The 56,937-nt window shown below is 42.2% G+C and overlaps 6 protein-coding genes across 9 annotated transcripts in view; 2 read left to right on the forward strand and 4 right to left on the reverse strand.

Moving 5' to 3' along the window:
- The first annotated feature begins 6,249 nt into the window (after nt 1-6,249).
- LOC306702563 (oxysterol-binding protein-related protein 2-like) lies at nt 6,250-13,781 on the forward strand. Its single transcript, XM_079168203.1, has 14 exons — nt 6,250-6,340; nt 6,616-6,741; nt 6,849-6,945; nt 7,327-7,402; nt 7,673-7,807; nt 8,262-8,359; nt 8,449-8,631; nt 9,107-9,214; nt 9,299-9,388; nt 9,481-9,607; nt 10,080-10,199; nt 10,567-10,690; nt 10,813-10,903; nt 11,649-13,781. The coding sequence occupies exons 2-14, from the start codon at nt 6,705-6,707 to the stop codon at nt 11,749-11,751; spliced, it is 1,389 nt and encodes a 462-aa protein (XP_079024329.1). The 5' UTR covers nt 6,250-6,340; nt 6,616-6,704; the 3' UTR covers nt 11,752-13,781.
- A 1,087-nt stretch (nt 13,782-14,868) lies between these two features.
- On the forward strand, nt 14,869-19,207 carry LOC306703472 (proteasomal ubiquitin receptor ADRM1-B-like). The gene is made up of 10 exons (XM_079169451.1): nt 14,869-14,921; nt 15,500-15,727; nt 15,807-15,923; nt 16,260-16,383; nt 16,493-16,579; nt 16,683-16,788; nt 17,007-17,251; nt 18,176-18,333; nt 18,500-18,602; nt 18,868-19,207. The coding sequence occupies exons 2-10, from the start codon at nt 15,518-15,520 to the stop codon at nt 18,969-18,971; spliced, it is 1,254 nt and encodes a 417-aa protein (XP_079025577.1). The 5' UTR covers nt 14,869-14,921; nt 15,500-15,517; the 3' UTR covers nt 18,972-19,207.
- Nucleotides 19,208-19,348: 141 nt separating this feature from the next.
- Nucleotides 19,349-26,419, reverse strand: cables2a (Cdk5 and Abl enzyme substrate 2a; the record flags this gene model as incomplete). 2 transcript variants are annotated; one of them, XM_079170161.1, is made up of 9 exons in its annotated part: nt 19,349-20,823; nt 21,596-21,800; nt 21,949-22,055; nt 22,552-22,649; nt 22,750-22,918; nt 23,042-23,141; nt 23,302-23,379; nt 25,358-25,450; nt 25,878-26,419. In XM_079170161.1, the coding sequence occupies 9 exons, from the start codon at nt 26,417-26,419 to the stop codon at nt 20,677-20,679; spliced, it is 1,539 nt and encodes a 512-aa protein (XP_079026287.1). In that variant the 3' UTR covers nt 19,349-20,676. The 2 variants fall into 2 exon arrangements, with proteins under 2 accessions (XP_079026287.1, XP_079026286.1); XM_079170160.1 differs by having other exon boundaries at nt 22,750-23,141.
- Nucleotides 26,420-29,346: 2,927 nt separating this feature from the next.
- xkr7a (XK related 7a) lies at nt 29,347-33,526 on the reverse strand (the record flags this gene model as incomplete). The annotated part of the gene is made up of 3 exons (XM_079168946.1): nt 32,912-33,526; nt 30,519-30,718; nt 29,347-30,302 (listed from the first exon to the last, which is right to left on the reverse strand). The coding sequence occupies exons 1-3, from the start codon at nt 33,448-33,450 to the stop codon at nt 29,347-29,349; spliced, it is 1,695 nt and encodes a 564-aa protein (XP_079025072.1). The 5' UTR covers nt 33,451-33,526.
- A 1,264-nt stretch (nt 33,527-34,790) lies between these two features.
- On the reverse strand, nt 34,791-43,261 carry LOC306710077 (ras-related protein Rap-1b). The gene is made up of 9 exons (XM_079178459.1): nt 43,230-43,261; nt 41,608-41,767; nt 39,474-39,561; nt 38,939-39,007; nt 38,772-38,828; nt 38,544-38,684; nt 37,411-37,554; nt 36,318-36,433; nt 34,791-35,502 (listed from the first exon to the last, which is right to left on the reverse strand). Exons 3-8 carry the CDS (start codon nt 39,528-39,530, stop codon nt 36,347-36,349), a joined length of 555 nt encoding a protein of 184 aa, XP_079034585.1. The 5' UTR covers nt 39,531-39,561; nt 41,608-41,767; nt 43,230-43,261; the 3' UTR covers nt 34,791-35,502; nt 36,318-36,346.
- Nucleotides 43,262-47,578: 4,317 nt separating this feature from the next.
- The window catches only part of kdm5bb (lysine demethylase 5Bb), a 14,825-nt gene continuing 5,466 nt past the window's right edge, over nt 47,579-56,937 (reverse strand). For all 3 annotated transcript variants that reach the window (XM_079171234.1, XM_079171235.1, XM_079171233.1), the window contains 21 exons: nt 56,330-56,448; nt 55,963-56,121; nt 55,676-55,795; nt 55,400-55,558; nt 54,826-55,007; nt 54,522-54,684; nt 54,259-54,378; nt 53,712-53,906; nt 53,436-53,617; nt 53,117-53,241; nt 52,696-52,846; nt 52,441-52,555; nt 51,970-52,319; nt 51,122-51,260; nt 50,828-51,007; nt 50,050-50,211; nt 49,458-49,943; nt 49,292-49,376; nt 48,998-49,206; nt 48,661-48,915; nt 47,579-48,058 (listed from right to left, as the gene is read on the reverse strand). In XM_079171234.1, the coding sequence (XP_079027360.1) occupies nt 47,921-48,058; nt 48,661-48,915; nt 48,998-49,206; nt 49,292-49,376; nt 49,458-49,943; nt 50,050-50,211; nt 50,828-51,007; nt 51,122-51,260; nt 51,970-52,319; nt 52,441-52,555; nt 52,696-52,846; nt 53,117-53,241; nt 53,436-53,617; nt 53,712-53,906; nt 54,259-54,378; nt 54,522-54,684; nt 54,826-55,007; nt 55,400-55,558; nt 55,676-55,795; nt 55,963-56,121; nt 56,330-56,448 (3,794 nt within the window). In that variant the 3' untranslated portion in view covers nt 47,579-47,920. The remainder of the gene's footprint in view (nt 48,059-48,660; nt 48,916-48,997; nt 49,207-49,291; nt 49,377-49,457; nt 49,944-50,049; nt 50,212-50,827; nt 51,008-51,121; nt 51,261-51,969; nt 52,320-52,440; nt 52,556-52,695; nt 52,847-53,116; nt 53,242-53,435; nt 53,618-53,711; nt 53,907-54,258; nt 54,379-54,521; nt 54,685-54,825; nt 55,008-55,399; nt 55,559-55,675; nt 55,796-55,962; nt 56,122-56,329; nt 56,449-56,937) is intronic.

Here is a 56,937-nt window from a genome sequence, read left to right on the forward strand (position 1 = left end):
CACAGTGTTAATTATAGTCATCTTCTACAGGCTAGAAACGGCACAAATAAGGACTGGGTCATTGTGTTTTCAATTCAAGGTCAGTGTCCCCGTAAGAAAATACACGTTTTGCATTTCTTGATCTAGAAAATTGTCATAATTTGTGTTGCATTTTAAAATAAAAGCGCAGTTTTAGTCGTCATTTATGGTTCCGTCATTGTTCAAGCATCTGCAGCTGTGTTGTGACCTGACCGTATTAAATTACCATTCAAGTCCCTCAAACTGGGTCACAGACAGTCCAGTTGCAATGTGAGTCTCTGCAATGTTCATCCTCCTTCACATCCATCTAGACTGTGCCCCTAGATTAGGTAATCTAAGTGGATTTCCCTGCTGGGATCAAAGGGACTAGCAGCTGCCTCTGAAGCCAGACTGAGCTCATGCAAAAGCACAGAATCCTGGATTAAACCACACACGTGTCACTGAAGTGCACGGCCGTTATCACCGGAGCCATCGAGGCAGGAGGGGCCGCAAGAGTAGAAGGTGGACTGGAAATTCAGTCAGGGTGTGGTAGCCACCGTATGATTAAAGAATGTGCGGTTGCAGGTCAGTATGTCGCCACACAAAAAACATTTTGAATGCCATAATACACGCTGATCCAAATTTAGCCTGTCTTAATAGGAACAGAAAGGGAGAATGCAAGTCTATTTTAGTAATCTCTCTCTCTCCCTTTTCTCTGTGAGGATATCAGCTGTGCCTGAAGTTCAGGATTCAGCATTCCAGGCGGCTTCACCCTGCCGAGGCACCAGGCAGCTGCTGGCCATGCCCTCCTCTCATATCGTGGATCTGCACCCGGGTCATGTGTCAGCTGACATCAGGGTGACTGAGGGATGAGGGTGACAACTGGCTGGGGCGGGTGCAGCTGTGTAGTAGCAGAAATGGAGAGGAGGGTTCCTGACCAGAGGGATGGAGACTCGTGAAGTTTGTCGGTGGCAGCAGCTTATGTTTCTGACAAGATTTAGGCTGAATTTTTTTAGCCCAATAAACAGATTTATTTAAGATCTCCTACAGACGTGATTTAAGACGTATAAAAATACCCACTCCTCCTCATTCTCAAACATCCAAGTAAAGTAACAATAAGCTAAACTCATTTTTTGTCTGGAGGGGGGGGCTTTAATGTATAATGTTGTGTTAATGTCGCACCTCTCTGGTTTTCTCCACTTCAGCCTGTAACACCTGCTTGGCCACTTCCAGTTCCTGAGTCTTCTCACGCAGCGCCTCATTTTCCCACTCCAACTGGGAATCCTTCTTTCGCACCGCCTCCAGCTCGTTGTACAGCCGGAGTGACACACTCTTAGCAACCTGTACAGAAAGCCAACAGCAGTAGGTAAGTGTACTGTATCTCCAATCATGGACAGATTATGAAAAAATGGGCCCCCTGGGAAAAGACATGCAAAAGCCCCCCCCCAACATAAGTGTAAGACCTAAAGATTGAAAGAGACGCATAAGCTCTCTGGTGGTTATTTTGCGTGTCTCTTTGTGGTCAATTTATGTGGTTGACCACAAAGAATCCTGTCTGTTTTGAGTTTGTATGTTTCGCCTAACCCACCACCAAAACATGTATCTACCCCCGGGCACTGTGATTGGGTTATGAAGGGCATCCTGCGTAAAACCTTTGCCAAATTCAATAAGTGGATTGTAAAATCAGATTTCCATATAGACCAACTAGTTCGTTCCATATAGACCAACTAGTCTTGTGTCTGTTTGTTGCCATTTTGCGTGTCTTAGTTGTCGTCTCTCTGTGGTGGTTTTGCTTCTCTTGATAGTCATTTTGAGTTTCTTCGTATTCATTTTGCATCTCTTTATGGTTGTTTTGTTTCTCTTTATGGTCGTTTTGCATCTCTTTGTAGTATTTTTGCATCTCTTTCTGGTAGTTTTGCATCTGCGTCTCTTGGTGGTCTTTTGCATCTATTTGTGGTAGTATTGTGTCTCGTTTTGCATCTCATTTTACATCTTGTTGTAGTCGTTTGATCGACTTTCCAACAAGAAATGTCGCTTCAAAAAGAGGCTCTGGCGCTCTGGCTGCAATCAGGAAAAACTGTTGTAGAGAAAATCTTTTGGCCCAGATCTCACCTCCTTCCCAGAGTTGTAAAAGAGACTTTACAGGGAAATGCTTACGACAGGAATTTACCATATGAGTGTATGAGGGGGTGAGAGGGTGAGGCTGAATCCTACACCACCACACGCAGCCCAGCTCAGAGAAACGGAGTCTGGCTGCCACCACAAAGTCAACAGAGCGATTGACCTGCCATAATTCTGCTAAAGATTACTGTGCATTTATGTTTCCTACTGATGGAGAACAACTCACCACATAATTACACCATGGTACAACACAAATAGAAAACAGGATGCATGATGAAGACATTTCCAACTAATGAAATTTTTGTGGCGCTGACGAACAGCTGGAAGCATTTTACAGCACGGTGAACAGTCGTGAGTCAGGCTGCTGTCAAACGGTTACAGTCCTTCAGTGCGTATGAGTAAAACAATCACGGAATAGCAGTGATTCAGCCAAAAGCCAATTTGGCAGCAATATACTGTTTTATGGCGGTGCAAGCTTTAACAAGGCCGCATGATGACACAATGACTAACTGTAATGACCTCTGACCTTGATATCGTGCTCCAAACTCCGGACCAGCTCCCCGTCCACCTGCCCCGTCTGAGCCACTCGGATGCTGCGGCGCTCGGCCTTGCGGAGGCGGTACTGCAGGATGCGACAGGTCTTGTTGGCCTGCTCCAGCTGCAGCCGCAGCTCCTGCAGCTGGTACACCTCCTCCTCCTGGAACATGTCGCGCATTTCCAGCATCTCACAGCGAAGCTCCTCCACCTCATCCTGGGACAAACAACACAGAAATACAACAACTTTAGATTTTTTTTCCCCCACATATAGGAATGTTAAAGATGGAACCATTCTGGGTCAAATTTGTGGTCCTGGTGGATGGTTTGGTTCAGTAAAACCTTTTACTCTCAGTGGACAAATACCAAATATATCAAAATGCATTTCCAATTATGGTGGTTATGATTACAGTTTCCAATTATTTTAAGTCCTTATTGATGTATTAATATTTCACACCATGTCGTAATGGTTTATACTCTAATGGTGTAAAGAGCTCTGCTGCTTCGATTTTAAACCTTTAAATACCCAAAAACTAGAATAAACCTTCCGACTGGACCTTCTCATTGGTTTGATTTGCACTTTTTAAACTCCTTATTCACTCCTCTTACTACAAATACAACAACATAATGCTCAAGTAGACTCTTACACATTATAACAGCACTCTCCACAACTCACATTACATACACTGGATTATCTAAATAAATGGCAACAAACAGTTAGTTTGTGTTTGAATGTCTTGTTTTTTCAAAAGTTTTTACGTTGTTATTTGTTTTCCATTTAGCAGTTTTATTTCAATATAATATGGAAACGCTATTGATGGTGCCACGGATCATTTATGTCACTCGTGACTTCGTTTCTTGCACGAGACCTTCCCCTCACTTGTCCTTTACTCTCTAATGAACACTGACAAGAAAATCTGCTCTGGTGTTCAGAGTCTGAGGCCCACTAGATCTCACAAAGAAGCGACACACAAACCAACGTACACACATGTGGACATTAAAGCGACACGAATATAATGCAAATATAATTTAAATCTCAAAATAAATAAAAACAAACTGGATTAAAATTAAACTTACTTTCAAATACTCGTTTTCTGATCTCAAATCTTCCACTTCCCGGACAACATCTTCGGTTGTCTCTCCCATTATTAGATCCATAAACGGCCCCGTAGAGTTAAACAAACCAAGACCCGCTCCGGCAGGTACCTTTACGCACGGTCTCCCGTCGCCTTTCCCCTCGCTGTCCCGGAACAAATAAGCTCCACCGTCTATCCAGCTTAAATCATTGTCGCTGCTCGGAGAGTCGTGCTTATTGTTGCCCTCCGAGGGGCAGTCGGATATTTCCGAGCTGCTGTCTGAGGAGGAAAGTTTCCCGGACGGGCAGCCGGAGTCTTTACTCAGGTCCTCGGAAGCGTTGCTGGCATCCGACAGTTTCCTCTGCGCGCCGGGACACTCCACTGTGGCACCTGATGACACTTTCACCGGTCGTTTTCCCTGCAGTCCCGCCGATTTCACCTCCCTCTCAGAGAGTCCTTGACATGACTGAGAGCCACTTAGGGCATCTTTTGAAGGCGGATCTTTCTTCTTTTTCTGGACAGGAACCTGCTGCTGCGCCTTGGGTTGTTTCTGGCTCCGGGGCTTAGTCTTTGCGCTTTTGTCCCCGTCTCTGTTCATCACGACTCTCTTTCTCTTCTTCTTCTTTCTCAGGTGGAAAAAAATAGCAGCTTTTTTAGTTCAAGATGATCATGATGTTTCCACAAATATGTTGAAAGGTCTTAAAGTCTGCAGCTCAAAGCTTACTGAAGACATCCGACTGGTTGCTCTCCATCCTGGAGACTAAAACTTTGCCAAAATGAGCGCAGAAAAGAGCGCAGAAAGTGACTAACGCAGCTTGTTAATGACTTCCGGTTAATAATTCCAAAATAAAATGAATCCATTGACCCTTGATGAACATGTTTCCAAACGCTTTATGTTGAGACAATTCCTTTTTGTAAAATGGTTGTAAAACATATTCATTAATAATAAAATATGCTAAAAACTATCAACTGATCATAACTGCCCATAAAAAACGAGTTTGAACATCTCTCATGGAGGCGAAATGATCATTCGTGCTTTTATTTTTGAAATCTTTATTTTCGGTCTTGTTGTGACTCTTGGTGACTTGATGCCAATAAATTGATGTTGCTGCCGACAGTTTCCACTTTCTCCTTTGGATACCTGACAAAAAGGCTACTCTCTAATTATTCACTGATCTTTAACTATGTATTTATACAATCAGCAGCTTGAATTGTTTACTTATTAGCTTTAATATTTACTTATTTAAACAGTCAAAACGTTTTAATAGGCCTACGGTTTTAGATATTTACCTAAAACCTTTTCTAGGTTTATAATAAACCTTTATTAATTAAAATACATAGACTGGAAATATCTAAAACCTACCATTTTTTTTTTAAATATATATATATATATATATATAAATTAATACATTTAAATACATTTCTAAATCTCCAAGTTATTTTTATTTTCTGATCCTAGTAGAAATCTGCCACCTTGTGGATAACTTGAGCTGCGGTTCGTTGGACAAAAGGCAGCATCCTGTGTTTTTGTAGCATACTGATTCCCAGCTAACTGCAGCTATTGCAATGTCCAGAAAGATCAGACACTTTAACGGAGGGAGTGATAGACACACATACAAGTTTCATTAATTTAAGCAACAATCATCAGAGGTTTATTCAAAGATTTTTAATTGAGTCGAATCTTTCTTCACTGTTGTCTTAATACCTTGTCCACTCATTGGACGCGAGAGAAGATGTGTCGAGAAACACAAGAGCTCTGTGATTGCTCACAAGTTGGGGCAATAGAAAATAAAGTAGGTAGAAAGTATATACAATCAATAAACACCAACACATTAAAAAGTAATTAGTGGCCATTTATATACCTTTTTTAATATAGTGTACCTTACTAGAAAGTCACTGAAACATTTTCAATGAGTGTAATTCAGACAGCTGACATGATGATTTTACTCTAAATTATCGTTAATTTTCCCATTTATGATGATGTAATTAAGGCAATTTTAATGAGATTCTATGAATGTATGGGTTTTAATTTATTTAGAACTATTAAAAGTAATAGTCAAAAAACTTTAACTGTGGCTATAGTCTACTGATACAAAGGGAAGTATTTTTATGTGACAGTACATTGATTTATTCATCAATTATCTCCATTTTTGGGTTGAATCCTTCAATCTGCACATAACGTCTATATATAATCGTGTCAGTGAGATCTTTTCAATCCAATATCAAATGACATGTCTTATCTGTTTTATTATTATTATTGTTGTTTTTATCTCATATTGTTGTCGGGTATTTCATTACATTTTATTTTTGTATACTTTTTATTGTCAAGTTTTAATTGCCTCATTGCAGTCCTGAAATGTTTGGATCTTGGTTCAACCATGTAAAGCAATTTGAAACATTTTGTTTTGAAAAGGTTGCTGTCTAAATTAAGTTTATAATTGTTATTTTAATCATTGACTTCTATTTCTAGACCGCACTTTGCTGCGCTGTGATTGGCTGACACATCCGTCACTCACGGTGTCCTTGCCGCCCACTTCCGCCCCGTTTGAGAAGCAGTTGCACTCTTCGTGTGTTGATGTCACTTTGAACACTAATTTCACCTGAATTCACAGGTATATATATATCATTGAATCGTGTATAACTCTTCGTGTCAGTGTTGATAACGTAAGATAATCTCCGCTGCCCACCTTCCAGCTAAGGGCAAATCTCAGCAGCAGCGATGCTAACGGCTAGTTAGCTTGTCAGAGCTAGCTAGCTAATAACTAGCTTCAGGGGAGCAGAGCTGCTGACAGAAAACTAGAAAGATGTTGTTTTTTAGTCATAGCATGTAGCTCACTAGATACGTGTTGGCTGCCCTGCTTGGTGTAACTAGTCCGTGCTGTTGCAGGTAGTGTGTCTTGGCTGTCTGATGCTTGGAGACGACAGGGCAACGGTGGAAACATGACTGTTGAGTAACAGTTACTTTCTCCGCTCAGTATGAACAGTGAGGAAGAGTTTTACGACGCTGAGACAGGTGAGAACACGCTGACAAGAGTTTTCATTTAGTTAAATATACTTTGCTTATTGTACTAAATGTTCTTTCCTTTCTTCCGTCGCCCTCCTGTTTGTTGTCCCCATCAGGGCTGGAGTCAGATGATTCCTGTGAGGTCAGTTTTAAAGATGCCCTGGTGTTTGACAGTAAGCGGGTCAAACAGGAGAATGGAGTGTGGGAGCGCAGGTGAGGAATCATGCAGAAGTGTGGCATGTCTGTCTGTCTGTATGCATGTTATCACATGACCACGTTAGTCTGAGGGTTAATATCTAAAGGGGTTAATTATGCATGCACTCACATGTAGGAGCAGACGAGGCCAGTGCAACCACATTTGTATTCTATTAGCGAGTGTGTGCACCTCCTTCTGCAGAACATTTGGTGAAGCTAGTCAAGACTTTGTTTACACTTTTCACCGTGAAAGAAATCTGTATTTTAATGCAGTACATTGTGTAATCAATATATCTGTCCACTATTAACAGATACACCGTCTAAAGTTTTGTCTGTCACATTTTTTAAATCTTACATGGTCCTAATGTATAATACTACATATATAATAATTATAACCAGGAAAACCTTGCCTGCTGAAATGATCTCCAGAAACAACTTCAGTGTGTGGAGTATACTGAAGAAATGCATTGGCATGGTGAGTCCTATCTGCTTCCAATTTAATTTGCCATAAACAAACTGTTGTCAGATTCTGAGTCTAGTGTGACATAGTGGGGTTTTTTTTGTTTATAATTGAATACTTGCACGCTTCAGCTTTCATTGCGCCGCTACAAGACGAATCATGTCTGAACTCTTTGTGCTTCTCTCGGCTCAGCTGACTATAAATGGCTTGGAAGTTGCATTTTTTTATTTGTTGCATGAAAGACCGCCTGCTTATTTATGTGGTCTGTTCTTTGATCTCTAATAGGAGCTGTCCAAAATAGCGATGCCGGTTGTGTTTAACGAGCCGCTGAGCTTCCTTCAGAGAATCTCGGAGTACATGGAGCACACTCACCTCATCCACAAAGCCTGCAGTTTGTCTGACTCAATAGACCGAATGCAGGTACAGATAAAGGAGGACTCCGAGCTTGTGATTTTATTTCTCTTTTCAATGTAATTCTTTCTCTGTCTGCATTCTTCTAAACATAGCTGGACAGAAGCATGTAACAGATCTCACTCTGGTTTAAACCTGCAGCCAACAATCATTTTCTTTATCGAGTAGTTGGTCCTTTAAAATGTCAAAACATTACAAAAAATGTACATTTAAGTTTTCATAAACCAATGTGACATCTTCAAATAGCTTGTTCTGTCCGACCACTAGTCCAAAACTCAAAGATGTTCAGTTTATCAATCACATCAGACAAAGGAAATCTGATAATCATCACATTTGAGAAGCTGAAACAAGGAAATGTTTGTTGTTTTGCTTAAAAACAACTTAATGGGTTCATTTTCGATCAGTCAATGAACGGATTATTCTTTGCCGCTCTTCTCTGATCCGCTTCGTGTCTCTGTAACAGGTTGTTGCTGCGTTTGCTGTTTCGGCTGTAGCATCTCAATGGGAAAGGACTGGAAAGCCATTTAACCCTCTACTGGGGGAGACGTATGAACTCACAAGGTATTAGAGAAGACAATATTGTCTTGATGATAGACAGACACCAAAATGTTTCCTATTCATTTATGCGAGTTTTAAATCTTTTTTTAAAGAGAGGAAGAGGGGTACAGATTGATCTCGGAGCAGGTGAGCCACCACCCCCCCGTCAGTGCCTTCCACGCCCAGTCTCTGAAAGAAGAGTTTGAGTTTCACGGCTCCATTTACCCGAAACTCAAGTTCTGGGGCAAAAGTGTGGAGGCTGAGCCCAAAGGCACCATGACGCTGGAGCTTCTGAAGTGAGTATTTGAGCCTTTTTTATTTGTTAGGAGTTGCTTTAGTGTGCTGGTGCTTTTTAAGCTGCATCCGATTGTATTGATTATTTGTTAGCACTCAATGTCGTATTTACATACAAACTGTGGATAAACTTTGTACGGAAATGTTAAAATGAATGCGACAGTGACTCAAACTAATCTAAAGCATTAGTTCAACATTGTAGGAAACACGTTTATTTGCTTTCTTGCTGAGCGTTAGATGAGAAGGTTGATACTACTCCCATATCTGTCCGCTACATGAAGCTACAGCCAGTGGCTGGTTAGCTTAGCTTAGCATAAAGACTGGAAATGGATACCCTGGCCCTGTCCAAAGCTAACAAATTGTCTTTTTAACAGACGAACACAAGAGCAGTGTCATTCTTTTCATCTAATTCTCGGCAAGAAAAAGGAATATGTGTTTCTCCCAAAATATCAAACCACTCCTTTCTGATTCCCACAGACATAAAGAAGCGTACACATGGACAAACCCAATGTGTTGTGTTCATAACATCATACTGGGAAAACTCTGGATTGAGCAATATGGAACGGTGGAGATAGTCAACCACAGGTATAGTGACAATTCTGTCATCCTTAACTGCAAGATTTAAACTGGTTGTACCATTCATTTTCATATGTACTTTTAATTCATCAGCACTGGAGATAAGTGTGTGTTGAACTTCAAACCGTGTGGAATGTTCGGGAAAGAGCTGCACAAAGTCGAGGGTCATATCCAAGACAAAAGGTAAGAGCAAGATCACAACAACACTGTTATTAACCTTCGGTTGTGATTCATTTCATCTGAACTGAATTAGATTTTCTTTGCTGTTGAACTAGTAAGAAGAAGCACAGAGTGATCTATGGGAAGTGGACGGAGTGCATGTACAGCGTGGACCCCAAGGTTTACGAAGCGCACAAGAAGTCGGACAAGAAGACGGGGGGAGACTCCAAAAAGCTGAAACAGGTGAGCCATTCTGTTGTGACCGATATCTGCTCTTCCACTGAGATGAAATGCTGCTTGAGTTTGTTCTCACGTTTGTGTTTTATCTGTCTTGCAACGTGACGTAATCTGTGACTCATCACTCTAAATTCTTTTCTCAAATGGTATCTTTTCCTTTCACAATAACATGCAGTGGCTTTAGTAGAAGGTAAGGTAAAAGCGTATTTGATATCTGTAATGTGCTACCGCTGTTGTCTAGTTTGAGTTATGTTCAAAGTGTAGTGTATGATTAGATCATTGCCAGCACTAATCCATACTGTCTTGCAATGACATGCATTGTTGCTTGAGAGACGTGTTGAATTTGTGGCGACTGTAGTTCCGTGAATCAGCTGTTTGCATATGAACCGTACGTACTGTCAGCTTCCGCTTGTTAGTCCACCTCTGACAACCTTATTCATCTCTGTGTGTGTATGTGTGTGTGTGTGTGTGTGTGTAGGAACATAGTTGTGAATCTGAGGAGGCAGATGAGATGCCAGAAGTTCAAGAGACTGTGACTGTGATACCAGGAAGTGCCTTACTGTGGAGGATAGCGCCGCGGCCTGCTAATTCAGCACAGGTCAATATCACACTCACACTGAAGACACAAAGAAGCGTTTGCTTGTAAACAAACTTCACCAAAACCTGTTTATCTTTGAGGCCTGACAAACATGTTGAGCGCAGTTGCTTTGTCATAAAACATTTCTCATGAATTTGTATTATTTAATATATAAATCCTGCTTGTTGACATCCCTGTTTGCTGGCATGCAGTTTACTTCTTTACTACCTTTGATTGCACATGTCTACGTTTCTTAACGCATCACCACTATCGACTAAAAGCAGTTCTATAAGCTGATTATGAAACAGAAGTAATAGCCACACAGATTCTGAGCCTGCAGTATTACTTAATGAACAAAGATGTTTATTCTCTGTGTTTCCTTGTGTAGCTGTATAACTTCACCAGCTTTGCCATGACACTAAACGAACTGGAGCCCGGCATGGAGAGACTACTGGCACCGACCGACTGCCGGCTAAGGCCCGACATCAGAGCCATGGAGAATGGAGACACGGGTAACACAAACCTCACATAAACGCGCTGAGAGAAGCGGAAGCCATCACTTCCACACACACACACACACACACAACCCTCATGTGATTCTGCAGTATCTGCATATTTTTTTGTGTTTTTATAGACTCATCGAGTACAGAGAAAGAACGGTTAGAGGAGAAACAAAGGGCCTCACGCAGGGAACGCTCCATGGATGAGGAGGAGTGGTCAACCAGGTGTGTGTGTGCGCTGCTCACAAATGTCAAGGTGTCTATTCAAGAACTTTAAAATACAGCCCATCTCAGACGTGCACCTCGTTACATAAATGTGATTCAATTTAAGCATAACGGAATAACACCTGAGTCATTACATTATTGTCACAAATGTAACATTTCCATCTCTAGTCTGAATTGGAGGCTGTCATTTTTATTTAAAGGCTGCAACACCCAAAACATAAGACACAGAGAGAGTTTAATAAACTAAAAAAAGACTAATTGAGACAATTTTAAGGTGTTGAGGAGATTCTTCTCATGTCAAATCAGACTCATGCCGACAGTACAGATGGATTAATGAATGTCTGAGAGCCACAACTCACTAAGGCCACGTTCAAACCAGCATCCAGCAAAGTCAAATTGCATTGTGTCGCTGGTATATTAAAATCAAATCAAGCTAATTCTGGTCTGAATGCCGGCTTAACGGCTTACTCCTGATTGAGGCCGATCGTACACAACAGTGAACAGCATGATTCACTCATTTACTCACTCTGTTGGATACATAATTAGAAAGACTGCACTTCTCACATCATCACAGTCTGACTAGAATATAATGGTCTACTTGGCGGCTGTTTCTCACACCTCTCCAGCAGAAGAAGCTCCTCGGATCATAGTTTCAATCGGGGACTGTACGTCCCTCCTGCTATGTAATATTTCCTTTAAGCCTGTCATTTTAATAATAGGTCCTGCATGTTTTATGTTTCTCCAGGTGGTTTCAGCTGGGAACAAACCCTCATACTGGAGCTGAGGATTGGCTGTACACAGGTGGATATTTTGACAGGAGTTACACGGACTGTCCCAACGTTTATTGACCCAGGAGGAGGTGTTCAGTTTGAAGATCTCCTCCTCTCTGATAGGATTCCCTTTATTTCTCTACATCAATCGTTGGTGTCTTTGTGATGTCCAGACGCTCACAGGTACTGTGTCTTTGTTTGAATCCATGAAAAGCTGATTTCAAAACGTTATCAGTTTGTCCACAGGAGGAATGTTATATTAAGAATTTTAGGGTTTTTAGAGTTTACTTACTGTAAATGTTGACATCTTTATACGTCCTAATCATGACAATTATAGTCCACGTGTCTGTTACTGACCTGTGTGGGTTTTTAAACCAGTCACCTGTGTGTGTGTGTGTGTGTGTGTGTGTGTGTGTGTGTGTGTGTGTGTGTGTGGTTGCGTGCGTGTTGCGTGCGTGGTGATGTTGATGTTGCTGCTGCAAGACACAAAACTTCTAGAGGTTTAATTCTCAGTTTTAGTTCAGGTACTCAACCGTAATCTTACCTGTAGACGTACCACACACTTCTTGTCCCGTTGCATTCAAATATCAGGGGTCATTTAAACACATCTACTACTTTTTTTTTGTTACCTGCAAACATCCATAAAGTGTCATACATTTTCTGTGAATAGAGACTTACAGTAGAGATGAAAGCTGCTTATAACCACGTTTACGTCATAGTAAACGTATTGTTGGTACATTATATTGTTGTCCACTGTAACATAGATAATGTGTATAATAACTGATGCATGCATGTTCACCAAGATGATTATTGACACAATGTTAAAGCCATAAAAACGTTTTTCTGCACTAAGTGTGATACTGTAAATGGATTCACATAAAACGTTAAAGCAGAAGTCGACAGAGCATTTCGGTTTCCAGCAGAAGGTTTTCAAAGTCTGACGCTATAAGAAACACGTTGACGGGATATTCTGAACCAACAGTCGAAAAATATTAATCAAAAGATCATGTTATTGTACTTTTAAACTCTTATTAATATTATTTGTCTCAAGACAAACTAACTAAACAGGAAGTGTAATGTTTCCCTGGACTCAGTTAGGTAGTTACCTGTTTTTTGTTGTTGTATTTGTTTATTTTGGCAGGTTGGCACCATTAAAAGTTTGCCGAATTAGCAGTTCCTGTTTGAAATATGCTCATAAAATGTACAGACAACTATCACTGGATGACTGTGATTCTGAAGAAAAGTAAAACAACATGATGATTCTCAGGCAAGTCCTGGAGTTATAAAGATAATCCTCGATTTTGATTATTTCTAAGGGGACTTTTGGACGTTTATTTATTTGCAAGATAATGACTGCAAGTCACAGCAAATCTAAACGTCTTGTATATTTTGTGAGTTATGACTCTTGAGATGGAATTTTGAGTCAAATTGCGGCTCACGTATTTCCCGCCGCTGTCGAGGCACAGCTCAAGAGCCTTTTGTATAAAGAGAACTGACTGATTCTAGCGGTTTGTCTTCACACGTGGACAAGTACCTGACTGTCTTTAGAGACTGAAACATATTTTACCATCAGTGAAAGATGTGCTTATGGACTAAGCAGCAGTGAAAACAAAACAAAATGTATTTTTTAAACGGGACACTGTAGCCATCATAAACCTATGCAAAAAGATCCGTCTGCCCTCCTGAAATGTGAAACCTGCTCTTTAGCGTGTAGCCAGTGTGTGCTTCAGATGCTTCAGAGGCAGCGGTCAATGAATGTTGTGTGCTGATGATATACAGACGTAGAACAGTTGTTAGACGGTATATATAGATGTTTCTTTGTGTTTTAAGGCACTAACATTGCATAAACTGCACATTTGTACGCTCACAGTCTGGTGCACATATTATACAGTGAAGATATATTCTACATCCTGTCGTCCCCCAGCTCCTCTCAACTTTACTCTGGATCCAAAGCACTTTGTGACGCCGGCACACACTCAAAGGTTCACTTCTATGGTTCCTCTGATCTCTCACTCTTTTTACCTCCTTGTGTCATCTAGCGTCCATTTGAAAATGTTTACATTGTATCCCCCCCCCCATACTGTTATCCACATACAACCATATGCAAACATGACGTATTTGAGAAATAAATGATGGACTGTTGAAATTACCGGCCCTGCCGTTGTTTGAACGTTCACTTTAACAGCATCGTATGACACGTGTGTGTTATTTACACCAGTCGTTCACAAATGAAGGGTCACAAGATGATTTAAAGGATGAGAAAGAGAAGAAAACATGTTGCTGATACACGAGTTTGTGTTCTTTTCTGACTGATTTCTAATCTTTGCTTGTTTCTTGTAAACAATCATTTTTTGACCTATTTTGTAATAATGCTAGTATTAATGCTGGTATTCCTGAGATTTAACAAAGTATGTACTCATAAGTAAAAGTAGCAATAGTTGTATAAGTATACTTTCACCTAGAAGTCTACGTAAAAGTCCTGCATTCAAAATATGTACTCGAGTATAAATAAAGTATTTGCATCAAAACATATTAACAGTATCAAAAGTAATATATTATGCATCATTATGCAAATGACACATTTTAAAATAGTATTGGATTATGAATAGGTGTTTGTATATGTATATGGTACAGGTGGAGATCATTTTAATTACTTTATATACTACTGTGTAGCTTAATCTAACAATGCATCATTTATTCATCTAATACAAATAAATGTAGCTGGAGTTAAAAAAAAAAAAAAGGTACAATAGGTCCCTCTTGTAGAATTGTTGGGGAGAAGAAGAAGAAAATAGCAAAAAATGGAAATACTCAAGTAAAGTATAAGTACCCCAAAACTATTCTTAAGTGCAGTACTTGATTAAATGTACGTAGTTACTTTCCACCACTGATTAATATCATCGACAGCCCTTCAAACCCAATCAAAGGGATTATATAAATATCTCAAACGTTATTCTTAACAGTTTACCATAACATATTTAATTTATTAACCATTAATGAAGCCATTAGTTACAACTTAAATACCCAATAAAGGATCTTTGTATCTGATCCATGTCAGTATAAAACGGTTCAACACTAGAAACATGCTGTTGTGTCATCTCGACCTACCATGCGCACGGTTTAAAAACAACATGATTGACACACGGTTCGACCAATCACAGTGAAGCACGGGCGCCAGCCAGCCAATAACGATCATCTTCAGTGTGTGTTGCCTGCTCTCCGGCTGAACGACATTTCAGTGAGTAAATGTAAGTATAAACAGCTTATTTACTCGTATAATTTTTTTTAATTCAGCTACATATGAACCTGATGTGTGTTTAGTCCCCGTGTGCGAGTCGTAAGACTTGCAGCTCCGTCGTGAGCTCATCGAGCTGGAAACAGGCGGCTTGCTAACGTTACAGGATGCAGAGTCATCTGCTGAGGCTGCTCCAGGCGCGTTAGCTGGTTTATTATGGGAGCACTGGGATTAGCTTTGTCCCACACCTATATTTCCTATTAAATCGGCTTCTTTGTTTTAACCTTTGTTTATTTAATGTCAGTCTAGGAGAGCCGTAATGTCCCCTGAGAGGAAATAATAAAATAATAGCTTTACATTAAATAGGTTAGAAAAAGATGTTAAGAATTAATCTGCAATCAGGATTTACCATTTAAAATATATGAATCTGCTGGATAATATGTTCATTACTAGAGTGAGATACAGCAGGTAAAAGACAATTGCTGCAGGTTAATATCTGGGACTACACAGGCTCTAAAAGCCTAAATAATCTAATCCTAATAATCATACTCTGTGTGCGTATGGCCTTTCTCCTCTCTGTCCTCCCTGCAGCAGTCTGTCCTCTTCATCATGGCGTCCGGAGCGTTGTTCCCCAGCATGGTGTCCGGGTCCCGCGGCTCCTCCAGCAAGTACCTGGTGGAGTTTCGTGCCGGCAAGATGACCATGAAAGGCAGCACGGTGACCCCCGACAAGCGCAAAGGTCAGGTCTACATCCAGCAGACGGACGACTCCCTAATCCACTTCTGCTGGAAGGATCGGACGACCGGGAACGTGGACGATGTAGGTGACGCTGTCTGCGTGAAACAAAGGCTCCACCTCAAGTCTTACATTTTTATCATGAACCCTTCTTCTGATTTAGGACCTGATCATCTTCCCCGATGACTGCGAGTTCAAACGGGTGAACCAGTGCACCACCGGACGGGTCTATGTGCTGAAGTTCAAAGCTGGCTCCAAAAGACTCTTCTTCTGGATTCAGGTATGAAGCACGACGGTCTGCTACACACACACACACACACACACACACACACACACACACACACACACGCGCACCTCTGTATTCATGAATCTTGTGTTTTTTACTTGTTAAAAAGAGACAATTATAAAGGTAAATGTACAAGAGATACACTTTTATTATGCAGGTAATGGCACTGACAGCAGCCCACCACTCCTTAATGCTTAGGATGGGTTAAATGTCATGTATGTATATGGCAATTGTAATAAAGTATAACGTTGTAAATCGCTTGTTGGTATCTAGGAAGACGGGAATGTCACATATAACAACTGTAAACACAATTTGTTTTTCTGATCTCAGGAGCCGAAGACTGACAAGGACGAGGAGCACTGCCGTAAAGTGAACGAGTATCTCAACAACCCTCCGATGCCCGGGGCTCTCGGCAGCGGCGGCAGCGGAGGACACGATCTGTCCGCTCTGGGAGGTAACAGATGCTCACATTATAGTTCTCCCACAATGTGCAAGAAGCTGAAATATTGCCGTGAATTGAATCACCGATGCTGGATGTCAACTGTTGTTTTTCCCGTGTAAAGGGGAGGGCGGTCTGCAAAGCCTTCTGGGTAACATGAGCCACAACCAGCTCATGCAGCTCATCGGACCAACCGGCCTGGGGGGCATCGGTACGTACCTACAAGCCGATTAGACAAAAGAGGAGAGGCATCTCGGTAAATGCAGTTTCACGCTCTCAGGAGAATAACGTGGCCGTTTCTCTCTGAACAACAGGGGGCCTCGGGGCTCTGGCTGGTCCAGGATTGGCCAACCTCCTGGGCAGCAGCAGCAGTAGCAGCAGCAGCAGCAGCGTTCCTGCAGCCAGTAACTCCTCCACAAGGTATCTTATTCTCTTCAGAGGAACTTAAATGGCTTAATTTCCGTCTTTTTTGAACTGATTTTTTTGTTGCAGGAAATAACTAAAGCATAGACAGATACAACTAGAGAAAAACATCACCAAATGATGATAGTAAAATATGTAATGATGATAAAGATATCACAGGTTGATATGTGTTAGTGCCTCATGTTGATTATTGATCTCGTTCTCTCTCCTCTCAGTCCGTCCACAGCCGTCACCCCCACCTCCACCTCTGCTACCAGTCGGCTCGGCTCCACCCAGGTGCCAACCACCCCCATCACTCCCTCTGCCACCTCAGTGGCCTCCCCCACAGCCACCACCCCCTCCACCCCCGCTGCTGTGTCCTCTGTGGCGGCGGGGGCAGCGAGCCCCGCACAGCCCATCCAGCTGAGAGACCTGCAGAGCATCCTGGCCACCATGAATGTGCCCGCCAGCGGACAGGGAGGTGAGGAACCGACCGAGTGAGAACTACACTCCTCAGAACTGAAAGTAAACTAAAGTAACCACCAGAGGAAGCGAGCATAATTAGCTGTTTATTCTCACAAGTAATTACCTGCAAAGAAATAGCATTGTGAATGCAACAGTCTCTGTAATACTGGGATACCTGCTCAGCACCCAAACAGCAGACCGACATCGTTCAAGACTAGTTGGTGAACATAGTGGAGCATTTAGCAGTTCAAGAGACTAGTACCTTTCAGACAACCAAAACAGAGCTAAAAACAGATAGATAATTGGATTTACATTCACCTTTTTGGGGTTTTGGGAATTATAAGTGGCATTTTTCACCATTTTCTCACAACTAGACTCATAGATTAATTGAGAAAATAATCAATTTTAGAGATTTGTGGTTCTCGCAGGACAGCGACGCTACAAACACATAATGATCTTATAGAATACGATGTATTTATGTAGATTAAACTATATATAAAAGAGTTAGAATTAGCACAACCTTGAATATCTACAGCTGTAAAAGGCAACAAGATGACTCGCACACAGACAGACGGTGAAAACGTTACCAGGCAAACACTGACGGGGAACATTTTACTGCACAAAAGTACATTTTGCTGATGATACTACTACTTTTACTTGAGAACGGTTTTGAATGCAGGACTTGTACTGCAGTATTTTCCCAGTGTGATATTGTTACTTTTACTCAAATAAATCTGAATACTTCTTTCTCCACCGTAAATGTCTAACATTCAAACCCCTGCTCATCATCCAAAGTGTATACTCCCCATCAGATAGACTAACATTGGACAAGATCATCACGTGCAGAAATAAGCATTCTAATAAAACTGAGTCATATGTAGCTCAGAAAATCTGGATATTTTTAGACTAACTGATCGGTGGTGATGTTTGTTACTTGCAGTGGACCTTGCCAGCGTCCTGACACCTGAGATCATGGCTCCCATCCTTGTGAACTCCGAGGTGCAGGAGAGGTTGATGCCTTATCTGCCCTCCGGAGAGTCCCTGCCTCAGAGCACGGAGGAGCTCCACAACACGCTCAGCTCGCCTCAGTTTCAGCAGGTAACGTGTTCGCTGTTTGGAACTCCTTACACCTGAAGCTATAGTATATTCTCTTTTTAGCAGGATTCTGGTCACAAAGAGTCTCTCTCGCTCTCTCTCTTTTGTTGGTATTTGGTATTTTGTTGTGGTATTTGTCCTTATCTTGGTATTTATTGTCTCTCTGCAGGCTATGAGCATGTTCAGCAGCGCCCTGGCATCCGGGCAGTTGGGGCCTCTGATGAACCAGTTTGGTTTGCCTGCAGAGGCTGTGGATGCAGCCAACAAAGGAGGTCAGTGTTTCGCCCACACCGAGAAGAGAAAAGTGTAACCGTTTGTTTCACTGCTGGAAAACACATTTTCATGTTCACAAAGGAGATTGTAATGTAGAGTAAACTGGAATGTAGACAGTGACATCTTTATCTTTTTAATAGTGGTGGAATGTAACTAAGTTATTTGAGCATACTATGACTTTTTTCGACATGCTTTACGATTTCTTTGACTTTTTTGACAAAAACAATCTTTCACTCAATTTGGTAAACATTTCTATCTTTGTAGATGTTGAGGCTTTTGCCAAAGCCATGGAGACGGAGACAAAGTCGGACCAGGATGGGGATTCCAAAGAGAAGAAAGACGACGATGAAGACATGAGTCTGGACTAAGAATTGTTTGTTTATTATTTAAGGTATTTATTTAGCTGCTTCACTCGTTTTGTAACTGTTAAACATTAAGGATAAAGATTGTGCCTCATATAACATGTCACTAAGACTCCCCTCCCTTGCTGATAATGCCGTGTTCAGCCTCCAACAGTGTGTTGCATTATTAAAACTGATTAAGCTGAGTGAACATGTAACCCACCTGCATGTCAGCTGCTAGTCTGGGAACAATAAAGACGATGAGAAACATCCTCGACTGTCTTGTGTTTATTCTCGCGACTGTTTTGTGAACGATAACTTAACTTACCTGAAGATAAACTGCTTCATACGAGTGATTGATTGTTGCCTCAGAAATAAAACAAACTCGTGACATTTCAGTTTCTGAAAATATATTTGAAAAACGTTCATTTAACAGTATGAAAACATTGAATAAATACCCATTTGACACCAAACATACAAATGCAACATTTTCTGCAGTTCCATAGATCCATTTGGACGTTTATCGTAAAACATTTTTCACCACAATAAAAAGTTTAATTATCTTTCCTAGAGCAGAACAACCACAACACTTAAATATCTCTACAGCAGCAGCAATACTCCCAAATGTCAACATTAAATATCACTCATAAGATGGTTAACGCGTTCACTGCCGCTGTAGTTTCAGGCACTTTTTCTTTCCATACATGGATGCCTAAATCTGAAGAATTACTACACATTAAGTGGCAACTGCAGTCATGTTAATACAGTGTGGTACTTTGAGTTATCTGTCAAAGCAATACAATCAGTCACCTCCCATTGACTTACAATAGGAGCACAGGTGATAAATGTAAAACATCTTTGGATTAGATTTGAGCCATTCAAAGACACGAGAAAGTAAAACTCCTGAGAACAGAAAGATACGTCAACTAGCCAGACAGGAATAAATTCCAGTGCAGTGTTGTTTTTTATAAAAACATATCCCTGGTTAACGACATTAAAATTAAATCATAATATAAATATTGTCTCCACATTCCTGTTCTTTTTACAGTATATCGGCACAGTCTGAACACAGCTGGCCACAAGAGTGAACTAATATTATTTATTAGATAAATATATGAACGTGGCTGGATTATTGTCGGACATACAACTATTGAATAAACGTAAATTGAAGGCTGCTTCCTTTAATCTTTCCACCAACAATCTACAGTGTCAGTCTCATGGCTGAAATTACATCAAAGTCACAGTGAGTTGAAAAAGGCATTTACAAAATCAACAGTATGGTTCCTTGTAGTTCGGTACTATACAGACGGTGTATAGTCACGAGAAAGGTGCAGGAGATGATTCTTCCACAAACATCACAGCTTACGTTTAATTTAAATAGAGTTTAAGAATACTACGACGTACCAAAACAAACAGGTCACAGGAAAACAAAAATAATAGCACAATTAACGTGCTCATCAAACATCTCTAACGTAGAGTTCATGACTGCAACGTCACACGTACAAAAAGACATTCAGGGAGACAGACATGCCATCAAGTCTAAAATATGAGTGTAAACTAGTTATTCTTCATAAACAGTGAGCGACTTAAGCCGCGACCGACGGAAAATAAATAATATCAGAATTATTATTTCTTTCAAACACCACAGCTTATAAACTGGTCGATCCGCCGCACACACACACACACACACTCGATGGCGTTACAGTATCAATGAAAGCAGCAGCGTGTCGGTCTAGCCTTGCTGCTGCTGCACCAGCCTGCGGTAGTGGGGCATGACCTTACTCTCAGGAAGGTAAAGTCCCATCTCCAGCGCCACCAGCACCGGGAACTCCAGCGGAATCAACTCCCGCCTGTTGATGCGGAAACGCTCCTCCAGCTTCTGCTCGTCCACAGGGAGGAAACAGAGGAAGAGTTCACAGGAATACGTGACGCGGTTACTATAATACCATGACTTTTTTTAAATGCTATACAATCACTTTTTTATGACTATACTGTGTTTTTTCATGATCTTTTTCGACATACAATAGTCAGACATATTCATGACTGTTTTCAACATGCCATGTACTATGACTATTTTATTACATTTCTTCGACACGCTATAATATGAGCTTTTTTGACATGCTATACAATTACATTTTTTAAACACATAATAGTATTAATTTTTTTTACATGCTGTACTATTTAAAAAAGTGACTTTTATAACTTTTTCTCAACATGCTATCCTGTGACTAATTCTAACATGTTAACGAGGACTTTTTTATTACTTTTTCAACATGCTATACTTTTGGCTATTGGGTGAAGGTATAGTATAACGTTATCATGTGTTCAAATGTAGTCTTGTCAAATTACGTTTTTGGCGAGAAACTTGAATGAATAGTTATTTGAAGTGTTTTCACAGCAACATAAAATAGATATAAGAGAGGGAATTATTACCAGTTGAACTCTTTTTTGTTTTTATCGGTACTCTGCATCAGCTGATGAGCAAATGTCCCACTCAGGGGATCAATAAGGACTTATTCTATAAGCATTGAGTCGAGTTCTACGTGTGTTAGAAGTTGTTCCACTTTGTTTACTCTTCTCTTATCAGCAAATAGAGGGTTACAGTATACAGGTTCAAATGTCCCGCTTTATTCTATGGAAACTTTACTCACGTCAATGAGCTGTTTGACATCTGGCTTCCGCAAATCGCTGCTGATCTTTGCAGCCAGCAGCACGCACGCAGCTGCAACCAACTTGCGGTTCTGCTTGTTGAGGCAGCCCTGCAGCACCAGCTTCTCAAAGTAAACAAAAGCCATCGCGATGGTGACCGGCTGCAGGCCGCAGTCGTCGCTCATGGCCCGCATCTCCCTCTTCAGGCTAGTTGAAAGCAAGGGAGAAGTCACTCTAACTGATCAGTCTTCTGAGAAACAGTGTGCTGTGTTTGAACCAGATTAAAACTGGAAAGGAAACGCGATGAGGCTCAAACAATGTTAGATCTTAGAGGACATTTAGAAACTATCTGTACCTTCTTATCTTGCTCAGAGTTAGCTTGATGTGAGGAAACTTCTCTTTGAAAGTCTCATTCATGTCCTTCTTCAGGTCAGATGGTTTCACATACTCAACAACAGTCGTCTGAAGAGATGAAAACACAAACCAGCACGTCAAAACAGAAGTGACTCGTGTCGGCATGAATTACAGCTGCAATAAAGTTTCACAGTTTGGCTTTTTCTTTTGTCTTTGTAGGCAAGGACTGCTCCACACACACACACACTCATGCTAGAGGTCACAGTCTGGTAATGGGATCTTCTCTGCAGCAATAAAATCATGTGACCAGTTCATAGTGGATGTTTTACTCTAACAGAGCTCTGCTTCATTTTACACACATCAGCAGATTCATTCAGAAGTTGCCTCTTTTGAGGAAACTGCATTCAAGAACTGTAGTTTCCCTTTTAGTCAAACTTTGGATGGAATTATTTTAAACATAAAGACAAATTGCTAGATGTAATATCCTCTCGTCCCTCGATTTCTCATTTACATCGTCTTTTAAAAAATTGCTTCTGGATAAATCTGACTTAATCCTGAATTTTTAACGTCACGTAAACGCACTGAACGAATAGAACAAACTCACCACGTATGATGCAAATATCAGAACCCTCTTGTGTCTCCCACAAGGCCACTGAGGGTCACTGAGTAGGTTAGGGTCATACTCCACCACCTCCTCTACAGCTGAAACACACACAAAGAGACGTGTGCAGTAACATCTGGTTTGTCAGTTAAAACAGTGAAGGAGCAGGTATGCGCCCGTTGGTCCTAATTTGAGACGTACATGGGTCTTGTGCGGCGTTGTTGTTCGGACGAGCCGGGGTGAAGTTCCTCTGCCCATTGCCACGGAAGCGGGACTGGGGGGTCTGAGTTGTGCAGGTCTCTGGTGCACCGCCGCTCTTCTGTCTCACCAAGGCATTGGTCGGGTAAAGTAACTGAGCGTATGACACCGTCTGAGGAGAGAAAATGAAACCGTCAGCAACCTTCAAATCAAGCAGATATATCAGAGTAATGAGAGTATTCCGGTTCCTCCTCATAGTACTATATATACACACACACAACACATAGACATTTACCTTGCTACAGTCTCCAAGCTCCACACCCTCCAGGGAAGGAAGCAGGTCAGCAGCCACCACAGAAGACAACCTCTGCCTGTGAGCCTCCAGCTTAGGGTCACTGTTCAGAAAGAGTCACATGTGAGTCATTCTAACCACACGACGAAGGTCACACACTGCCCTGTCCCCGACAATGATGATGGTAAATCACACAGGAGGATGATGAAAACATAAAAGCGATGGGTGGGTGCTCTCTGCGTGGGATGGTGCTTTCATTGTACCTGAGGTGAGCACTCTCTCCATAGGGCAGCACTGAGAAAGCAGCGTATAGCGACCGCTTGGCACAAATCAGCACGATCCTGCAGGACACAGCAAGTTAAAGGCAGACAAAACAGATGGTGTGTCAGTCTACAAGCAACAGCGACAGTCACTGCTACCGTGCTCTTATTCATCATCAGCTGAGCTACAGTGACCACGAAATCTGTCACAGAGACACTTCTATGCTGATCTGAATCACCACCGAAGCTGAACAGCTGTCACAAACTACATGAAGCTCAAAGTGGAGGAGGGATCGCTGGACAAGCCCCAGGTTGTCACTCTCTTGTATTGACATTACATCCAAGTCACAGAGATGAGTAAAGCCATTTTCATGATCAATTAAATGTCATTTTAAAGCAAGAACACAGAACTAACCAGCTTCCATTGTGTTAACTGAAAATCTTAAGATTCTGGACGACTGTCAGGCCAAAACAAGAGACGAGTCACTTTAAGGAACTGTGACACACATTGTTCACTATTTTCTGATAAAACAAACAAACCAAACAAGACCTTTCTAACCAACTGGATGAAATAATGTTATCTGCAGCACAATACTTTTTATTTTTTTAAATCTCAAAACTGTGTCTCTTAATCAAGATGGACGGAAACATGGCATATGTTGCTCTTTTCTGCTATTTTTTGTAAAACATAGGCAAAATATTAATGCATATAAACTCAATATTTAGTTTCAGTATCAATTAATGTGGTCTGCAAAACATTTCTATTTGTTTAACCATACTTCTCCTGCATTAAGTTATACCTTTCCTTGAATTGCTTTTGTTGTTTGACCAAAAGTAAAAAAATAAATAAAAAAAAGATATTAATTTTACTAGAATATTAGTCTGTAGAAGCTGCATATTGTCACATTGACACTATGACACATTGGAACTGGAACCTTTAAAATGTTTGGCACGTTTACTTAATAAATTACTGAAACAATTAATCTCTGTCTAAACGAACCAAACATAAAGTTAATCATAAAAGACCAAGAAATCATAATTAATTAAATTATCAAAACGGTAGTCGGTGATTCCTTTTCTGTCAATCGACTAATCGAGCGTTTTCAGAAATACGTCTGGGTTTTTAAAGTTTGTGGACTATTTTTTGGGGGGAGGGATAATCTGATGCAGATATCTGTGACTCAAAGGTTGTGCAAACACAAACTGGGGCTACAAGCTGGACTCACTAACATCAACACACACAGTATACGGTCACTAGAACTCGTATGTTCTGATAAAGACGTAGACAAACCACTCACAGTCTACTTACAGCCACCGAACACAACTTCAGCTCCTCACTAAACACCAACCAGTGACAGTCAGCTGACTCAGAGAGATATTAAATATCATAACAGGGACAATACAGCGACACAGACGCCTATTTGTGTTAATTAGCTTAGTTACATAATAGCTTTGCTTCAGTCTAGTAAGTAACATCCACCGCCTCAAAACAGAAAGTGACACTTGAGGGGCAATTTTAGGATTGCTTCATCATTGTTTTGCACACATCAGCAGAGAACACTTGACACATATTCATGTATGTGAGCATGAAATGTAGGAGAAATGTAAAAGAAAAATGAGTCAAAAACACATGGGAAAAAAATATGACATGTTTTCAGTGAGTAAGAAAATATTCCAGAAAATAAATAATCATGCTTTTGGGGGTTACCTTACTGCATTATTATAAGGTGTTACAATTCTACACTGCACTTCTTTTCCCCACGCAGCAGCTGCACCGCTGTCATTCCTCTGCAGGACAAACTAAGAGCCAGAGATAAGCCGCTTATTACAATACTAGCAGGAGTATAACACCGCATGTGAGCTAAACGCAAAGTTCAGAGTAGAAAACAAAGCAGCCTTTCTCTTGTTTTTTTACATTATTCTGACAGGAAACTTAGTGTAGCAGCAATCCTCATGGGCTCCTCTATTTTATATATATATATATATATATATATATATAGATAGATAGATATATAGATATATGTGTAAATGTCTTTGTGTATGTAAAGTGGAGACTCACCTACATCCCCTGGTATCATACTGTCTCATACTCTTGATGAAGTGGACTTTCTTTGGCACCTTGGGTCCAGGAGAACCAGACACATTCCTCAACCTGAGTACCGTTCAGAGATCAAGAACAAACACTTCATTCATCAACGAAAGGAAACAAAAGGACCTTCACGTGATACGGATCGGTCTGTAACCTGTGATGTAAATCTCTTTAACACCACAGATTCAGAGATAAAGCAAAAGAAGAGGGTCAAGATTCATAAAGTAACATCGAGTAACAGTGTTCAACATTGGGGAATACAGTGAAACAACCCTATAATATTGCATCTATACATCCCATATAATTTATACTTGACACATCGTACATCTTTTACAGGTTAAAGCAGAGAAAACTGGAACTGTACATAGGTACAGGAGAATGAAAGTGACTTCCTGTCATTATACCTGCTGGTTTCATTTTATGCGGAAGTGGGAAACTTGGGACCGTTTTAAAGGCCCATGTCGAGACACCGACCACTAATAAGGCTCACCTCTGCCGTGAATCCAGAGGATTGCCGGCCGGGACCGGGCTGATAGCGGCGGGCGTTGACCTGACACGGGAGCAGGGCTGGTGTCCGGTGGTAACAGGAGACAGAGGGGTGTCCGGGGTTAGCGTCTCGGCCGCACTACCACCCTCCAGAAATACCTCGTTGGCGCCTACACTGGTCGCCCCGGCAGGTCCCGGCGACATGACCACAGAAGGTGCTGGAAAACTGGAGGACGAGCCACTGCCTGCCGCGGAGGGTTCTGTCACCTGGATGACCGGTTCATGGCTGTCCGCCGGCGGGGGCGCGACCATTGCGCCGCTGTCTCTGTGCCTGAGTCGCTGCTGCTGCTCCTCGGCGGCTTTTTGGTCGGTGTTTCCATCGCTGAGCTGACACTGGGGCCGTCCGTCGAGTGAGATATTAGTTAGAAACAACAAAGCCGCTTGTCTTCTCCTAGAATCCTTCGCTTTCCTCCGGTGTTCGCGGTGTGTTTTCACTGGTTTGCCGTTGTTGCCGGTGGACTGCAGACCGCAGACGGCGGTCGCCATTCTAGTTTGAAATGTGGCCGTTGAACGCGAAGGCAACTGGAGACCGGTAGCACAGCATTAAGCCCCGCCCCTCTTGGTGCCGATTGGCAGTGATGGAAACTACGTATCTTGCTCGCCGTTGATTGGCTGTAGTAAAGTAGTGGGCGGTGCTCTGGAAACAAAGGAAGTATTTACTAAATTCACCAATTAAATGTAATTGCTGATCAATTTATATTTATATGAATTCATTGAACTATTTTTTTTAAATACAATTATTTTAAAAAATAAGTACATCTGTAAAAGTCAATCTGTACACATTTAGACTGTTCAGAGACTGTCCAACATTTGATGCAGCCCAAATATATATGCACTCAATGATTCTCTCACACCTCAGTTGTATTACCTTATGGTCGCAGGCAAGTTTATCAGTGACTAAACCCCTAAAGAGGTTAATCGTGCAGTAAAAACGAGGACAAAAGGCCGATAAGATCAAACAAATTGTCACATCCTGGAAAACCTGAACATGCTAAGTAAACTACATTGCATTTGCAACTGCCAATCTTGAACTGTGAAAGCATGAAAGAGTTTAGATTCAACAATTATGCAGAAGTTACCAATTCAAAACCCAAACTACGCTTAGCATTATGGATATTATGTAGACATATGTACAACAGAAATAATATTCAAACAGTAAAATTAATAAATGAAATGCCCAATTTTTAGCATTTTTAGCCATGCTAGCAGCATGCTCCATGGATAGCAACATATGGCATTATATAGTTTTATATTTCTATTCACTGTGTTTTAAAGTGTGTTGTTTCTGTATATTAAAAAAAAGCACTAACGGCAAAAATCAGGTAAACACATTGCTCTTTATTTCAGCAACAACAACATAATGAAATTGTCTTCACCTTCTCATTCATCTTTTTTTTTCTTGCTCTGAACAGCAACCGTCTGGTATGACCAGTTTAAGGCTTTTTGATTCTAGCTTTGTGTTTGTGTTTTGAGGTACAGCCCCGCCCAAACTCCTGCCACAACAAGCTCAGTTTATGGTACACCTTGTGGTAGTTATGTGATGGACTCAAACAGTTAGCACCATAATTGAAACCTCTCTGGCTTTTTTTTAATTTTTTTTAACTGCAACAGGGTTGGTAAAGGTGTTCAGTGGGCTGTTACTTGTTTATTTTAGTGTCATCTGGGAAAACTGAGCTGACTGGACAGTGTTTACAACAAAACTGTCTTATCTCAATGACACATTTCAAATTAACCTAAATGTACATGGCAGGACTCCCCTCCCCCACATACACCCATACACATGCTGGTATATGAGCTCACTCACACACACACATACACGCAAACACACACAAACACACACACACACACACACACACAGTTCAGAAAGTTCCTTCTTGTGACTACTCTATACAAAAACAACCCTGATAAAATAAAGTACGGTATCGCTTTATTTTACAGGACCATAAATTCTTAATAATTTCATGGGAAAGTTCCTGGAAATTAATATTTAGCACTAATTATAGGTAAATAAATACCAAATAATAAATTAATTTAAATGTTAAGCTAGTGTGACCATGACTCTGCAGCAGGTCAGAAGTTTCTAATAACTAGTGGGTGCTGAATACATTATTTGGGGGTTTAAATAGAGCAATTCTTTCAAGGGAATTCCTCTAGAAATCAACAGCTCAAATTCTGTCTCTATATTCCCTAAAACTCATATCGAAGTAAAAGTGTATTTCTAGGAAAGTTTAGAAAAAATTCAATGGAAATTACCGATCCTGTAAAATAAAGGTGTTACCACAAGTATCACATGCCTGTACCATCAATAATATCAAAGCTATTCCGAGTCTGGAGTCTGCAGCTAATTATTTTTTCTCTACATTATTCAGACAACAAAGTATGGATACAGTAATATTACAGACAGTGCTGTCCCTCTGTAACATCCTCTTCATTATACAATTTAATTTACATGGACATTAATGTCCTGTTTCCTTTGCGGTGTAAGACGGATGCAGTGTGAAAATACAATTGAGAGTCCTATCAGAATACATCCTGTAAATGTAAATCATAATATAGCTATTGTTCAGTACACATTCTGAATGAAGGTGCATCTTATTGGAATAATAGTGATGGCGTGTCCCAAAAACAACAGACTGCTTGTAAACACACAAATCTCTTTTTTGTTCTAGCTTACCTAAAAAAACAAAAACAAATGTTGTACCACAGGAATGTTGTAAATCCCACTAAGAGCATTATAATGCTTGAAGCCTTGTCACACATAATCACATTTTCAACTGTTTTTACATTCAGCATTTTAAGAGAATCCTTCAACATGAGTGAGTAGATATGGAAAAGTATGATTACGATCATCAGTGCCCGTGATGTAGTTATTGTAGATTGTGTTTAAAATTACAGTGCGAGTTCACCATCTTTAAATGCCTCTCACCCGTCCACATCTTGTTCAATGTTTCATTTCTAGCTGCCATAAATAGTCATGCATGTTGAAGGCTCGTCTCTGTTGTTGTTCGCCTTGAGAGGATGCGCTGAAGCACCTTCACCGAGGAGGACTTTCGGCCTCTGATTGATAATCAGCTCCACTCCTCTGACTACCTGTGCTTCTCTCTAACTTCACCGGACAGCAAGATTGTTGCTATAACGTCAACCTCTTCCTGTACCACACCCCGACCTGAGAAATGATACAGAAACCGAAATATGCACCATCATTACACAACATCACAGCACACTTTTGCCTTTGTAAAAAATAAAGACACCACACTCTCACACCTGTTTGTCTCCACTGACTGACAGTACAGAGATCAATCAAGTTAGGCGGGGAGCGGAAACAGACTGCTCAGTGAGAGTCATCCACCTGCCATTGTGTTTAAGGCAGGGTGTTCACACGGCTCGAGCTGAGTTACAGCCCCTTCAGCACATCACACGGTGGTCTCGTACTCCATCACTTCTTTGGGTGTGCCCAGACAGCGGTACTGGATCCTTGGCGTGACCGGTGCGGCGCTTTCGAGCACCAGGATGGTTTTGCGCAGCCGGCGGTCGATGAAGTGAGCATCCCAGGCAGGGTACTTCTTCCTGGGCAGGTCTATGCGGATGACAGGCCCCTCTGTCCTGGGTGTTAGGTTGGGCACTGGGGCCTGAGCTCCCCGAAGTGGTCGTACCTGAAACACGTCTCCATCTACCCCAGACCCCTGCTCTCTTTCTGGCCCTTTAGTTCTCTGAAGGGTTCTGGGGGGGCTGCTCACCACGTCAGGGGGAAGGCTGGTAGCTGGGGAGGCCAGCGTCTCCACAGGCACCTCCTTCTCCACAATATAACCCCACCCTGAGACCGGGCCGTCAGGGTGCAGCAGACAGTAATACACAAACATGAAGAAGGTGCCCAGAGCGTAGCTGCTGGCCACCACGCACACCATGATGACGGCGTAGAAGTCTGAGGTACGAGGGTCGCGGTACAAATACCAGGCAGTGGTGAGCGCCACATTCTCAACGAACACAGTCAGGCTGTAGATGAGCATCCTGCAGCGAGTGCGCCCCTCTCTAACACTGAACCAGCAGAAAACATACACGATGCCCACCATCATGTTATAGATAATCTCCTCCCATTTGGACATGCAGAAGTCCGTCTCGCCTTGAATGATCCAAAACGTCATGATGCACCAGTGGGCCACGATGAAGATGCCAAAGTAAAGCTGGAACACAGAGGCAAACAGGGCGAAGGCCAGAGTGCGGGCGCCGATGGTGAACAGGTGCCACAGAATCTGAACTATGACGGCCTTGTAGGTCATGGGTAGCTTATCGTCTCGGGAGTCCCTCAGAGCTTTCTGATAGGAGGCGACCATCCAGGCGAGGGATAGCAGCGAGGCAGAAGCTGAAAGCCCTGGAGAGACAGAGGGAAGAGAGAGATGAGCAACAGAAGTTAGACCTGATGAAAATGGCTAGGGGGTAACTGTCGTACCATTTAGCACAGCAAGAATATACACTTCTCTGCTCTGTTGGAGCCTGACTGAGGCGCATCATAAGTGATTCATCATAGCGGTGGGGCTGCAGACGTGTGATTGACTGATGTGGTGATAGGCCATTTTGGGACACTCACCCTGAAGGGGCAGCAACTGAGTGGCCTGGATCATGATGCTGAGCTGCAGCACCAGCTGAGGGGCGCTCTTCAGGAAGGACTCAAGCAGACGCAGCATGCTGATATCGGCGCTCTCAAACATCATGCGCCAGTAGTAGTGTCGGCGCTCAGGGTCTCTGTGCCAGCGGCTCTGCACACCCAAATACAGGGCGTGGACATACCTGTGTATCAGAGGCAGACGCAATTCAGACACATTCATCAGTGTGTTAAGGCAGAACGTTAGGTCTAAAAACGGTGCTTCAAAAACGTTTGGACTTCAAACTCTCAGACTCTCAGAAGTCATAAGTCATTATTCCAAACTCTGGGAACTGTCAGTACTTCTTGCCAAAAAAGCTGGCTGCTTGCTCCTCTGGGATTCCGACTTGACTGAACTAAGCAGCTCTGTGATTTTAATTTTAGTACAGGCATCGGAGGGGTTGAATGTGGAGCTTGTCGGCAATCGCTCTTCAAATAAAATCAGTCAGAGTGCTGCAGAAAAAGCCAAATATGAGCAAAGAAATCCAAATACATGCACTCAATCTCTTCTTCAGATTCAAGGTTAGAGGGGGGAAAAAAGCGCTCGCTATAAATCCTGTGTTGAACTCCTGAGCTTTGCTGGCTTGTAGTCCCACCCTCCCCATCGCTTGTTCTATAATGACCTTGTATGACAAACACACATCGTTTTGTAGACACACAGGTTCACACACTTGCACTGTGCAAACATATTTTTGCACAAATGCATTGACACGTGACACCTATTTGTACCATGCGAATACACACTGTGTAAATCTTTACTTTTCCACCTAACTGTTTGAAAAAGAGATGTGGTTGCCGCGGAGGACTGAAGCTATAAATGTGTCAGTAATTGCCTCAGGGAGAAGGGTCTGAGGAGCCCTATGTCAACAAGCCAAGCGAACCACAAGGGAGTTTGTGTAACCATTTTTTTGTTCTGCTTCCTGCTACACAAAGTGCGCCTTGGGATATAACACACTGAGAAAATAGAGCATACGTGCAGTAATGAGGGTCAAAGACTCGGGAGGACACACACAAAGACAGAGTTTCATTGCACACACTCAGGCATGTAACACAACCCCATATCCCATCTCTTGTGCGCTGACATTTAATTCTGGTAGCTGGCCCAAATTGATCCCCGGTTCACCTGACTAACAGTGTATCAGTGACGGATCATTCCTGAGTTAACAGCTGAGGGTAAAACAGAGGGCGGTAATCCTCTTAATGTGCAGACACGCCGGTCTGAGGGCAGCGGCAATGAACGGAGCACACACACACAACAGCTTTAATGGCATTACCGGTAATTCTGTGCCGCCACAATGTTTTAATGTGCTCCTGGACACACTCACACACATATAAGTCTAAGTCTCCAGGAGGAAATAAGGAATCAATATATATTACCCATAGGCCTGTCTAAAGAGGCAGGAAGAGAGCGACCACAACGATAGATTCTGAAGGCCTACAGATAAATCAAACAAGTGATTTGCATTCATCATTGCACATAATTTGTCCAACCCTCCTCCTACTACAGTTCAGCTGGATGCCTCCTCCTGGCTGGCAGCAGTTCAAGCCTGTCAAAACCCATCAGAGCACTCTAAGCGTGAGCACTGCCTTACCATCACTGAGTTGCTGACCTACAGACCTACTAGGCCTACCACCCATGTGAGAGGAGAGTGTATACAGCGGTTTGTTTTTAGTCTCAAAGTGTGCCTCATAATTAAACATGTTTGGGCTCAACTGAGAGGAACAGACTGAATCTAAAAACAGCTGGGGGATTTGAGAATATGGATTTAGCAAACATAAGAGCAGGCGCCTCAAGCTAAGAACTGAAAATACCCAGTGAAAGGGAGACGGGTACACATATCACTGCAAATAGGAAGCAACTCTCATGACATTTAAGAGTATTCATTTTCTCCAGCACTCAGGCTCCTTCTTGCCAAAACCCCTAAAGACAAAGGGATTTATTTTTTTTATATATATATAAGGCGATTGGTGTGGATGAGTTGATGATTTTCCTGGGAGATGATTGACCTAAAAGCGTGTCAGGGGGGAGTGGGAGTGGGCTGGGTGGAGTCTAATTCTCCCTTTCTAAGCTGGAGACACGTCAAACAATACAAAAATACATTCTGGCATTTTGGGCACAGAACCTCCCTGAATGATTTACATTTCATAAGCGTTTAGCTACAGGGAGTGATGCTGTGGGCTGTGGAGAATGCATGTGCACATAGATATAGCCACACACACACACACACACACACACACACACACACACACACACACACACACACACACACACACACACACACACAAAGGCAGAATGTGTAGTTTCCCCTGCTCTCAGATGCCGTTATATTCAGACTTACCTCCAAACCTGTGCCAGCTGAAAGATATGAATGATGGCCTGTAAGAACCATATGAAGGCTCTGCAGCAGCCCCGGGCTCCTCCCCCGGTGCCCGGCCCTGGCAGCACCCCGGCCTCCTCGGCAGAGCGGCCAGCGCCCCGCTCGCCGCTGTCCTTGGTGCTGAAGTCGCTCTCCTCCGCTACCGACGCCCCCACCACGGCGGCCGCAGCCGTGCCGCTCTCGACGGTTTCCGAGAAATCGTAGGCGAACCATCGGAAGCTCAACACTTGCACCACCACGGACGGGATTATCACAAAGACCAGAGTCAGTGCAAAGCACCAGTAGGACCTCCTAAGGTAGTAGTCCGCGGCCAGCCACAGGTCTGAGGCCCCGTCCGAGAAGAACACCAAAAGGGCGCACAGCGTCCAGCAGCAGTCCGGGACGGAGTAGCGCTGCTCGGCAGGACGGTGCTGGGGAGGCCGCGGGTCCGACCTGGAGGGACACTCGGGTGGGATTTCGTTTCGTAGAGAGACGGGTGCACCATCAGATTTCGCGGCCATGTTTGTTGTAGGGAAGAGAGTGAGTAAGAGATGGGAAAATGATGGAAGGGGGGGAGGGGGGTCGCGTAGCCTGTCGGTCTGTATGCATGCGTGTCGGAGAGAGGGAGGGGAAAGGAGGCAGGGAGGAGGGCCAGGGTAGGTGAGGAAGACTGGGAGTCACCGCCGCTGCTCACTCAGCAGTGATAATATAGAGATATTTATAAGTCTACAATATAAACGCTGCAGGTCTAATTCGATGCTTTTAGAGAGAATATTTCTCTGCTGGTAGATTTACTATACAGCAGGTTAACATGGGTGACTCATCTTGCTTACGTTGCAGTTTTAGCCAGTGGTGAAAGTAGCTCAGATCCTTTACTTCAGAAAACGTACAGTAAAGTACACACTCTAAAAATATACTATAAGGAGACCACCATCAAAATGCACTTAGAAGCAACAAAAAGTAAAAAAACGGACTTGTTCTGCAGAGGAATGGTCTCTGAGATGTACTACATTGTTAGATATACTGCTGCATCAGTGAATGTGTAGCTGGAATTGTGTTACTGGAGCTACTTTCACCTAAAGGTCGCAAGATACAGTAAATCATAGAGGTGGTAAGATGGTCACTGGGTAACAAACGCTTTAATACACAAATCTTTTTGGGGACTTTTTTTCTCACATCTTCACTTCGGTGTGATATATATTGGCTTATTATCGCTCTTTGGGCCTTTAAATAAATCCACGAGAAGTTAAGAGGTGTAATCTCTTTGGAGGAAATGGATCCCAACTAGACAGTTGGTCTAACTTCTGGTTTTATCTTTAACAATACATTGTACAATACTTTAAGGTGTATTTTAATATTTTGTATCTGTAAATAACTAAATACAGCAATCTTATCTTAAAGAGGCCTTTGTGTCTCATTCTGAGGTTGATCAGCTGATGAGTCTCCTCTGCCTTCACTTCCCTCAAGGCCACTGATCCGTTTCGATTCTGCTTTTGCTGCCTCTACCTCTGAGGGTTCCTCTTGTGCTCCTTCCTCTCAACAACAACAACAACAACAACCTCCGCTGCTGGTCAGCTGAGCAAACTCCTCAGCTAGAACTCTGGTGACTTGTGTTGAGTCCGGCCTTTCTGCCAACAGGAAACACTACAGCAGCACTTTAAGCTCGTCGAGGCTCTCCTGGAGGTATCGATCCTCTCACTACCGTGTCCTGAGTCGTATACCGACTTGGAGAAAACATGATTTATAATTCAGCCAAAGTAACGAGCAAATATCCAGCATTATATTTCCTCATCATCAAACAATGATAAAACACATTTAACACCTTGGAAACCACACAAGAAACAAAACAAGACAAAAATAATGAAAATGTACTAAAATTTAATCATTCATAAAAGCTGGAAAAGCATCTGTGACAGCAATATTAGAGTTGGTTTAGTACAATATATTTTCAGCCTCAAGACACAAATCAGAACACATCATTTCCCCCATCAGTCTATAAAATACTAATTTCCTTAGCTGTATTATGCAAAAATGGAAGTAGAATATATTATGGGAAATATGGAAGGCTTGCAGCTCTCAATAAAAAACAGTCACTTAGGAAAGATGTTATCTCATCAATACACATCCTTGAAAGTAGGAGAGAGTAACTTATGGACAATGATGCATCTTTGTTGACACTGTTAGTGCAGAAATGTATGAAAAGGTCGACATTTCACAAGGTTTCCTTTTGCAAACGTATTGTCACAATATGCCAAAGATTGATGTTACTTTGAATAAAACATTTTAGTTCCCATATATGGATTTAAACCCACGATCTCTTCTTTTACACTAATATTTCAAAAAGAAAGACACATTGGAGAAAAAAAAAAAAATTAAAACAATAACAAGAGTTGTCGTCAGGCTGACAATACAAAAAAAAGAGGTGGATCTCTTCGCTGTTTGAAAAGCAGAGAAGAGCATCTTGAGATTATGTGCCGTCTCCTGGTGAAGTATCTCGCTCTGCCTTTTTCATAATGCTCTGGACTTGGAATGCTGGCACGATCCACTGGGAAACAGTTAATCATTACAAGTTTCTGAAAGCAGGAAAGAAAGAAATAATGTCAGAAGATATTCAACATTGTGAAGGACATGCAGAGAAACAGGAACCGCAGTTTGGAGCCGATGCCTCAAACTCAAATGACCCGGGAGCCACCGGACAGCCTGTTCTCTCCACTTGAAACAAAGTTTCTTTTGAGAAGTTGACACAACATGACTGTCACTATGATGAATTCCATATTCCAACCAAGCTTCAGGTCTCAAGAGATTGATTTACACATTAAACTGAAAAGACTGTAAAGTAATGATTTACAATCACAAACTTTGGAAAACAGTGTCTGGTAACGTTACGTCCAACACATTAGTTCAGCGCATTATGAGTAGAAACATGAAGTATGGAAGGAATATTTAATTGCAGTTACAACGTTCCAACAGCAGGTGGCGCCACAACATTCATGAAAGACTCAGAACTTGATACAATTTGGATAAAACATTAAAAATCATCTTCGATTAAATTTTCACACAACTAGCTTTCACTGGACATTAGTTCCAGGTTTGTATATGAAAACAGCCCCACAAGGCAGAAAGGGACTAGAGAGCGTATATTTACTCTTGTTCCCCATGAAAAGATTTACTTTACGAGTTATTATCGTTACAAAGTCATCAGTGATGCTTCAAACCCCATTTATCAAGTTTATCTGGTTACTGCAACACAATACTTGCCGTCAAAATGAATTATATTCTAAAACAATCCCTGCAGTAAACATCTAAGCGTTCATGACAATCCTCAGCTCAGTGTGCAGCGGGAGGCCTGCTCGTGTCTGAAATAAATTTAGATTCAACACCCACTCACCTGGCCTGGAGCTGCTGTGGGAGAGCATTTTAGAGCAGTGTGCAACTCGACTTCTTTTTTGTCTTCTTTTCCATCGGCGTTTTTCTGTTGATCTGTCTCACCAGATCATAGAAAATCTAGAACAAGAGAAAGTTCATTGGTCTCAACGTTTCAGCGATCACAGAGATAATATCTTCACCATTTATTTCTCACGTTAGAAAATAAATAGTGAAAAGACTGAACTATATGGTACTGAATTGGGGAGTAAGAGTTTTTGTTGGGGTTTCTGGTTTTTTTTTAACCATTTTTGTGTGTATGATATTTTGGGCAGGCCTGAAATGATGACTCAATGACACACTGGAGCCATAACCCCGAACACAAGATAAAGACGAGAGCACATTGCGAGTTACATCACTTATGTACCACAGCCTACAGTTAGTGGTGTACTGTCCATCTGGCACACCGGGACAAATCTCGGCGGGCCGCCTCATCGATGTGCTACGTCTTCACGGTGTGCATTAGAGTGTGCTGCATGCGTGTTCCAGTTAAACTTGTGGTCGCGTTAAAGGCGCCGCTTTAGCCTTCTCCGTCACTAATGTTGCAGCTTTTAAAATGGCGGATAAACATTTTTTTTCTTCAGAATTTCATAAATTAAGTCTGATAACATTTGGAAAGTCTAGAAGTTCTTATATAGTCTACGGGTGACATTACGACAAGTGGTTATTGACGAATGGTTTTGAGTAATGTTTTAAGGAAACAGTGCACAAATGTCACAAGCTCGAGTTCTGCCTTGATACCTTTTGCGACATGCTGTTGGCAACATCTGCTGAGGTTAGTTGCCTTGTGGTGCCGTTTCCATATGTATTGTTCTATGTATTTTGATGCATGTTCGTACAGATTAATACAGAAGTGTTTGAAATGTTCCTTATTTTGATAATGAGAATAGTTGCTGCCCCAGCAAGATGATTTTGAATGTCTTTGAAACGTGCACTACCGTCTGATGCATTCAGGGTTTTTCCTGCTGTACCGAACCGTCCGTGACACATAAACAGTGTTATGAACCGAATCGTGACTTCTGTGTACCGTTACCCCCCCTAATAGTGGCCGTACTTACCTCATTAACATTGATCTTTGATTTAGCTGAAGACTCTAAAAAGGCACAGTTGTTCCACTGACGAGCCAGGTTCTGACCCTGCTCCTTTCCAACCACACGCTCGTCCTCCAGGTCACATTTGTTTCCCACCAGGATCATTGGAACCTGATTGATTAACAGAAACGGTTAACGGTTTGAGCTCAAAGGCAATATCTTTACACAGCCAAACATGCATGACTCACCTGGTTTATGATCTTATATACAAGAAACCAATCAAGAAACCTGCTATGAATAAATAAAGCACAGACTCAGCGTGCTGCACGTCCTCTCTCTAAATCAAGAGACGGAGAGACCAAGACTGGAAGTGGCAGATAGCGTCTAACAGCTCTGACATTTACACACCGTCACAAAGTTCCTGCCCCCCCCCATTCGCTCGACCCCCTCTCCCACAGAGCCGACTCTAATGAGGGAGCGATGAGCCCGAGAGGAGACACGGGCAGATTATACAGATAAACACCGATAAAAGGTTATCACCGAGGAGAACCTCTGCACACACGGAGGAGGTGCCTCACTGAGAGAATGATGTCACCTGACCGACAATGAGATCGACACTAACTCTATCAGATGAACACCATGCCTCTCCAAATGTGTTGATTTTTAATTACTTTAAGTGAAAGATTAAGTTCTTAATTTATTGTTATTGTTTCTTTTCTGTATCATCTTGTTTACATTCTATATTTATGTCCTCAGTTCCATATTTCATACTTCCATCATATTTATTTACACATCATCATACACGTTTTAGTTACATGATAGCGTAAATACAGGTAAATGTAAACACCCCTCTATGTATACATACATATGTCTCCTCTATACATTTTTCACATGTATTCATGTTCTCTATTCTGTTTTACTGACTCATAGTATCTGAACATTTCTGACCAGTGGTGGGTGAAATGTTTGCTCCCCGTTTGTTTGGTTGTGAGAAAATGAATAGCAGATCTGTTTTTGTATTTTTTTTTTTTACTTTATTGGCTGAGGAAATACGCCGTAATTTTAAGATGAGTTAACCATTTAAAAACCAGTTGGATTATCTAAATAAACTGCCACAAAACTGACAATTAACACAAGTTTTGAAAGAGTACAACACTCACATCCTCGGTGTCCTTTACTCGCAGGATCTGTTCCCGGAGGTCCTGCAGGTCATTAAACGTCGACTGTGCTGTGATGGAGTACACCAAAGCAAACCCTTGTCCATTCTTCATGTACAGGTCCCTCATAGCCGTGAACTGCTCCTACAGATCAGATACAGAGAGGAGGATCATCAGCAGCATGTTAACATTCACCTTCTTCATCTGATGCCCGCGTCTGACTTGACTTACTGTTCCAGCCGTGTCGAGGATTTCAAGCATACATTGCTGCCCGTCGACCTCCACTTGCTGTTGGAGAAAGAAAAAAAGAACATGAACATTTTTCTTAGAAGAAACATGGAGGCTCTTTAACAGCCAACCACAGAGGTGCATTGAGGCCCGTGTGATTCGGAGCCTACCTTTCTGTAGGAGTCTTCTATTGTGGGGTCGTACTTCTCCACAAAAATGCCTTGCACAAATTGGACCGTCTGAAATTAATAAATGGAACGAAGGAAAACATCAAGACAGTATATCATTATTAATCAAAAGCTGGCACTGGAAAATCAATTTCCTAAAATATAAAAACACACTTCAAATATATCGAGTCATCAACATTCATCACTGACTAGAAGCCACTTTCATTTCTTAACACGGATAATTTACATTCTTGAGACGGCACAACCCTCGACTCAGGCCACTTTATGCCGCCTAGTCTCTCTTATTTATTGTGGTCTGTTGAAATATTGCATCCCAGAATATATTACCCGCAGAACAAAGCCCTGTAGCACACTGCAGTTTTTGTAGTGCAAAGAAGCAACCTACAACTTTATAGAATATACTCTGTTCATCTCATTTAAAGCACTACTTTATTGTAAATTACATCATAACAAATGTCAATAACAACATGTTACTACAAAAATACAACGAACACAATGACTCAAGTTTGTCACTCACCAGTGCTGACTTTCCCACGCCACCTGATCCCAGCACCACGAGCTTGTACTCACGCATGGTAGAAAGCTTCTCTGGTCAGCACAAGAGTCTGTGGAGCGACAGAGAGAACGAAGTGAGGCAGAGGATCGTGTCTTTGCGTCGTTTATAGAGACAGAAAGATAAACAGCTGAATCCAAACAAGCTTTTCCAAATGACCCGGTCCATAAGGGAAATATCACGAAGACCAATTTTAATAAAGTGACTGAAATTAATTCATGCCACATTTCATCTCTTAATATACTATTTGAATTAAGACTGCAATCAACACACAAAAAAACAGCTCAATGGGAGCTACTCTATTCTCTTTATATACTGTATATTTATACATTACACTTGTATGTACTAAAACAGTCTTTAAGTGTGTTTTCCTGGTTTCATCTGTATCTTACTGTAAATTGATTTTGGAACTATGTTTAAGTACACTGAGAGCAACTTGAAACCAGAGTGAAATTCCGTGTACATGTAAACATACTTGGCCGATAGAGGATTCTGATTACAATCAAAGACTTTTTCTCTGCAAGATACCAAACTCATAACGTTCAGAATTGCTCACAGTGTACAGTAACTGAAGTAGTGAAGCTGATCGACTACGCTGATGTAAGAGAGAACACCCCGGCCGTACAGTGCCGACAACAATCAAAGATCACCACTGACATCAGCGGATTAAATCGCCGTTCCTCTGCCAAAGAATGAGCTCTCTTCCCCACCCACTACCAAGGGACTTCAGCCGTGATGACGACGGGCGTCGCCGCAAAAAAAGAAAGAAAATCAAGAGGAGCTTAAGGAAGTCAAAGACGTGCTCTTTAACTCCAGAGATCCAGACGGGTGTCGAGTAGCAACGCTGGCATTAGAGAATAATTAAGCACCCTTTCAACTGCTGACCGAATGTGCTCTGAAAAGTTCAATAGATCCTAAAAATGTCAGAGCCAGAACATAAGAGTTCCAGTGCCGCAAATAACTGAATCTCATTATTATGCGGAGGAGAAAGGCTGCTGACAATGAGCCATCACCATCAGCCTGGAACAGTTTAGACAAGAAATGGCCCCGAAAATATTAAGAGTCAGAGGAACTCGCACAGGCAGGAAAATGATTCAGATGAAGACGGATACGTTTTCTTAAAACAATCTGTCATCGTCCAGGGATCAACATCCTTGCTGCTGATAACAATAATAATAATAATAATAATAATAATAATAATAATAATAATAATAACAACGTCATAAACCCCTTGAGTAATACAGATTTTTTATTTGATTTCTGCGTTTTGTTTTCTTGTGTGACTGAACGCTGAAAGTCTCAAACCTGACGCTGATAATCAAACAGTTTTAAATTATATTCTAAAACTCAAACGCAATCTCCATTTGATGTACAAAATGTCAGAGAGGGGGTGATGCACACTAAAATCTCATTTACGAACCTCTTTGAATCTACTAATCACACTAGGTCTGTTGGACATTTGCCAAACGTTGAGACAAACAATACAAAAAACACCCTGTTACACTCAACCGACATTTGCAATTCTAACGAGGACATATGAAGCCCACAGTGTGAGACCGGCACACGGGGCCCTCTACAAAGAGGCATTGTGATGACCCTCCTCTACTCAAGTACACCATGCAAACAGAAAATGGAGATCAGGGGGTGCCATGCATGACCACTGCACTGAAATCATTACCACGGCAAAAGGGGGGCGCACCTAGGGTGACACCAACGTGTGCCTGATGCATTTGTCAGACGAGAAACGTTATGTGAACCATTCTGTGATAAAAATAAAAATTTTAAAACTTGCTTCTAAGCCCCGACATCAGATAAGAAGTTCACCAATTAGATATGAGCCTGGACGCAAACATTTCAAGAATCAAACACTTGAGCTGACAACCTTCACCAAACCTATTCGTAAGCACTTCCTGGTTTTGTTGTTGACAGTATCTCATTGGTGCCAACAGCTAATTATCACTTTATCCCACATTCCTGATTAGGAAGTGAAACGTAAACATCCATCCCAGTTCACAAATGGACACAAAAGAGTATTTTGCACACAATATGTGCAGTAAAACCAAAAGTAGATTCATGCTGAGAAAACTGCTTCACCTACTGTGTACACGGCTGCTGCAGATGTCAACTCCCTCTACATCTGGGGAGGGGGGGGGCACCGGCAGATCCTCAGGTACGCCGATGTCAGCGGGCAGATGTTGAGGGTCGGTTGGGAGCCAGAAAACGAGACTACACCAAACTGTTCAGACAGGAACCTGGCCCTGAATTAAACCAAATACTGCAGTGTTTACAGTCAGCCTAGATGGAAACTGGATTGTTTGCTTTGTATTTATAAAGTCAGACAAATGAAAAATGCAAGGACAACATTTGACACCAGAGCCCATCGGAAAAAACAGGCAATAGATTTATTAAAATCATCCGCTGAGCAGCGTTAGCTTATTCATCCAGTGTTATGATGATGATGCTTTTCTGGGATGACTTTATGTTGCTAATTTAAGTGCTGTGTCGGTCTACTTTATAACCAGGAGGTGAGTTGTCACATGTTACATAAACAAAGTATTCCATGAGAGACCTGTTGCTGATCAACATACAAACAGTAAAAAAAAATATGTATGTCTAAAACATTCATTACACGGCTGGTGGACTTTTTAAAATGATGTTTAACTGGGCTACTCTTTAGTTAGTGTGTCAGAGTTAAGAGGGGTAAATACATTTTAACATTTACAGAAGAGCACAAACACGCTTCTGATTTAATAAAATTTATATTAAAGTATATCGTGTAAAACTACGCTTTTTTTAGTTAATCGAGTAACGTTAGTGCTATAGTGGCAAATAAAACAAATATGAACTTATGTTTGTGACAACTTAAAGCGAAACGTTGGTTGGTTTCGAAAGGAAGGGTGTGGCTATGAAGCAACAGAGTGAGACCGTAACACCGTCTAACACGAGCAGTCAAAGTCGGCATTATATTGTATATTGATGGATCGACATAGCTTGAATAATAATTTAACGTTGAGGGGGAGAAGTCGTCGCCGAGACCAAAAAAAGTAGCTTAAATACGACTTCCAAATGTTAGCATTCAGCTAGCAACATTTGGTAAAAGCGAGCTAACATGGGTGTTAGCCTGGAGGGGGTACGGCAAGCTGTGCGGAACAAACAGTGTTAACTAACACTGGCGTGGTAGAGAAAACAAGTCGAGCTCACGGTTTAACGTCGTTCGCGTTTGACAAACATTAAACTCCATTTTAAGTCGCCTAACGATCAACAGAAATATTTAGCTAACACAGTTAGCCTAAATAAGTTAGCTAGCCAGTTAGCATTAAACTGAACTCTCAAATCTCGTGTTTTCATTCACGCTAATCTTGCTAATGTTTGATTTATCAGACGCTGGTTGAGTTAACACGTGGATACACTGCTACATATCTGAAAGCGAGTGAGGTACAATCGGATATAAAACTACTTGAACCACAAACCATGTTTGTACCGACAACTCGTTAGTTAGCTCGTCATTAGCTGGTGTTAGCATCTCAATATAGTCATCTAGCTCGGAAGCTAAAGCTATTTCATATTTAGCTACAGTGGAGCCAGCGGGCATGCTAGTGTCTCATCAGAGACAGTAACATCTTAAAGACTAATTAATAAACTTCACAAGACACAAAACTTGATAATTAGCAATAAAAACGGCTAATTTTCCGCACGGGTAAAGCTTCACAAGACACTTACCGAGCTGCGCTGTGTGTGCGCTTCTCTCACTATGTGAATGTGCGGAAGGGTCGGTGCGGAAGCTAATGATTGGCTCAGGATCAGCCAATCACAGCTCTCCAGGTTAAGGAACAATTTAAACCTCTTGAGTTCAGTTTATTTTATAGCAAATTTCATACAAAAGGCGTCGAATAAAAAGCAAAGACCAAAGGCTATATCACACAAATATATATGATATGAACATATAAGATAATAAAGGATTACATATATAAAACATAGAAGATATAGGTATAACAATAAAAAGGAAATGAGATATGATGATGTTATTTTTTAATAAAAAAGGGAATAATACAGTTTTACGCTTCTGCTTTTAAAAGAGGACCCTGTGGCCACTTAGTTGATGTGGTTAATCATTCCAGGGAGTAGGACCATAAGGACACCATACGCTGAAGCAGACTTTACTCCAGGCGTAGTGAGGAGACACAGTAAATTCTGTCGATCACAAGTTCTCTGCAGGAAGAATACAGCATCTCAACAGTCCCATTAAAAAGATGATTAGTGTGATGTAAAGCATGGTGACTGTTAGCAGAGTGTACCAGCTATATTAGATTCCATTATAAGCCACTGTTGTTTAATGTTTCAGAGCCATTTCATTTTCTGTTCCTTACATTTGGCTTGTTTGGTCTTTTCTTGTTGTTATTGATACTTTGAGTTTTTTTGATTTCATTGTTTTTTGTTTTAGTGTTTTAGTGTGAATCCCCAGAAGACTAGCGACCATTCTGTGGAAGATAATGGATCCAAATAAAGAATAAATGAAAAGATACATCAGTGATAATCCACTGATGTCACCAGGAAATGAAAAGCATGTTTGTTTTATAGAGCTGGGATGTCACCTTTTGTCCCCTCCAGTGATGAAATATAGCTCACAAACTGCATTTAATCAGGCAATTTATTTAAGTACATGTAGTTTACTTAAAAGTAAAAGCCATTTTCTGCATTGATTACTTTTATTTTTGATACTTTAGAGTATTGTTACAGTGGTATTGCTACTTTCAAAGACTCTGAATACTTCCTCCACCACTGGTGAACCTATTCACATCCCTCCAACACAACCAGTAACATTATTTACATCCTGTGAAAGAGAGAGAACCACACACACGTGAAAAAAAGGAGTGGACCAGGAAAGTGGTTTATTGTATTTACTGGTGTCTCATTTAGGAAGGCCATTGCATTTCATGAACAAACAAGATGAATATTACTATTGAATCTCAAACACTCCCAGAAGAAGATATACTCAGCAGGAAGAGAAAGAGCTTTTTATGCTCTTATGAAACCATTTGTGACTTAAGCCATTCAAGTTCTCATGTTTGTTCATTTTTGGCATCTCAGATTTGTAACGAAACTGTTTACAACACAAACAACAGAAACAAAAATCTCACCATCTGATCTCAAGTTGGTTTGTTTTTTGTCAGATATGTTGTCGAAAGCATCAGTCTGAGTTGCTTCTGTTCCTGTTTCTTTTCTAAGAATTATACCTATGTATACATATATGGTCATTTCCTTGTTGCTGGATCGATTACAACATGTGTGAAACAAACTTTTGGTGTAGATGAAGTGCATGTACTTGCCATATAAACTGTATCCCTCTGAACTAGTAATCTCATGAGCACATATTTACCTTTTAGTTCACATGGTGCACACAGAGTGCTGTGATAACTTGGCTGTACCTTACAGCTGTGGTCACTGAGATGTTGAAGGCAGCAGACCTGAGTCGTCACACATCTGTCTCGCCAATGTTTTGGTAACTACAGCAGCTGATAAGGAACAGAATGCAGAGGAAGAGTTGAGTCACCTTACTTATAGGAATTTGAGTGAAATGTCTTAACAACAATTGGAAGGAGTGTTTGAGTTTCACTCGATGCTTATTGTTGCTTTTGTCCCTGAGACACATTTCATTTATGTAGGTGTGTCACACTATTGGTTGTATCTAAATGTTTTCTTCAGTTGATCATACACTTATTATTTCCATATGCCATTGTGTGTCTGCTTTGTTTCTGTGACTGTTGGCATGACACAGGCCCACATGAAAGAGGAAGACAGCCAGCTGGTCACAGCCCAGTGACTGCATGGATTAGATGCGTTACTCTCACTGCATATCTTCCTCATTACACTGGCTAAATATGGAGTTTGTGACCGGCTGTTCATCCTCAGATGACAAAGCAAACATCATTGAATGTACTGTGTGCTGGCGACAGCGCTGCCACGTTACTCCAACAAAAGGTTACTGCCCTTGTTGAAAACAAACAAATTAAAGAGCTATTATACAGTCATCGTCGTAAACTGCAGATATGGATGTTATAAATGGCAGCCTTGAGTTATTAAAATAGAACGTACACAGCATCTGTTTCCGTGGTGTGCTCGGTAGTCATACAAACGGACGCTATGAACACTGACGTGCTGTCTTTCGACCCCATCATACAAACATTACCTTAAAAAGAGACACTCACGTATTTGTCAGTTTAGTGCAACACTGGTGAGCAAGCTTTTGGGCCAAACTAAAATAAAAGAGACATCAACAGACGTAATATTTGATATAAGGAGAATCCACAAGGCCTCAGCTTTAACCTTAAAGCTGCAGTCACTTCCTGCTCAGAGTCGACCAATTAAACATAAACCAGTGACAGAATATTTAGTGTGAATAGTGTGAAAGCAGCTTCCAATTCCTTATTAATTAATTGCATAATTAAATATCAGTTTCATCTGATATAAGCTTTCATCATGCTGTTATGCAACAGCCCCCCCCCCCCCACACCCACACACACACACTAGGTTGCTGTTGGATGAGAAGAGGAAACGTGTGGACTGTATTATGAACGTTGCTTTGTCCATTTGTAACACTGGTTTTATTAATCACAGATGAATTTCCATTACCATGAAAACATGCTTCATATAAACTGTAAATGGTTGTTTATTCGGTGGCTGTTTTGAAGGAAAGGGGAAAAACCCTTCATCTGTTGTAAGGATGTATTTGACTCACTTAACTCTCACTGACACGTCACTTTCTTTGCTCAGTGTGGTTTTCAGCTCCGGCTGCGAGTTGCTCAATGTTTGTCTTCGTGTTATGAGATCTGAACGCTCTTCTGTAACAAAAAAAACACCTGATACGCATCTGACCTGTGACACATCAGAATACGAATTATTTTAAAATCACTTTGACTGTTGCTGATCATTCATGCTGGCAGCTCTTCAGCACTCAACGGCCATCACATCTGCTCGATAACAGGCAGCCTGAAGGGTACGGTTCATGGATGTATTTTTATCACCACAGCTACTTTATGGTCACAGATTTATGGATCTCCTCCTGGCTGTACCTGCTGTCATTAGCTTGCTCTTCCTCACATAACATTTTTAAAAGAGCAGGACAATAGCTGAGGTCTTAAAAACGTGTCATAACAGCACACTGAGCTTGAGCATCTTAAATATTGATTCGTTTTTATTCTATTCTGAAGTCAAGAGTGGAAAAATTAAGAAGTCAGCGAGACACCTTTTAAAGCCGATCATTCTTGTTCAGCATCTCACTGACGTCGAGGTCAAATTCGTTTTGTGAAATGGCAATGTTTTTTAAATTATCATTATTACATTTAACTCTGGATACAGCCAGTACTGATCTGTTGACACCCACAGGAAGAAACCAAAGTCTTTGCATGCGAGTAATCCCTCCCCTTTAATACATTTTTATTTGTGTGTTTCAACACAACAGGTGAATGTACACTAGACACAAAGAACAATAAAACGAGATAAACTCTGAATGGCGTTCCATTTGAAATCATGTCTACGAGGACATCTAGTGGCTTCTTTCTTCCATGTGTTCAAGTGAAATGACGGGACTTCTCCATAGAACAAAAGGGCTTTATTCCACAATATAAACTTGTAACATCTTCAGCTACCCCAAAATCCTCCTCACAGCACCCTACATTACATGCTGTGGTGGTAACGTGTCATCGCCGATCACCACAGAAGTAATCCCTCCATCTGTGTAGCTCTCTGTACATCACACCGTCGCTAAAGCAGCAACACAACTCAGCGGAGATCAAGCCATTTAAGTCGATTCGGACAAAAATTATTGCTCAGATAAATAAACCTATTCTACAAAAAAAAAACATAATTATATTAAGATGCATGTACTAAACACTGGACTTCAAAGAAACGGATAGTCATTTTTTGGGGGGAATAGTGGATGAAAACCGTGACTCCTGTCCCCTTAGCTCTGGTTTAACATGCAAGGAGCTTCCAGAGAAGATGATATTAACCCTTGATTTACCCTCTGTACTGTTCTAAAGACTCCGTTGCGCTGATGATATGGAATCCCATGCAGCACACTTCACATCCTGTGTATTTTTTTTTTTTTTTCATTTAGACAACCACAAACAATTCATAAGAAGAAAGAAATGTATATATATGTATATACATATATATATATATATACATATATATACATACATATATATATATATATATATATGTAAAAATACAAAAAATAACTAAACATAGTTCTGGACAACAAGTCAAAGAGGAGATAGCACCGTTGTTACAAAAGGGTTGGACAGACGTGACGGAGGTGCGGGTGGGGTGGGGGGGTAGGATCAGTGACACATCCAGACTGGTGGCTCGAATAAACGGACTGATGACAAATAGACCTCTTTACTTTCTCTTCATTTTCTCATGTGTCCATCATTCAGTGTACACCTGACACAGATGTAGTCCTCCTTCTCAGCCATCTCTGCCGTAACGCCGACGCAGACTTGGTGGAACCACTGGTTACAGCTGCCGTCACACTGGACCCAGTTTACCTGCAGGCAAACACACACACACACACACACAACCGGGTTTAACCAAGATGGAGCATGATGCAACAGTACACCTGCATCAATTCATTGTTTTGCCACTTAAACACAACATTGACATTTCCTCACTTTATAAGTTGATATTGTGAACTTTTGTGAAACAGTTGCTTATTTTCAGCAATTCCAGAGCAACATCATTCATTTGGAGTTGCGTTTCTGTCCACATGCATTATGTCGTTAACTGTGGCTGCCAAGCTGTTTGGTGCTGAGCAGGAAGTGTACAGCGTGTTTAAGGAGATTTTCTGCTGAAAACAGCAGCCTGCTGCGGCCGAAAACGATGCTACGAGAGCGGTGAGTGACACCAACACCAGCATTGTTTTCAGGTTTTCCTTCACCTGCATTCTTTAATGTTTGTGACCTACATGTAATAAAGACGCTTCACATTCACAGAGTCCAATTGCAAAAGTCTTTCTCTGCGGCTAAACTCATTTTTGTTACATGATACTTCTTATAAACATTCTATATTTGCATAATGGCTCCCTAAAGTGGAAGGAAAACTGACTTCTGCAGAGAAAAAGACTCTACAGTGACCCGACAGTTTTTCTCACCTCGTCTCCCTCTGGCAGCTGACACCTCTCTGCCGGACACACGGCCATTTCCTCATCGGAGTCGTCCGACTGGGAGAAATCAGAGCGTGGAGAGGACGAGGTCGAGGCCGGCCGCTTTTTATTCATCTTCTGTCTTTTGTGAGAGTGCTTCTTGTCCTTCACTCTGCGCTCTGCATTTAACCCTTCCCTCTGCAGATGCCGCTTTGCTTTCTTTTCTGAGCCAATCATAGCTTCCCTCACACCATTGACGCCATCCTGAAAACAAAAAATGAAAACTGATATTGAGGCGGTTTTTAGCAGTGACTTAATCACTTCATTTGGTGGTAAGAGTTTGTACCTGGTTGAGTGGCGGATTTTTTCCCTGAGAGTTAAACTGCATGTGTTTGTCACAGTCTGGGGCTTCGTCCTGTGGCGGTGACATGCATCTGTTTGTGTGCTGGCTGCTGGCTCTGTCCAATAAAACGTGGAAGAGGCTCTGAACCTCTGGCAGACACACCTGCAGCAGGAGCCCCTCCACCATCAGCTCCTCTAGATCATGACTCAGGCCTGTGACACAGAAAAACACCCAGAACATTAACAACAATAATCTAGAACGACCCATGACTGCAGTTTATAATTAGGTGGCACTGACCCTGCAGCGGGATGCATCTCTGCTCGGTGTAGAAGACGGTCTGAGTATGGCTTGTCCTATTCCACTCTGGAGTCAAACACGGGGCCTGTATCAAAAACATCAAACCCCAAACTTAACATTTGCACTTAATACTTTTTTTCAGATGAAGAGTGAGATGAAGAGTGACCTGAGTGTCGTTGTGAGCTTCATGGCTGCCCGATGCCCAGCGGGTTAAGGTGGGAGGAGTTCCAGGTCTCTCTTCCAGTTCCGGTAGGTTAAAATACTGCGAGATCTCCTGTGCTCGGTGCTGCCAGTTCACCGTCCTCTCGACCAGATAGTGCAGCGCGTCGCCCTCCGGCAGGCGCACCCCGATGCGCCGCAGAGATGCCAGCAGAGAGACGGCTTTGTTCAAGGGGGGCTTTTCTGATCGCTGGCACTGCGGACAAAGCCACGGCTGTGTTTCGCAGGAGTCCGATGGGTCTCTGACACACACGCTGTGGAAAGCATTTCTGCAGAGTTCACACTGTAACATCGCACCCATGGGCGCCTTCTGACAGACGCACACCTTCAGGTCCATGCAGTCGGCTGTAGGAAGGAGCTTTGACTCATTTGCTGCCCTGAGATGAGAGAAAACCTCCATCTCCCTCACCCGCAGCTCCTCCAGAGTGGCCATCTGGTGAATAAAATACAGACAGAGTCAGTCAATCTCCTGATAGTGAGGGTTCATTGATCTACTACCTCAGTCTCTTGTACATTTATCTTAGAATCATTACACTTACTGCAGAGGTAGAATCTCTGGTCTCTGAAAGAGCTTTTTCCACGTCACTGAGAGTGTTTAGCCGTGGCGTTTTCTTTTTGTTACTTTTCGGCGATTCTTTCCCTTTCTTGGCCTTCCTCTTTGGAGAACCGACATTTCCAACTTCACATCTTGGACACAGGACCTGTAAGAAAATAGTGTTGTTGTTTTTTTGCACCAACAGGCCAGAAGTTTGAGCTACAACAACAACAGAGAAGGGAGGAAGACTACTGGGTCACAGATTAAAAGCGGATTTATAGAGGTGGGTTATGCTTGTGGTTTTAAAAGAGAGGAGTGAGGAATAATGTCTGAGGAGTCCGGGAGAAAGGGAGGCAGTTGTGGAGAAGGCCCGGTACCCCAGGTTCAGGACTTGGACTGGGTGAGAGGGGTGAAGAGGTTGCTGTCGGTGGGTCTGAGGTTGCAGGCAGAAGTATGACGGTGCAGGAGGTTGGTGAGGTAGGAGAGGGCTAGGTTAATGAGGGCGTTGCAGGTGATGAAATGTATATGAATGCCTGTATTGGCAATTGATTTTAAATTCATATTTAATGATTCCTCTGCGAAGATAAATACTTTGCTCTTATACTGTCTAATTCATGAGTTAGTTGCTTTCTTTTAAATATATACATCTTCTGTTCCTCTTGTTAGATAAAAGGAAGAAATGGATTTAGTCATGGCTCCCAGATATCGTGATAACCAGGCAGTCATTCAAAGCTGCTGCGCTGCTGATCGGCTATATTGACTTTTAAAATGAGTAATTTTACCTCCAGTAAGGTAAGGGTTGAGTCTCTCTGAAGGAAAGTTGTCGCTGCAGATTCTCTCCATTCTTGCCCTTCCACCATTAAAGACTCCAGCCGGTCTAAAGGCTCGAGGTGGACTTGAATGGCTTGTCCTCGTAGCACCGTGTCAGAGAGGCTGTCCATCATCGGTGTATAACCAACAACCTGAAAAAAAAGCAAGCGATTTCAGGATTACGATCAGACTCAAACCGACCCACAGAGAGAATAGTTATCCATTAAACCCCCACTAAAGTCATGCAATGTCGAGTGCGTCCTGACCTGAAGCTCCTCGGCTTCTTGAAGCCACTCTCTGGCTTTTCTGACGGTGTCTTTTAGGAGGCGACAGTTTGGGAGGTAAGCGGGGATGCCAGACGTCTTGTCAGCTGCAGCACTGAGAGTCTCTATGGAGTGTGGTGGTCTGAACACAAATGACAAACTGTAGGTAAAAAACGTGCATCACCTCCAAATGAATTACTCTCTATGACAACAACTGTCTCGGCATTTTCTTCCGACATCTTCACAGGAAGCTCTCTGAAATATTCACTTTCAAAACATCCTGTAAACACATTTTTATCAGACTTTTAAAACAAAGACTCTCTCGATGGAATATAAATTCATAAAAAGTGTCAAACATCTTGGGCAACGCTCTAGAAAACTCTATTAACAACATTTTCAATAATGTGAAACCCAAAATTCAAAGCTGCGTGGTGAGGGAAGATAACACCTGACTATACCTGACTTGAAATTAGTTTTTCTGATAATGGGGAGATGCACATTGCTGACAGCCATGCCATTAAAGCCTTTGAAAAGCACTTGTGACAGTTAATACTGAACAGCAATGGGAACCAATGGAATGAGGGCAGAACTAAATGTGTGCTCACTTTTTGTTGGTCTTGTTGAATATTCTAGCGGCAGCATTTTGCACTAGCTGTAATTAAAATGAAGCAAAAACAGGAGCACCGACGTAATGTTACATAATTCACGTACAATAAGTGCAAATACCTGGACAGAAAGTTACAGGTATTAACAGAGCAACCTATCACATCTTCTTGGGGATCTTTTGGACGTTTTTCCACCCTGTGGCTATGACGCTAACATAGTCATGGATCCGTCGGTGCCGTCCTCACCTGGCTTTGAGGAGACTGCTCGCCTTGTCCTCCCAGTGCTCGGACACAGTGAGCAGCTCCTGCAGGCGTGCCATGGCTTTCTCCACTGATGGATGAGGCGCCAGGCCGACTCCCTGGTCGATGAGCCTCCTCATGGTCTCCAGAGTCAGGGAGGTGGGCTGAGCCTGCTGCGCCCCCTCCAGCCAGCGTGCCTGCTCCAGCCTCACTCTCAGGCAGGGCAGCTCAGGCAACTCCACGTCGAAGTCGAAGCTGATGTCCAACAGGGTCTGGATCTCAGCGACGCTGGGAACCTGGTCTGCCAGGATCTTCTCACTGTGCTGTTGGAAGTCTTCGATGCGATTCAAGAGTTCCTAAATAAAGGCATTGATTCAAAACATGCAGGAAGTCAAAACACAATCTTTCTTGGTGTAGATGCAGTGTATGCCCAGATTCAATGTGCATTAATGTTATTAATGGATGCATTTCTCCTACCTTCAACATGGGAGCTTGAGGGAGACTGCAGGAGAGGTTGTACAGCTGCCTCACAAATGAACTCAGCTCCTCCACACTCAGCTGGCTGCAGGATTTTCCACTTCCCACCCGATACCTAGGAAAGAGCGCGCAATCAGTTAAAGAAATGAACCCCATTAAGGCACTGACTCTGCTTCCTGACATGAGAAAAACATAATGAGGAATGTGAAGACAGCTCATCTATAAATCTGACGTCGTAGAGTGTATTAGCGCTACCTGGTCTGCCTCTTGCCGTTCAACAGCTGCTGCGCCACTGAGGAGCACTTTTCTCCATCTTGTGTGACCAGACGTAGCCGACGCAGCAGGTCGTTGTCAGGGAACAGCTTGGACTCTGACTGAGCAAGAAGGGAGCGAAACACTGGCAGGCCTGAGGAGAGAACACCTGGTTAATCACAGTCTCACACATAGGGCAACGTTCACAGATTTAAAAAAATAAAACACACATTAATAACAATCATTTTTCATCTTTTTTTAGCCACAGTGATAGCATTTTGTAACATCCGCTTAAAAAAACAACCTACCAGCAATGTTATAAAAGCTAAAACATGGCGTCTGGCGTATTTATTTGGCTTCAACATGCAAAATCACTGGTATGCTCCTTTAATGCTTTGTTTTCCTATTTGCTCTTGCTGCTCACCTTTCTTCTTTTCTAGTTTGGCCTCAAGAGTCTCTGTCACGAGGGAGGCCCAATCATCGTACAGTTCAGATCGCTGCTTCACTGCACTCATCATGGGGAACAGCTCGTCCAGTGTGTACCTGAGACTGCAGGAGAACACAGAACACTTCATTATTGAGGTGGCGGTAATAACAAGACACCAAAATCTACTTCAAGAGGCCCAGGGTAGCCTGTGAGGAAATATATGTTTACTGACGTTAAGTATTAATCAAATTTACACAGCTGACAGGTGTGTACAAAGCCGTTTGACTGCCTCTTAATCAGCTCCAGAGGGACTTACTTCAGTGTGTAGTTGGTGATGGGGCAGGAGCAGAGGTCCTTGATGTGGTGCAGACAGACCAGCACTCCTGGGCTGCAGGAACAGGTGACAGCAGACAGGTAGCAGGTGGTCCTGCACCTGGCACACTGCCGCTCGTCGTCCTGGAGGTGATCGTATTTTGCCTGCTTGGTGAGCAGCATCCCCTGAAGGTGTGAGACAACAACAGAGGTGTTAACAGTAGAAACAAACTTGTCAGTATAACGGTGTATTAATAATTCAGAAAAGAGGCTATCCTACCATTTTCTTCACTTTCTCTCTTATTTTCTGCTCATCACGGAGCATGATGACCATGTCCTTGTGGACAGCCGATGCCAGGACAACATCGAGCGTGCTTGCTTTTGAGGCCATGTTGCACACCATCTCATCGTGGGAGAACACATTGTACCGGCGCAGCATACGATAGTGGTCAACACACTGCCTGCCAAGGGGCATCTGGTGATGTAGAGAGGAATGAAAGGGACAGTTCATACACGAGTTTTCCGCCGTTAAGCCTGCAGCCGAGGTAGTTACAGAGCCGAAACATCGTCTGTGTAAAAAGGACACGCGGCACGGCAGGACTACACGCACACATACACCTAGACGCCAACCCTGTTGTGTTGCACATCACGCCGGCATGCTATCTTAAATCACAACTGGGGCAGAATTATGCCGGCTTAGTTTGGTTCAGTATAAGGCTTCAAATGGGCCTTGTGATCTGTATCGGCCGATGCTGCTTCCAGCGATTGTGCTTGAGGAAGCATTCTGATTACTTTCACAAACAGTAAGGTAATCAAGTGATACATACCCAGTCCACAGTGCAGAAGTTGACCGCCTCAGCGAAGTTGAAGCCCTGATTGAAGCCACTGTGGTAGGCTCGGGGAAACGTGATGACAAACTCACCAGCACACTGGTTTGTTCTGTAAATCTGAAGGGCAGCAGAGACAAAAGAAGATGAGTTACGTTCCTGTTAGAAAGACCAGCTGCTCGTTCGTGAAAACGCTGGCGGTGCATCACTGCGGGTAAACGATAGAAGGTCGGTGCATGTCAAGAAGCTACATAAACACGTACGGGCACTCCGTGGGCCATCAGCGTGTTGGGGTTCATGATGGTGACCAGCTGGTGCAATAGGTCGGGCTGAGACTCAAACAGCTCCGGGGCCAGTTTCCTCATCACCTCCTCCAGCTGTTCTGCAGCAAAACCAGGAGCTCCGTACCAGGTTTTGGGTTCCCCCCTGGTAGTGAACGAGATAAAACAGAAGATTACGCTTCAAATGAAACATGAATAACAAAGTCTAGACCGGATATTAACCATCACAAGCCACCATGAATAATCCCTTTGCTCTCCTCAAGAAAAGCCCTTTAGGCTTAAGTACCAGTGCAGGTAGTTGATGGAGTAGCTCCAGTGATCCTCAATGTGCCAGCAGAAGGAGGAGAAGCACATGCCAACATAAAGCCAGGGCAGCGTCATCCCACAGATGTCAGCTGTCACATGAGTCAGTACGGAAGGGTTCATCATCGCCAGGTTGTTGAGGTTCCAGCCACACTTCAGGTATTTCTGAAACACAGACAGCATACAGAGTTTAATAACACAGGAATATACTGTTCACAGCACTTAATATTACATTAGACTGATACTATCCCATTTAGTCAGATACAAATGCAGGTTAAGTCTTTAAGACCTTTTCAATCCCACATAGAATGCTAATTAATACCCGTTTCGAGACCATACTGTCAGGACGATATAGAATAGAATTATTTATTATCGTATCACTTTTCTAAATACTTAGTTCCCAGCAGTATATAACAACATTTTCCCAATGATAGAATCAATTGTGACCTGGACCCAGATAAGCATAAAATGGATGGATGGATTAACCAATTAAAAATAATCAATTCTTTTAAGTTCATTTAAGTTTTAGCTTTAAGAGGCTTGTTTAACTGCTTTACCTCATCAGCTGGGGAAACTTTAAATTTTCCGTTCGGAATGGGGAATCCGCTCCCAAACTCCTTTGAGGCAATATCTGCTCCATATTCTACAGTAACATCCTCCTCGATGGCTCCCACCAAACGCCAGAACTCTTTCTCCACCAGCTCTGTGGGTACCATCTGCAATGAATACATGAAGCAACATTAAAAAAATATATATATATAAATATACACACACACACACACACTCACAGTAAGAGAGACTGACAGATTCACTCTGAAACTGTTTGTACTTACATGAACTGGCATGTTGAAGTAATCAGATTTGAATGCATCAGCCATTTGTCCAAATGCACGCAAGGAATAGTCTCTGTATGCTTGTTCAAAGCCGAACGCCTCGTGAGGTTTGTTGCATTCCTGCGGGTAAAAAAAGAAAAAAAAGAGTGTTTGGGGGACATTCTTATATTCTTTTTTTATGTTAGAAATGTTTGTATAGACTCCCTCTTAGGACTAGTATCGATTAACTTGCACAGCTCATTAATCAAGAGTCAATTTGAATCACGTTAATCAGACTTTGTCCTCACCTGAGCGAGGCACTTGGGGCACCTCCAGTCTCCTTTGGGGATGTCTGGTAGAGGAGGGATGAGGCAGAAGGTGTGGTAGCTGTCGTCACAGCCGTCACACAGCAACAGACGTTCTTCATCTCCCCCGCTGCTGCACACCAGACACACAACCAGATCCACCTGGAAGACAAAAGGAGTTTGTAATGAATCTGTTTCAGAGCCTTGACAACCTAGAAAAAGAGCCAATAGGGTTTCTATACACAAACAAATACAATTTTACAGCAAACGTATAAGGGTAAGTGATTAAGGCTGGGATTTGACCTCTGATGGTGCATCACATGCAGGTACATCTCACCCAAAGGAGGATATAAAAGACATTTCTACTCACTGGACTCGGAAGAACAGGAGGGATGATTTTCTTGTAGCGTGACTTCACGGTGACCGCTTCAATTATTGGTTCTTTACTCTCAACTGGTTCCTGTTTGACTAGAATCGGAATCTCTTTTTCTGCAAGACAACAGGAAACATTACTAAGACCATCACTAAATGTAGAACCTGTGTTTTAAGCGGCTATAAGGACATTTTTAAGTGTTTATTAATGTACGATAGAGGTGTGGAAATTTCTTGATTCTAAGATGCAGATCGGAGCAATTCTGCACCGATGCAGTGAGGGAACATAATCAAGAGTTTGGTTTTATTCCAGCTCAGTATAAATCTTTGCTGTGTCTTGCTGTCATTTACTGACACACTTTTTTTTCTCTCCTATCCTTTGATCTCTGTGTTTCACCGAGGGCGTAGCTCTCACACACACACACACACACACACACACACACACACACACACACACACACACACACACACACACACACACTCTTTGTGTGCGGAGCAGAGAGACGGCACTCGGCACATCACTAGCTTGTTGCTCTCCCTACCAATATTAGCTACTCTGCTGTCAATAATGTTGGGCTAAAAAAACCCCGAATGCAGGCTGAGATT

Source organism: Pholis gunnellus, assembly GCF_910591455.1.
Source record: "Pholis gunnellus genome assembly, chromosome: 2".
NCBI lineage: Eukaryota > Metazoa > Chordata > Actinopteri > Perciformes > Pholidae > Pholis > Pholis gunnellus.

What these genes read in the sequence shown, in the direction of transcription:
- LOC306702563 (XM_079168203.1), top strand. Translation starts at nt 6,705, where the DNA reads ATGAACAGTGAGGAAGAGTTTTACGACGCTGAGACAG. An exon ending in AATGGAGTGTGGGAGCGCAG is followed by an intron (nt 6,946 to 7,326) that starts GTGAGGAATCAT and finishes AATTATAACCAG; the next exon opens with GAAAACCTTGCCTGCTGAAA. An exon ending in GAGACGTATGAACTCACAAG is followed by an intron (nt 8,360 to 8,448) that starts GTATTAGAGAAG and finishes CTTTTTTTAAAG; the next exon opens with AGAGGAAGAGGGGTACAGAT.
- LOC306703472 (XM_079169451.1), top strand. Translation starts at nt 15,518, where the DNA reads ATGGCGTCCGGAGCGTTGTTCCCCAGCATGGTGTCCGGGTCCCGCGGC. An exon ending in AACCGGCCTGGGGGGCATCG is followed by an intron (nt 16,580 to 16,682) that starts GTACGTACCTAC and finishes TCTGAACAACAG; the next exon opens with GGGGCCTCGGGGCTCTGGCT. An exon ending in GCTCGCCTCAGTTTCAGCAG is followed by an intron (nt 18,334 to 18,499) that starts GTAACGTGTTCG and finishes GTCTCTCTGCAG; the next exon opens with GCTATGAGCATGTTCAGCAG.
- LOC306710077 (XM_079178459.1), bottom strand. Translation starts at nt 39,530, where the DNA reads ATGCGTGAGTACAAGCTCGTGGTGCTGGGATCAGGTGGCGTGGGAAAG. An exon ending in TAGAAGACTCCTACAGAAAG is followed by an intron (nt 38,829 to 38,938) that starts GTAGGCTCCGAA and finishes TTTCTCCAACAG; the next exon opens with CAAGTGGAGGTCGACGGGCA. An exon ending in CAAAGATCAATGTTAATGAG is followed by an intron (nt 36,434 to 37,410) that starts GTAAGTACGGCC and finishes CTCTTGTTCTAG; the next exon opens with ATTTTCTATGATCTGGTGAG.